At 36.0% G+C, this 71,867-nt stretch overlaps 2 protein-coding genes and 1 long non-coding RNA gene across 8 annotated transcripts; 1 reads left to right on the top strand and 2 right to left on the bottom strand.

Moving 5' to 3' along the window:
• Window positions 1-33,167: 33,167 nt before the first annotated feature.
• plk2b (polo-like kinase 2b (Drosophila)) lies at window positions 33,168-38,661 on the bottom strand. Its single transcript, XM_088629724.1, has 15 exons — window positions 38,423-38,661; window positions 38,006-38,113; window positions 37,770-37,886; window positions 37,304-37,433; window positions 37,091-37,178; window positions 36,909-37,004; window positions 36,464-36,662; window positions 36,085-36,232; window positions 35,624-35,715; window positions 35,325-35,454; window positions 35,099-35,179; window positions 34,678-34,837; window positions 34,434-34,563; window positions 34,211-34,321; window positions 33,168-34,030 (listed from the first exon to the last, which is right to left on the bottom strand). Exons 1-15 carry the CDS (start codon window positions 38,612-38,614, stop codon window positions 33,839-33,841), a joined length of 1,974 nt encoding a protein of 657 aa, XP_088485850.1. The 5' UTR covers window positions 38,615-38,661; the 3' UTR covers window positions 33,168-33,838.
• A 1,752-nt stretch (window positions 38,662-40,413) lies between these two features.
• Window positions 40,414-48,412, top strand: LOC148673351 (uncharacterized). The gene is made up of 3 exons (XR_015936004.1): window positions 40,414-40,533; window positions 41,892-47,787; window positions 47,831-48,412. It is a non-coding gene; the product is annotated as an uncharacterized LOC148673351 (long non-coding RNA).
• On the bottom strand, window positions 44,142-60,315 carry LOC148673352 (ATP synthase subunit C lysine N-methyltransferase). 6 transcript variants are annotated; one of them, XM_088629728.1, is made up of 8 exons: window positions 59,955-60,314; window positions 59,603-59,701; window positions 58,873-58,954; window positions 56,687-56,895; window positions 55,383-55,487; window positions 49,355-49,495; window positions 48,441-48,491; window positions 44,142-44,985 (listed from the first exon to the last, which is right to left on the bottom strand). In XM_088629728.1, the coding sequence occupies exons 4-8, from the start codon at window positions 56,855-56,857 to the stop codon at window positions 44,821-44,823; spliced, it is 633 nt and encodes a 210-aa protein (XP_088485854.1). In that variant the 5' UTR covers window positions 56,858-56,895; window positions 58,873-58,954; window positions 59,603-59,701; window positions 59,955-60,314; the 3' UTR covers window positions 44,142-44,820. The 6 variants fall into 6 exon arrangements, with proteins under 6 accessions (XP_088485854.1, XP_088485853.1, XP_088485856.1 ...); XM_088629727.1 differs by having other exon boundaries at window positions 58,881-58,954; window positions 59,955-60,310; XM_088629730.1 differs by lacking the exon at window positions 58,873-58,954 and having other exon boundaries at window positions 59,955-60,315.
• Window positions 60,316-71,867: the final 11,552 nt, after the last annotated feature.

The raw sequence follows: 71,867 nt of genomic DNA on the forward strand, positions 1-71,867 counted from the left end.
CTTGAAAAATATGGGCATCCATTTTAACAGGCATCTGTTGTGAGCTGATTTGACAATGCTTTGGTTTTTATTATATGCCCAAGCCTGTTCCCTAACCATCACAGCATTTCCAGGAATTTTTTTGCCTCATGGTTTCACAGGGGCAGCCCTCTGCCTTGAACAATCCCAATTTTTTTCAGTAATTTGGGCATCTGTTCTAACTGTGAAACAAAACATTACAAACTCATATCCTATGAAGCCTTTGTTTGAAACTGAGGGGGATCATGGAGAAAAACAAGACGCAATCAGAAAGTCTGTTATGGATGTTTATTTGCAAATGTTAGGCATAAAAGGTTTTGGCCAATGGCCAAACACCTGACTGTAGGAAAAGGAAAGTAGGACCCCATGCAGAGTCAGATTAATCAAGTGTTTGCTGCAGAGGTGGAGATGGAATGGAAAAACGGTATGATAGAAAAATGTTTGCAAGTAATATTTTAAAAGCAACAATAGTTTACCCTTACTAGTTACTTCACTAGTGATGTTGTAAAGTACCACAGATGTCTTTGAAGTAAAATTAAAGTCAAGTCATGGAAAGCCCTCGAAAATGACTCCATCACTTAATAAATGCCAACCTTTTCATGCAACGCACCCTGCAGTGGTAACTGGAACCTACAAAGTCTGAGACATCATAAGTTTTCGTACTGAAGCATTGTACCAAGTGCTTGAAATGATGCTAAATCAAATGGCATGAGCTCATGGCTCACTATGGCATTTATGCATGTTCTTGTAAAACATTATGCACAAGATTGTATTTTCTTGTGTAATGGTTATGAAGGGATTATAAAGCCATTATGTACCAACATTCAAATACAGTATTACCCTTTTTATTAATGCCATTGTTTTATTCCCAAATAAATAAATATAATATTTTAAACAATATTTGCATTGTTATCATTCTTGTATGACGCCTATTTTTTAAATATACCTTTTATATACTATTGTTCGGAATAAATATCATAAATAAAGTGTGATTCATGTTGTAGTTCCCCCTACAATCTACAGTAAAACATGTATACTGTATATACAATTTTACTGCTGAATCACTAACACATAAAAAAGCTTTTGAATTTACCAAAAAGAATGTACAGTAAATTTACTGAAATATTATTTTGCCTTGAAATTCAATATTAGTAACTGTAATTGCAATTTGCTTACTATGATTCATCGGTTTGTTGTGTTGCAGTAGCTATGGGCTCTTAGCAGTTATGCTGCAATCCCATGCTAAATCTTTAAGAATTTATGGCTACACCATTAAAAGCAAAGGGGCTGACAATGTCTCTTCCCATGATGTAATGTGTTTTAGAGTTTAAGCAGCTCCTCCCCTCATTTTTGTCCTGTTGTGCTGTTGGGCTGATGTCATCAACCAACTCAGCCAACTCAGATGAAGAGAAAACTTTGATCCAAACTACAGTGCATGGCTACTGATGCTACTGAATATTCATTTTAAATCAAAATAATATTCTGCAGGAAAAAGAAATTGGTAGATTGACTGATTCTGGTTCTAAAACACAAAGAGATCCCTGCCTACAGACAGATTCTCACAACTAAGTTTTACAATAAACAAACACAAATATACTTACAGTATACCATATAGTGTATACATTTACAGGTTACATATAGTATGTTTACAGAAACATAGAAAGTATTGATAACCCTCAGACCTCTCTGTGTTACAACTTCACATTTCAACAGGATTCAAATTGAACAGGATTTCGTTTTGTACAATCAACAAGACATACTGTACTTAACAGTTTGATGGGGAATAGTAAAAAAAATGAAAATAGAAAACTGAAAAATCCAGCTTTGACAAGTATTCACCCCCCTGAGACCTGAAGCATTTATTATTGAGTTCCCTCTCCCACCCCCCCACACCTGAACTATTGCAGCAGTTACAGCCTCAAGTCTTTTGTGGTGCAATATGTTGTAACCTGCTTTTCACATCTTGTGGGCTTAATTTTTACCCACTCTTCCTTGCAAAATTGAAGTGTTGAAACATGAATCTCTATCTGAATTTCAGATTCTTTGCAGACTATTTCAAGTTTTGCTCCAGGATCTGCTTACTATTTTCCTGCCCATCCATTCTGCCTTCTTTTTTGACATCCTTACCAACCCTTGCTGATGACAAGAAAACCCCACTACATTATGGTGCCGCCAACACGCTTCAATACAGTGTTATGTGGGCGAGGAGATTAGATTTTCTTTCACCAGACATTATGCTTAGCATTAGGGCCAAATAATGTCATTTTTGTCTCATTAGACCACTTTTATCCCCACATATCATTCCAGAGACATCCTCCTCACCGCTCTACCAGGTACAGGCTAGGTTTGTGGAATACCTTAGCCATTGTTGACTCAGTTACAGTTTCTCCCAACTCAATGGGACATTGTAAGTCTCTGAAGGTGGATTTCAGCCACTTGACTACTTCTCTAACCAATATACTTCTTGCCCAGTTACTAGGTGTTGGTGATCAACTTGGTTGTTGAAAATTCTAAGTGTTTTTATTTATCCTCCACTTCCTCATAATTGATTTAACAGATCTCTGCAGGACAGTCATTGCCTTTGAAATCTTTTAACATCCTTTGCCTAACTTGTTTCTGTCCACAATGCTGTTGCCGAAGCTCCTTTGTCAATATATTGTGGCACGTGTACAGGTGTGCTCAATCTGAATGGTTAAAAACTTTAATTGCACACAAGTGGATTCCAATCAACATATTGTAGAAATTCTGAAGGCAGCTGGTTGAGGCAGAGTTTATTAAGGAGTGTTAATGTTAAGGGGTAAATGGTTTTCCACTGAATATTTTTAGGATTTTAATTTTTTAGCTCCAAATGTTTGGAAAGCATTGATATTAAAGAGGATGTTGTATGGATCAAAATGGAAAACAATATGTAAATCTATGTACAATGTAATATGTACTGTAAATATGTAAAATTTAGTTTGCCAGTTATAACACAACAAAAACATGGCCAAATAAAATGAGGCTCAATACTTTCTACACCCACCATATATACTCTAGAATAGATTAATATATGTCTCCTGCCATATTTAAAGGTCAATTTGCTATTCAAACACATTAAAATATAGAGAAAATATTACAATTAGTAATATAGACATCTGCCCCCTTTAAAAACATTTTATAATTGTGTAAAAACACAATGTTAAATTCTGAAATATAACTGTATAACACTTCAGTGCTTCAAGAAAGAGATTTGAAAATGGAGACTTTTGCAGTTATTCGTAAGGTGTTTTTTTCTGGTTTGCTCATAGGTCAGAGTTTGTTCTTTGAATTGAAAATATGCTGCAATGGCAACAGTGAAGGTCTACCATAACAGCGTGTAAAACAAACATAGGATCTGAAGGAGCAATTCAGATCTACCCCAAAAAGGCTTAATAAAAAATAGCCCAAGGCTGTAGAAAAGGAATTTATAGCATAAGGGACATGAAGCTTCCTATCAAAGTGTCAGTGTCTTGGGCTCAATTTTGTCACAGCTGATCCTTGCACTTATGAGTAGAGGAATTCCCTCTTTGGCAGACAATTAAATTACAGTTAGTATAGAAAATAATTTAAAAAAATTATAAACAAAAATGCAGGGTGACCGTTCTTTGTTCTAGAAAGAAGCAGATGGAGTCATCTTTATCTATTAAATTGTGCTAAAAAGATGATTAATTCTTTGAGGCTGTTAATAAGATGAAATTAAGTGAGCAGAGCCATCATGCATTAACAAGCTCTCGGAGCACTTGGAGAGTTATAAAGCTCTGTATTTGCTTAGAGCAATATAGACTGTGAATGGAGCTTTCATATTGTTGCTTAACAAATAAAGGTCAAATGTTTGCCAATTTCTCTAAATTTAGCACTAATACACACATCCATTTCATTTTTTTTATAGAAATTCCATTTAAAAGATGTTATAACAAGCAGCCTAATTAGAATGATAGGCCTTTGAAGAATTTCCTTGAAGGTAATGTGAATATGAATATACAGTATGTAAGAAAAATTTGAACAACTGCATATTTTTGTTTCAGTATTTATTGAAAGACATAACAGAGATTAATGATATTGGATTGTTTCTCATGCATATTTTAGTTATAATAAGGTGAGAAGAATTCAAAGTATATAGCACTAGAGACTATAAACTATAGATGTCCAAAGGTGGTCTCGCTGCTGTAGGGGCTATGCAATCCTGAATTTAAATAACTCTATTATGTATTTTGATAGTTTAATTTCCCTTTAAATTCAAATCTGTTCCCAGAAGTAATCATTGTGAGACTTTCTGAAGAATACAAATCTTAAGATGAATGATAAACGGAATGAATTGCACTGCTACAGTATATTACAGTACTGAATTACAAATATACTGAAATATAATGGCACACTTTATTTTCAGCGGTTTAAATCTGTCTGTAAAAGATGGCTTTTCTGTCATCTGTAAATTATTTATTCCATTGGGTTCTCCACTTTAGATTGATCATTTTAATTTTTCTCAGCTATGAATTGATGAGTTACAACTATTTAAGGATGGGGTAAGGGTCAAATGTGAGAAAAGCTTTTGCTTTTTAAGCAAGTCCCAATTGTTCCATCCTTTCTGCCCTATATTTTAAACTTGTAAACTTGGTGTAGTGCAAAATCCAATTACTGTATAATGGCATTGCATGTAGCAGGGGCAGTGTGGTGGCACAGTGTTTAGCCTTGCTGCCTGACAGCACTGGGGCCCTGGGTTCAATTCTGGACCTGGGGTACTATCTGAGTTAAGTTTCTTCCATCTAGTTTTTTCCCAACTGTCCAAAAACGGACTGGTGGGTTAATTGGCTTCTGGGAAAATTTGCCCAGGTGTGGGGTGTGGGTTGTATCTTCGTGGGCCCTGTGATGGACTGCTGCCTTGTGACTGTTGATAGCTGGGATAGGCTTCCCTCTGACCCTGTATTGGATGAAGTGGTTAGAAAATGGACGGATGAGTATCAGTAACAGGAGAGCTGTAGTGAGGATAGTAGTTGCTGCTGACGTGCCACTAGAGACCATTAAGTGTTCCATTGGCCAGCGGCCATATTACCCTGCAACTCACAACTGCCATCCCACTGAAGCTAAGCAGGTGTGAGCCTGGTCAGTACCTGGATGGGAGACCTCCTGGGAAAAACTAAGGTTGCTGCTGGAAGAGGCGTTAGTGAGGCAAGCAGGGGGCGCTCACCCTGCGGCTCATGTGGGTCCTAATGCCCCAGTGTAGTGACGGGGACACTATACTGTAAACAGGCGCCGTCCTTCGGATGAGATGTAAAACCGAGGTCCTGACTCTCTGTGGTCATTAAAAATCCCAGGGTGTCTCTCGAAAAAAGTAGGGGTGTAACCCCGGCATCCTGGCCAAATTTCCCCATCTGCCTTTATCAATCATGGCCTCCTAACAATCCCCCTCTGTGAATTGGCTTCATTACTCTGCTCTCCTCCCCACTGATAGCTGATGTGTGGTGAGCGTTCTGGCGCACTATGGGTGCCGTCGCATCATCCAGGTGGATGCTGCACATTGGTGGTGGTGGAGGGGAGTCCCCATTACCTGTAAAGCTCTTTGAGTTGAGTTTCCAGAAAAAGCACTATATAAGTGTAAGCAATTATTATTATTATTATTATTGCTCGTAGATAGGTTTACCTAAGATGCATTGTTTATCTAATTAGTTAATTGATGGTAAGCCACATTTCCCCGTAGGGATAAATGATAAATGAAGAAATCTGGGATATAAAGAGATTCATGATGGCAATTGGGGCTTTGTTATTTTGGAATAGGTCTTTGTTTGTTGTGTCCTAGAAAATGTTTACCATAAGGAGATTTGGTTAACAGTGTTTTTTAAGTCCATAGTGGGTTTCATGACCACAGGCCTCATGAACCACTTGTTAATAGGGACGCCTGGCATACCTTTAAAGATATAAATGGATTCACTCTCTCAAACTCCAGAAATGTATTTATATAAGTCACATAATTAATTTCAGTCACTCGTTTTCCATCAGTTAAACTAAAGCAATCACTAGAAGTTTATCAATTTAGTGCAATAAAGTGTTATGGGAAATTAAAGATGTGCTGTTGTTGATTAAGGTGGAACTTAGAAAAAGCTATTTATTGTAATGGCTTCTGCTCTTTTAAAGTTTATTTTTCACACTTCACAATGAAGTATTCATTTAATTTATGAAAAATTAGATAATTTATCCAGCAGCAAATATCACAGACCTTAAAATATTGCTTTTTTAAAAACAAATTGCAGCCTAATACACACCTAATACACTGCACAAATATCTTGACATTTTTGCAAACATTGTGCTAATATGCTTAACGAATTTCTTAAAAGAGAAAATCCTGTTTTAACTCTTGGAATATTTTAATATGAAATTACTACTGCGATCCAGATTGTGAATTCATGCTGTGCCTATTGGATGTTCCATTCTCTTGAATGTCTTCCTATAAGCCTCTCTCATGAATGTCTCATGAACATTCCAAAAATGTATTCTTATCTCATTCAGCAATTAACAACATCCATCCCCACAACTGAAAAGAAGGACAGTTGGCAAGTTTTGTAAGGTTATTGAGGGTGCTCCGATGCGATATGCTTATTTGTTTAGCAGACAAGTAGCTTTGCAGAGTGCACTTAAGAGGAAGTGGATAATACTATCTTGACTGCAAAAGATTACCATAATAGACTTAGAGGAATGTGGCATGGCAGCTTATTCTGCCTTTATGGAATGTGTTGGGGAGAAAGCAAGTGACAAAATCATTGATGAGTGGTACAGCACAAGATATGCATTTAAATTTAGAAATCCCGTGATCACACTCCTGTCACTTTTTCGTAGAATTCTGTAGTTTAAGTTGACTGCTATGTCTATGTTATCAGAAATGAACTCCTCACCATAGATAGCATTCCAAACATATATTTCTAGTTATGTGTCCTTAGGGGAAAATCCTCTTGCATCTCATGCCTGGACCAACAGTTTTAGAATCACCTTAAATGGGATAAAGTCAGAGAAATAGGAGAAGTATTTTGTGCTTCATCCAAAAAAGTGAATGTTCTTCAAGGTGTTAGCTGAAATGAAGAGAGATATTCAGTGGTGTTGGAATGTTTGTCAACATGATTAACTACATCATAATCTTGCTCACACTGTGGGTTAATTTTGATTTACTTATGTGTAGTAAGAATAAAAAACTTTATCACTTTATTCCAAATCAATCTTCAGTGCATAACTACCACAACATTGTACAATAAAATAGTCATTAATAGTTGAAATAATAAATGAAAATGATCAGATATAAAATAAACATGTGATTAATTGTTACTATCTTATAATTAGGTTAATGATGCTACATTAATGGCCTCTTAATTTATTAGAGGAAGAGCTGTTGAAAAAAATGGTCACAGTTACATCTGTGAGTTTGATAATAACTATTAGCATGATAATCAAATCCATAATACTTCAAACGCGAATTAATATTCAATCAGAATTAATTGCATTTATATAGCACTATTCATCTGAAAGGCTTTTACCAACCCACTTCATCCAGCACCAAACTACCTGTGTGACATGCAGACATGCACCCTGCATCAGCAGCCCTATAGTGGAGAAATACAAAAGTTCTTCACTGATCAAATTAAGGGATATTTTTGGTAGGCAGGGATATTCAAGCTCCAAGTGGAATTCTACTAGAGCACCAAAGTTAAAAACAGCTCTTCTAAACTGTGCAATGGGATCTTTAATGACCATGTAATCAGGACCTCAGTTCAATATTTCATCTGTAGAACAGCATCATCTAGAGAACAGTGTCCCTGGTCATCATACAGGGGCACTGGCTCATGAATATGCATCCAGAAGGAAGTGTGACACCTGCTTTCAAACTTGGTTTTAAAGATCTGTTCCATTATTAACCAGACCCAGCCTTGCTCACCTTCTGGGGTCCAATACAGATCTGACAAAGCCAATCTTGAACCTATTAACCTATTAATTTGCTTCTGTAATAGTGCTCTTTAACAAGTTAATATTTTTCCATTGGAGTTAAGACCTTGGCTCCATGAATGGAACAAATAATTGACCCTTTTTAAATCTCAAGGTCTATCTATGTCACCTTCCAAAGTACTGGGGAACTAATCCAAATAATCTATGCTGATACTGTTATACAACTCTAAGATTTGGAGTTCTAATGGCTGTTGGCAATAATGAGGCAAAATTATTTTAAAAAATAAATCTCAGGTGGTGTCTTGCATCTGTTGAGCTACTGTAAATTACTATAAAAAACTTTTAGTAATCAAAAACCATAAATTCAAACAAAGAACAACAATAATTTCTTCAAATTACATTAACAATATTTATAGTACTATCAGACGCCTTGATTTGTCATATGAATGAAGGAATATAAGAAAAGCTACAACAAAAGAAAAGTTACTAGTATTTAGGGCTGGGCGATTTGGCCTAAAATTTATATCACGGTATATTTTAAACAGTAACGATATATATCACGGTATGGAAGTTTTTCTCAAACATTTTGATTTTGCAGAGCTTAAACATTAGAATACGCTTATGAACATGTATTAAATAAGTAAATATGTAATACTTAAAATAAAAATCTTATAAACTTAAGTACGTATGTAATGCTTCTTAAAACAAAAAAAACAACAGAGGCTCACTATTCTGTCAAAGATGGCATTAGGAGCACCAGGTTGGACCCTATGCGGCGCTGAACGTGAGGAAGACTGGAACCGATAAGCAACCAAATCCAAAAGGCAAAAATCGAAGAAAAACTAGAACTAGGTCGGGTATCCAAAGTCAGGTCGAGAGTAGAAGCGCGTACCATAGGAAGCCAAAGAGTACTTCTCAATAGTGAGCAGGGACTGAGTGGAGTGAGAAGGTATGAATAGGGAAGAGCATGAGGAATGACAATTGATTAATTGGTGCGTGGGCGTTGGTGGTGAGAGGTGCTCGTGATTATGTGGTTCGTAACACCTGTGCTACGGCCTTCTCCTGTTCGATCATTTTCTGGCAAGAGCCCCATCTGGTAGGTGTTACAGTGATGAGCTCTTCCTCTTCCATGTGTAAGAAAAGGCGCTAACCACCTTACACAAAACAATTGCATGTTCTATGTGGGGATGTTTATGACTTCTCTCTGTAACAAGGAAAAGCCATCCCAAAGTAATTTTGTAACAATTATTTGCATAATACCCTTTATAGCAATTATTTATATTTTAAGCTTTAAAACTTTCACATAAGTTTTTTTTTTACATTAGATAAAATATTACTGACTTAAAATACAAAGATTCAAAATGTTTGAAATGTAAATAAAATGGAAAAAAAACTCAGTTTGGTCGCAGATTGTAGTGCACGCATTTTAGCTCTTGGCCTACAGCTGAACAAAACAAAGCAATACCAAATTTGTGTTATGTGATGATTGATCATAATTCAAACTTACAGTACCAATGGCAAGGTGAAGCCTGTGGGCAAAACACTGAAGTCTTTTCCAGCCGTTTAGCTGCACTGCTTTGACAATGTTTGTACCATTGTCTGTGGTAAGACCACTTGTTGTTCTTCTTTTAGGAATCCCCATGACTCCGGCGCTTCCCTCAGGCCCTGGGCAATCATTTCTTCAGTAGAAAAGTTTGTAATACTGGCAAGTTCCTGCTCCACTTTCTCACGACATGTGCTGTACAACTTTGTGAATTTGGTTTGAGTGAAATATTTGCGGTTTGTTATTACTGTACATAGCGCGAATCCAGTGTTTTCACCACTGCCTTAAAGCCATCTCTCTCAACGGTTTGGACGGGCACCATGTCCTAACACAGGTACACAGTCATGGCGTGTGTAATGTCCTTCCACCGCTGGCTTTTCCTGTCATAAGGACAATGACTAGTTAATAACTCAGGCAGCAATGTCTGCTTTTCTTTTCACACCAACACTAGAACTGCTTGATTCGGAGTGCATTCTTGTACTTTCCTTATACTCGTATACATGTTTTGTCTTTAGGTGATAGAAGAAGTTGCTTGTATTACCGCCTCTGGGTAAAATCGTCACCCGACATAACCCAACCAATGAAGCACCCTTCTTTTCAACAATTTTGTTGCGTGTTGCATCTCGCTGCCTTTCTCCAGTTCTCTGCTTATTTGTGTTTGCAGACGGGCACACCAAACATGCATTTGCATGCATTTGTTTTCACGGTAAAGGGAAGAGGACTGCCCGCATGTTTTTATTGGCTGCAATGACCCCAAATGCGCCATAAACCGGATGTCTGAACCACAGAAGATCAATAATTCTGAACCTAACAGATTTCCAAATTGGAGCAAGATGAACATTTTCAGAATTATATAATTAGAGCTAAAATACAGCAGAATTTTAAACAATGATGTGTCAATAGTCAAAATTTCCAAACCCCGTTTTGCGATGATGCGCTGCAATCTATGTAAACATTAAAATTCATTCTCTACTGGTATAAACGGTATAGCCAAATCGATATCGTGGCACATGTTTCTACTGGTATACTGTCTATACTGGTTATACCGTTCACCTGCATCGTACTTCCCTTATAGATTTTTTTATTCAAGACCAAGAGAAGGTGTTAAGCTGCCAGTTGAACTTATTTGAGACCTGGAATTAACCTGGCCACTCTTTTCTGGGTGGATGTCATCGCAGTAAATGTTTTGTTGTAATACCATAATCAAAATTATGTATGATATTCCAAATGAGGATAATAGTGTTGTGCTAAATTTTAACATCACTTCTCTAGATCTGAGTTATGCAATGACCCTCTCAGATACAATAATTTTCTACTTCACTACTAAATCTTTACTACTCATTATAGAGAATTGCAACACTGGAAGGACTGAGGCTTCAACTGTTAAAAACTCATGTACAAATGATAAAAATGATGTCTCAGTTCATGCTCAAAGAACAAATCTAAATTTATCCCATCTTAAATTTATTTTGAATATTGGCATGGGTTTTAATATGCGCAGCATGTTAATTATTGTATAAAAGAAGAGGCATATTTTAGTTACAATATGTTTTAATTGTTCTGTGAAAAACAGAACCATTGTTGACACCACCTGTTTCCCTGTTTCCAGCAGTGTTATGCTGTTGAGGAACATGAGTACTGTGGTTTGTTGATGGAGAAGAATAGGGTGTCAACAACTAAATTTTCCATATAGTTAATATAAACAGTTGCACTTGCTTCTATAACAATGAGGTCATGTGGAGAAAGGTGGCTGGCAGATCTCAATGAATTTGTAAGAAACTCTCATGTAAAGCAGGCAGGATTGTGACTCTGCAGAAAGCATAAACATGAGTGCTCACTTGTTTTTCCTACAAAGAAAAACATGATTACCTGACATTTTGTGAGGTATATTTGTAAAAAAAATAAAATATAAGTAAAAAGCATTAATTCATTTGAGAACGTTTTTTGTTTATTTACTTGGAGGTATTTTTACAGGCTGCCTATATCATGACTAATTTTCCCAGGAATGTTGTTGAATGCCTTCTTCGTGAATTAGGAAACCTGGCATGCCAAGGACTTTCTGAAACTTCACATTTTAATGCGTGCTTAAGCTCTCCCTATGCTCTTTAGTTAGACCCTGCTAACTTCCAAATTGCTTGAAAAACACGGGGGCAGTTGTTTACTTTGCATACTATAAGAAAAATGTCATATACTAATATAAAGAGATAAACGAGGATGATTATAGGTGGAAATATTTTAAAAGAGTATACCTCGGAGGGTTTTCAGGTTATTTGGCACATACTACAGCAGATTAAATCATGAAAAATGCCTTCTCAACACCTTACTTAAGATACATTGTTTTATTTGCTTGACAGTCTCTTCATTGGTATCTTGTTTTCGTGAGATTTAAGTCCAAAATACTATATTATGAATCAGAGTTTCCAGTCTTCTTATTTATACAGGTGCCTACAGATGGATAAGCAATAATGTAAGCATTGTTCCATTGCTGGTGGGGATAATGATGTACACGGATTCTGTGAGGAAGAATAACCCCCATTGAACAAAGCTTTTCTTTGTTGAGATCCGATGTTGCACAAACAGCAAATCCAGATTTGTTTTCTTTCTAATGAAATGAGACAGTAACAGGCTTCCCCCAAGCAGTTATTTTAATGAAGCAATATTACCCTAGCGGTACATTTCTAGAGTGGGATTTCTTTGCAGAGGGGGAACGTAGACTCTTGGGTTCTCTGGGGTCATTTCCATTACTAGCACAATTACTTTGTGCACGAAAAGCACATAGATCTCATAGAGAAATCTTCAATACAGGCTTAGGAGCAATACATGCCCTGCATACTAAAAGACTTGTGTTCTGAGGATAACATCTGGTGACAAACTATGTATACAGTATGTACATGTACTGTATATAATATATACACATTGCCAGTGCTGTGCAAGCCTTATACACAATCAGGAGTTAAAATACATGCATGGAGCAATCATTAACAATTTACTCAAAAACCCACACTAGTATTTTCTATTATACGACTACAGTATATAACTATTTATACTGTCGTAAATAATTTCTACAATCATAACAACTTTGAGTGCTATTAATACAGCTACGTTTGGGTGAAAAGAAACTAAATTTATCAATTTTTATTAATTTTTAATTGATATTGATTGGAAGCTTCAAAAACATGAGCACAATAGCTCAAGTTAATCTATACATAAGCAGCCAAACTGAAGTGTTCTGTAGCTGATCCGTTTCGTAATCAAATTTAATCAACTGATTCTCAAGTGTTCCTCTTCATTAATCTTATTTGTTCCTTTCTACACATCCATAAAGGCTACTTTTTGTATTACAAAATACAGATCTATCAAGATTCACTGTTAGAGTAAGTTTGTGATCCTAAAACACAAATGGCCAAAGGTTCAACAGAAAATCACCATAGAATTGTGCTTCCATAAAGACAAAGAAAAATCAATAAGTGAAATGAGTAAAACAATGCAAAATATCAAAGATGTTTGCACAGTAGTATATACTGTATATACATTATATACTGTATGCATGTGTTTCTTTTGTCTGATAACAAAGATCCTTCTCAGAGGCTCTCTCCCAGTCATTCCCACAGTGCTATAATGCTAGGGGCTAGTCATACTTTCTGTATTCTGGGAAAAAACGATATGTCAATAAAAGTCAGGAATTTCACTTTAGGGGAAGAAATGTATATGATTTCAATATAAAGCAGAGATTCATGTTGTTTCCCCAGATCATAATCTTACAATGGAGATGAAATATTGCAGCAATGTGCTGACAGAAGATTGCTGCCAAATACAGGTAAGCCAGCGGAAGGACAGGCTGTTGAATGATTAAACCATACACAACTATAACTGCTATATCCTTTTCTCTTTACATTTTAGTCTTAGATACTGGGCCACGGATTTTAATCATTTCAACAGATGACTCTCAGTCATGCATATTTGACAGTACAATGGATATTGAAATAACAGATTGTTTTTAAAGATTTGTAACAGTGTGAAACATCACTATTTACATGCAGTATGCCATTTTGCCATTTTTATTTTAAAAAACAAGACATTTTTCCTTACTCTTTGTTTCACAAGGATAATTTTTGCAGGATTAAGCAATTCGACTGCTCAAGGATCACAGTGTCCTGTTTCTCAATTCAACTTTGATCTTAATTACTTAATTATATTTAACTAGATTAAATAAATCAAAGAAATGGTTCTTCAAAGATTTAATCAGTTTTAAATGAAATTTTATAAATATTTTTAAATGCCGAGCTATAGACTCAAGTACTGTATGTCTTTCTTAATTTTGCTGTAATCTTTGTAATGGAATAAAAAAAGAAAATGATGGCAAGGGAAATCCTGTTTCACTTTTTTTCATTTGACGTACAGCATGAAACTGTTTTAGCAGGTTGATGTATATTTGCATAACGTAGTTCCTACAGTATGTAGTTGCATAAGCAACACATACATTAATCATTCCTGTACTGTAAAAAGTGGATTTTCAGGAGCATATTCCTTCCTTACGCACATTTAGAGGTCACCACATATTTTTTTTCTTTGCATGAGTTGCTTTAACGCATGTTGCTGGTTTTCCATTAAAATCCCATTTGGTAAATTAAGCATTCTAAATTAAAGAGTTTAGTTGATAATAATTCGAGCAGACAGGGAGTTTTTTTCTCTCTGTCGAAAAAATAATTTACATACTGTATAGTTTGGGGAGGCGAATTCACATCCAAGGAAATCTGCTGTACCAGTCTTGTCAAATCAAATCAAAAACCTAGACCTTCCCGACAATTACAAATGTCCTTCCAGTGGGTGAATGTAACAAAAAATATAGCTGTGTATGATTTTTCTTATATTCAGCCCTTAATACAGTGCTCAGAAATAATCATGCACTCTCGACACTACTTTTTGTATATTGCAGCTGACAACCAGAAGTAATAAATAAAGCATTGTCTCACTTGTCTTTGCCATGTAATGCAAGACCTGGGTTTTTTCTTGGGAAATTTAAAGTTACCTTTGTAATCCGCACATTTGACAAACGATGAAGACTGCTTTTGGACAATATACACATTCATCACATTCATATGCTTTAATAAAAAAATGTTCTATCATGAGTACAGAAAAGAAAATAAAAGTAAAACAATCGAGAGCACCAATCGCTGACTACAAATGCAGTTAAACCAGTTTAACTTCTGTGTGCTCTTGATGTGGAGCTATTAATATAATGTCTACTGTGCATCCTTCAGATGAGCTTTAGGCCCTGTAGGTTTTCTTTGTTTCAATTGGTTAACCAGCTGTTTAAAGCTTCTTCACTTCCACATCTTTATTTTCTACATCACAATATTTATAGATGTTTTAGTATTAAGCTCTGGATATTTTTCTAGGAGGTATTTTGAAAAGAAATTCAAATATGATATTGGCACATCTTCTGCTTGAAATTCCAGTTTTCCATGCGACTCTGATGTCATAAGATCTAATGCAGTTACCATGTGTATGGATTCTGATGAGAGTCAGGTCCTACTGCAAACCGTCAGTAAATAAATCACAGTAATTGTATTTCTGATTAGGGTTTCATAGCTAAGCCAGTTGAACCTGCAACTGTTTGACATTTTACAGTAAGGGGTGTCATGCTTATCATACAAGGGACATTATGAACTAATGCTTTTCATTTTGTTGCTTATCAAGTGGTACATGAAGCATTCCTTTTGTACCATCCTTGTAGTTTAAGGGAGTCTTGTAGTTTCTTTTTTTCCTACCTGACATCACACACCTACACAGTTGTCAAAAACAGAATTGATGGTAATGGGACTTCCAAACCTATTTCCTCATCTCCAATGCTGTACTGAGGAAAAATATACAGATAAGCAGTTGATTTGTCAGGGAGCCCCTGTGTACCTTTCTTAATATCAAACATGAAGACCCATGTTGCAATTAGCTTTACTGCATCCCTATACATGAACAATATACAACTATTTGATTTAAGCAAGAAATATAAACCATGGGGAGTGGTTCAGCGTGTGGGTTTCAAAGGAACAAGCAAGAGGCTAACTTCAAGCTGAAAATTAGAAAGAAAATAACAAAAAATGCACCTATAGAGCATTTCTCAGGCATGAGCAAGGACAAAGTTTTGAATTTCAGACAATATCCTTCCTGGATAATCTTGTGCATCTACAGAGAACTACAGTAGGAGGTGGGTAGATGGCCTGGTCTTGTATTAAATTGCTATAAAGAAGAGGCAAGCGTCCTAATAACATTAATTATCTGGTAAAGTGCTGTAAAATGGTATCAACAATACTTGATGACACTGGGCTTCCTTTTTTCATCCTTTTTCATATGCACTCCTAAGAAAAGGCAAGATTAACGCAAAGGCAAAAGGCCTGATTTTCTCTCTGGGCATATAGCATAAGAATTGCTTAACTAATTTGCTTCAGAACGTGTGGCTTGCCCGCAACCAAATATCTGTGAAATGTTTGCTTAAAGCATTTCTACATTTTGCTTATTCTGCAAATTCATGATTGCATGAGAAAATGATTCAACATTCAATTGATTTTTTTAAAAATACAGTATTAAAATAAATACCATGATATTTTGGTAGAAGAAATGCAGAATATAATATAATACAGATAAAATTCACTGGCTATAGGTTTTGAGGTTTTACAGGGCAATGAAAAATGATTCATACCGATTTATTAAAAAAAGAACATTTTACATTTAACATTTTCAAAACATGAATGCTCAAAGTAAACTCTTATATGTGTCACGAATGCAGTCCCTCCTCCTTAAGGGCGCTTCGGCTCTTTCACTTTGGATTTAATTCTGTGCACCTGACCCCTGTTCCCAGCCCACCTTAAAAGACAGGCGCTGATGTTCATCCGGGCTCTGCATCTGGTTTCCGTATCGTACGAGTCCGGGACCTGGAAGCGCCTGGTCCGGTTCCGACCCGGTTCATGTTTTTAATTCCTTGTTGGATGGATCACCTGGTTATGGACTTATTCTTGTTTTTGGATTCCCTCTCTGGATTACTTTTGGATTGTTTGCCTCGGCCACTCCTCCCCTGTGCACCAGCGCACTTTGGACACACCCCCCTGTTTTCAGCATGACTTTTTCCTAGTGTATCCTCACGATTCTGGATTGTGTCGTCCGCATAGGGTCCGGAAAGAACTGTTCGTTACAATATGGTTATAAGAAGTTCGATGACTGCAAAAATAAACAATGCGGATCACAAAGGTATTCACTTCTTGAATTAATGCATGTGGAAGCAACTTTGGCAGGAATTACAGCTGTCTTTTTGAATGAGTCTCTACCAGCTTTACATTTCCAGATAGTGCAATTTTAGCCCATTCTTCTTTGCTTACCTGCTACTGTAAGTCAGTATCAGGTTTTTTGGGGATCACTGTTGGACAGCAGTTTTCAAATCTTTCGTCCTGACAAAGATTTAGGTCAGAATTTTGACTGGGGCACTCAAGGGCATTTACAGTACATTCTTAATCTTAACCAACTGCTGTGTAGCTTTGGCCTTGTGTTTGGGTCTTTGTCTTACAGTAGGGATGGTGTTGAGTGTATGAGCTGTGTTGGGTTTGCATAGATATAACACTATGCATTTATACAAAAAGTTAAATTTTTTAAACTTAATTTTTATTTTTTTTCCTTCCATTTGTAAGCCCACCAACAAAAACAAGTTACACAAATTTCTGAAATATTGTTGTGTACATTTACTTATAGATAACTCCCATTAAATTCTCATGTGTGTAAATTTTCACTAGAGATACAAATGATATTATTGATCACCATTCACCTCATACCATAAACTATTGATAAAAAGTTCAATTTTTGTCTCATCTGACAACAAAATCTTTTACTATTTTAACCATATCTTGCCACTATTATGTCAGTTATTTTGTACACCTGAACTGATTTAGGTATTCCAAAACAAATGAGGTGAATGCTTATGTAACCTAAATATTTTCCTATTTGAGTTTTATTTTCAGTTTTCACTGACATTTATCTTTTCTCAGCCCTGAAACTATATTCAGGGAGTGTTTGCTTTATTTAAAATATCAACTTAAAAAACATGTGTATACATAGTTTGGAATTTAACTTACATAAGATATTATTGGAAAGGGGTCAGATTTTCAAGGCAATACATGTAGCTATTGGAATAACAAAAGCTGAGCTATGAAGAAAGGGGTAGGTGAGGGGTAAAATAATAATACGTGGGATATAAAGCAACTGAATAATAACAGGGGATTATTATTGGAATTTAATACCTTAAGCATTCTCTACTTTCATCTGAAAGTTCCTTGAATGCCAGGGAGAGAAAGCACACACTTTGCCAGCAGCTGTACAGTATATGGGCAGGACGCTTTCATCCTCTCTGGTCTTTGTTGAGAGGAATGCAACGAGCATGTTCAAACTTCTGAATAAAGAGAAGGTGGTAAGCCGCTACAGATATTTATTTCCCTCTCCTATTTTCTTCACCACATGCCCATTGCATGAATGGGCTAGCCAGGATTGACAAATATGTCTGAGAAATATCATAATTATGCACGCTACCTAAGCCCTCTAGCCACGAAATCCTTTATTGTATGTTAAATTTTTAGCTGCATGGTCATGGCTGGGCAAAGCAATCTTTGTTTTATGACCACTTTTGTTAGATGTTGTCTCTATTTTCCCATTTTACCATGAGGTTCACTGTGCTTATCTTTAACTGTCAATCAACTACAGTAGACTTAAATTATAATCGGAACATGTTATTTTTTTTATCGTTGCTTAATATACTGTAGTTACTGTAGGTAGCTTTGATCCTTTCAGATTAACCCCTGACAAGAAGCTGTAGCTCTTGGAAGGTCTCATTTCCTCTTTTCTTGAAATTCATACAGTACGTAAAGAAAGTGGGCAGGTTACACAGATGTTGACGTGTTTTTTTTTACAGGCAATGGATTAATGACATTCCTGACGGAGGTGTGTGAAATCAAGTAACGCATATACTGTACTGTATTATGTTTCTTGATGGAAAAGAACATCACAGTAAATCATCAGGAGACATTAAAAACTGGAGGAGTAAAAGATAATTTGGGTGTAATTTGCTGTCCACAAACATTTTAAAAGCTGTTAATGGTACAGTATATTCCTGCTTTTTCATTTCAAATGTCAACACAGTTGTTTTTTGCAAGGACATTTTCTTTTCTAAACCACAGTTTAACAGAAACGAGGCTAAAATCAGTATATTAGCTTCCTAGGTTTTAATTTTTTATTTCCTACCAAAGGAATACAGTACAATGAAAGCTGTTTATTCTGTTAGACATAGCAGTAAACTGGATATTAAGTCACACTATCAGTACCGCATAATGAATGGCTGCATCTCCACCTGTTAATAAGAGTCTTATTGTACCTTGGCTTCAGCACAGATATCATGAATTATTCATAGCACAAATTTGAAACGCAAAGCTTTGAAGGTTGAACCACCTCCTGACTTCAAACCTATTTTTTTTCCTGAGTTGGAGAAACAATAATTTTCAAATTTATCACATTCTTTCAATGCTTGCAAAGTGTCCCAAGGTCAATGCTGTTTTGTGTCTTGAAAAGGATTGAAATCTCTTTAAGATAAAACTACATTTATAACTACAGTAGGTAGATTCAACATAGATTATACTGTAGATTATACAGTATGCTGAAGACTCTGAAACATGAAAATACCTGCATTTCTTGGTTCTTGTTGCTCACACCCTGGTGTGGTTAGCTGGTGGGAACACCTGGTTAAATTATACAGTCTGAAGGACCCTATAACTTGACAAAACATGAGCTGATGTTTTATCTTGAACACCTTTCTGACCTTTTTATGACCTTATCTTCCAAAACCAGATGAAAATACTTTTTGCACACCCAGAAACTGGGAGAACTGATCATTTACAGAGTTTGGTGTTTTTGTATATGTGTGCTGACAGGCAGAGTTTGCATGTTCTTCAGGTATCTGAGACCATTACCTGTATGAATACAGATTTAACCAAGGTTTCTGAAATCATGTAACTGCCACAGCAAATCATTATATAATGAAATTTTACCTTGCATTTAGATTATGCATTTCAACTATTATTGATTGCTTTTAATAAAAATGTAACAACAATATTCACATTTCAGTTGGTTTAGGGATTTCTGGTATAGTACAATCAAAATGATTTGATTTTACCATTTCTGTCCTCTGTCATTATTGCACTGAACAGACTAAAAATAACAATTGTTATGTTTCAGTGAGTGAGAATAGGTGTTTATTTGATCTAAAATAAATAATATAAAAAGGTAATCTCATGTCACAATTTGACAAATGCATCTGGGCACTGATACATAAGCATTTTTGTGTGCTCACCCTATTTGCTTTTCTTACAGCATTTGTTTTGTAATGTTAAATGAACTCCAGGGACAGTGGTGAAGAACTGTAGGGTCATGGGTTCAAGTCTCAGGATGCACACAGCTGTTCTACTCCCCATCCAGGTTCAGCACTCAGATTGCTCCTGCTGTTAGAAATGAGTAATCACCAGGTCGCTTCTGGAAATGAGAATGTGTTCTCAATCAACTTATCTAGTTTAGTTAAAACTCTTGGGAGACACTTTTGCCCTTTCTTCAACATTGATGGGTTTCGATTCCATCATTTACTTTTATTTCCTCAATGAACAGTAGCAAAAGTCTTCAGTTGAACTTAAACATCTCAATAGGATTCAAGTCGGGCGACTGAAGTGGCCAGTCTTTCCCTGTAATCTTCCTTTTTTTGCAGCCTTTTCTTTGTAGATTTTGCAGAATACTTAAAGCCTTTATCCTGCTAGAACACAGCCTTCTAATAATCCTTCTGGAACTGGATAACATTCAAAAGAGGAACAAAATGTTTGATGTTTTACAGCATTCAATTATTCTTCTTCAATAAGCTACCAGTGCCTGAGGAAAAAAACAACAACCTCATGCCACTGCAGAGCTTACACGATGTTTAACACTAGACACTGTTCTTCAAAAAGTCCATTTCCATCTGGTTACAATAGTTGGTTGAAGAAATAATCAGGCCTTTATACTTGTTCAGTGAAAAGCTCCAATCATTTTCTTTTGTGTATTGTTTAAAAAAAAAGTTTGAATCTGGGTCTTTTCTTTTGGACAGCTAAAAAGGATACTTTTGACAAACATCCTTGAACACTCTCAATTCTTTTGTTATTTCTTTATATGAAATAATAAGATATTTGAACACAAACGTTTTTTTTAAATACTGGTATTTTATTGCTTTAATTTTAAAATGCTTTTTGCCCAAGTGTGTCAAAAATTATTTGGTTTGCTGCTTGAATAGTTAAAAGCAAATAAATACTTAAATTCAATAACCTATTACAAAAATGGGACATATGATGTCAGAACATATCATGCTTTGTCATCTCATTCTGTCATCCAGCAGCTTGGGTAGACAGCAGCTCTGAAGTCTGTTCATTACAACACATTCCCCCACAGCAAAGATATCTAGGAAAGTAGGACAAACTTTGATAAATGTGGAAATTTTATGTAGGACACTTGGAAGCTTTGCAATGAACAGATTTCAGTGTCAAGCAGCAGTGAATTTACATAACAGCATGATTCACTGACTTGAATTTTTGTGTGCAATTGTGATTTGTGGGAGGGGAGTGCCTCAGAATAATCAGGTCAATCTCCTAATTATTCAACAAGAAATGTGACCCATTTTCTTGCTCTTTCAGTGGTTATTTCATAGCTTATCTGTTTTGTGTTATTAAATTATAATTCACAAAAGTGCAGTGTCAAAAGTGCAGCGTCAGATGGGGAGACTGTTTGAAATGATCTATGCAACATTACAATTGTAAAGTTTCATTGAAATTATGTATAATTTAGTTTAGTTACCTCCTGAATTGGTCAGTTAATGATGCCATATCTCTATTTCTACATAATGCCCTAGAACATTTAGGCAGGCGGGGCATCTATGTTAGGATGCTGTTTATAGTTTAAAGATTGGTCTTTAATACAATTGTTCCTGCCAGGCTTGTCCCAAAACTCAGGAATCTGGGTTTATGCAACTGGACATTGGATTTCTTGACACGTAGGCCTCAGATGGTAAAAATATCCTTTCTACATTGATCCTAACCACTGGAGCTCTCCAAGACTGCTGTCTCAGTCCTAGGCTGCAGAGACCATGAAGGAGTCATTTTTTCTTAGGAGAAAAAATGAAGATTAATTGAAATTGTTATCATCTTTCTATTCTTTGAGGAAAAGTAATTAATCTATATTAATCAAAAGCTTGATGTATTCTTGCAGTTTGTTAACTGGGTCTATAAATGATGATCATGGCTTGCAATATATATACAGTATATCTATATACTTCAGAGAACACGTCAGGGCTGTGAAGATTAAAGATCTCTCCAAGCCCATTGTTTCTCATTTCACCTCTGACGGCCACGACCACTCTAATCTCTCCGTCTGTGTTCTCAAAGACGGTTTTCCGAACTCATACATCAGAAAGACCACCGAAACTAAAATTATTCTGCAGCTAGGATCACACATTCTCCCTTCCCTTAACGACAGATTACTGTTCTTTTAAATTTTCTCCATTCATTGGAAGTTTCATTTCACACCTCTCTGCACCCATTCTGACTTCACACCTCTTGATTGGCCTCTCTTTCTGTCCCCTGCTCCCGCCTCTCACTCCTCCTCCCTCTCAACCTTTGTTCTCCCGCTACTTTACCTTTGCCTACTGCCCTGTCTCTCTCACACCTGAAGAAGGCTCCACGGCCGAAACGTTGTGTTCTCTTTCTTCGTTTTTTCAGCATGGAATAAACCTATTACTTGTTCCTTTGCAGCCTACGCATGCTGACGCAGCTTCCCACCTGAACTACTACAGTATATCTATACTGTATGCAATACAGTAGGATAGAGTGCTCATTATTGATGTTTTGTATTTAATGAATCTTGTTTCATTTGCAGAATATAACTATGTTTATAGTAGAAATAGTCTTTAGTATTACTTATTTTCAGGTTAAAGTTATTTATTTAACCTATGTTATTTATTTAACATATTACTATGTTATTAATCATAACAGCTTCAAAGCCTGCTTGCTTATTAGCCCAATGCAATAGGATAATACATCCATCCATCTTCTAACTACTTTACTTTATACAGGGTCACGGGAGAGCCAGATACTATCCCAGCAAGCAAAAGACGCAAGACAGGATTCACCCTGGATGGAATGCCAGTCTATCACAGGGCACACACACAAATACTAACACACACTTGCAGCAGGGTCAGCTTTTCCAGAAACCAATTATCCTACCAGTATATCTTAAGACCGTAGAAGGTAACTGGAGTGAAGGTAACAGGTCCACGATTGAACCTCAGGGTCCCAGCACTGTAAGGGACCAAACCTACAGTAACTACTGCACCAGCTTGCAACCCTGCAAACATCATTCTTAAACACTGCGATTGATTGTGTGAAAATTTTGCACAGGGACTGTGAAAACACTAACAACCTTGAAACGTTTACCACAACGTGATCAAATACAAATACACGTAAAATGTCTTAACCTTTGGAGGTTTTAACCTTCTTTGATTTGATACCTGTAAGGATTTCTTTAGAAATGACAGCAAATTCCTTTAACTGGTTTAGCAGCTTCTGGACACAGGACTATTGCATAAACACTTTCTTCTGGGTGGTGAAGAAGTAAACTTAAAAAGGAAAAAGACACTTAAACCGTGAGAAAAAGTACTGTGAGAAAAGCTTCCAGTCACACACCCATACCTTTCATTTTTTTTCATTTTACCTTATTACAAAGGTATGGCCTTTAGTGTTTTGAAGTTATATGGACAATTTGTGTTTGTATTGTTCACACCTCAGTGAGTAATGTGACCGAAGCCATTTTGAAGCCTAATAATTGTCTAGCAGTTTAATCCTTTAACTACGTTTGTCATATGAATAGCACTTCAAAACATTTCCATTCTTGGCTGAATACCCAAGTATTCATCTTTGAATGGCCTCCAGCTAAAAATAGCTAGAGCCAGAAAAGGTACAGCAGGTCCACATTATTAAACACCTCATTTTGTCACATTATTTTATATGCAAATATTTCCTATTGCTTTCATTCTGTATGAAAAATCTATTATCATGGGATCACCAAATGGTGCAGCATGGGACAAGCATTGTGGGTGTCATAGTGATAAGCAGAACAGCAAATTCACTGCTCCTTTATAGAGGTCAGCCTATTACCTTCCACCCTCAGAATATACACATAGAGGCTACATGTAGCGACTGGAAGCAAATACTAGATGAGGGGAAAAAATACCAAAATCCCTCTTATTTAATCTACCTCAAAGCATTCAATAGTTTATGCTCTCATATAAAATAAAATAGTTTTTTTTTACTTATACCATATACTGTATGTGTGTTTCCACTTTCTTAATAGGCTACCCAGAAATCTATTCATGAATTGTTGCTTTTACATTAAAAGTGTTTATTAATTTTGCCGTCATTTGCTCTTCCTATTCAGTGAGTACAATACACAGGCTTCCAGAACAACAGTGTGCTTTTCATATTAAAATAACTCAATAAAGAATAATAGACTTTTGGATCCTCAATAAATTTCCATTTCTGAAAACATTTAAGCAATTGGCTGCTGTAAGGAGTGTGAAAAGCATATGGGCTAGAGCACTCCATTCTGCATTTAACTGTATCACAATTTTTAAAACAGACATAATTTAGTATTATGTTTAAAACATAATTGGATTATTTTACCATAAAATGCTGCTATCCCTGCTTCTATGGCAGGTGGATGCTGCACATTGGTGGTGGTGGAGGTGAGTCCCTATTACCCGTAAAGCACTTTGAGTGGAGTGTCCAGAAAAGCGCTATATAAGTGTAAGCAATTATTATTATTATTATTATTATTATTATTATTATTATTATTATTATTATGTCTAATCTGAGAACAAGTGCTGTGTATGATTATTTTACAAAGTGTTTACATTCTGCCCCCCGCCCATACAGAAAAGTATTTCACTGGAGCAATCTGGGAGATGAACCTTTGTTGAAGCATACAACAGTAAGGCCCCACCTGGGATGGGATCTGAAATTCCAATTACGAGTCTAGAATCCTGACCACTGTTCCATACTGTACTTCCATCAATCTAAAACAGCACCCTAGGACTTCTACCTACTGACAGGTGAAATCCTAGCCAATGTTATGATAGGTTTGTGTTGGACCTGTTGTCTCTTGAGTCATTCGCAGCCTCCCTCAGAGCGCAGTAGCCCTAAGGTTTGAGGAGCCAATTTGCACCTTCTGTGAAGAACCTTCTTAGACTCAGGCACAGTGCACTGGTGAGGGGGTGGAACGTGTAACTAAACCAGCTGGAAACTGCAGATGGTACCTTGCTGTAAAGAGAGACAGGAAGATGAAGTGATTTGTTTGTTTAATTTTGAAATGGGTTAGCATAAAAGGCAATGGAGAAAGTTTAATCTATTCATATATGTCAGTCATGAAAGCTGACAGTATTAAACATTTGCCTGCCTTTTCCCATATATCCAGTTTATTTAAACAAAATAATTAATCAGCGAAGAAATTATGCAGACATAGTCAGGATGTTATTTACGGTCAAATTTAAAATATTAAATGAACATTTCACAATATTAAAATTGACAAAAACAGAAGAGCTTGATTTCTTTGTTGTCGTTTCATTGTACACTCAATTCATCAGAGTACTGAAATGGTCATGAAAAACAGAACAGAACATCGGTGCAAAGTACAGTACTTGCAAAGAAAGTGATTCTTATGGAACACTACAGTAATAAGAAAACAAAAATTCCTTGCCCATTATCTCTGATCTTCGACAGCAAAGGGTTGTATCCAAAACTTGCTTAGAACTCCTTAGAGAATGCACATAGGGTTATGGTTACCTTGGGAGATCAAGGTAACCATAAAAATAAAAAAATCCATAGAAATCCATACATGCTCTGCCAAAATGTCTGTGATCTACAGTATGAATTCTACTAAAGGTCAAATGCTAAGCTGTCCAAAAACTCTTTTCAAAGTGTACATGAGGCCACCGTTATTTATGTAATACATGTATTGATCCAGAATATGCTCTATCAAAAAAAAATGCCCTACCTATGATCTTTAACATCTCTTTAAGGTTAAGAAAATGTCACAATAGATCTCTGGTGTAATTTCTTCTTGTATTTTGATGATTGATTGAACATTTGTTTGAACATTCAGCTTATTCAAACCAAATACAAGCAGATCTTCCTAGGGTTTAAAGGTAAATCCAAAGCGGTATTTTCCATTCACACCTGAAATGACTCAGACACAATGAGAAGCGAAATACTAGATCCATGAGAAAGTAAACATTCTTAAGTGTCAGTGAAAAAATTGCATAAATGGTCATCTGTATGAGCAAAAAGGTGTGCTTTGTGTGTTTCAACTCAGAAATATTAATTTATTTTAATAATAATGTGTTAATACAGTATGATTTAAAACAATTTATTTGTAACATTGATGGATGTCCAGTTATTTTGAAATGAACTCCCAAGCTATATACAGTATTTGTTTTTTTCTTTTTATAATGGAGTACACTGAGCTGATATCTGATTCCTTAGTTCCCAAACTGTTACATGATGAATTTTAGAAAATAGAACTCAATTTATTTCTTTAATGATGCCCTGATGTTGGAGTCATTTGTGTTCTAGAAGCACCTGTCAGCTTGCATTCAGTGTTAAAAGTACAGATTACTTTCTTGGATTTTGCAGGTGCTTATATTTGACTTTTGCATCACTTCCACTCTACATGTTGACCCAGAATCATCACAGGCCATAAGTCAATGAAAAAGTCAAAATCAAGAATAAAATCAGGTGTTGTGGCTCAACATCTCAGGGAAACAAAAGCTAAGATGTTGATTCCATCATCATAAAGTGCAGAGACCTCATCTAACTGAAATGTATCTGGAGAGCAGGGCATGGCATGCTTGGAGTTGCCATGTCAGATAACAATGATGAGATTACTACAGCTGTAGTTGTAGTAATCTACAACTGTACAATGTACAACTGTACAACCAGCAGCCATATCACCCTGCGACTCACAACTGGCAACCCACTGAAGCTAAGCAGGTGTGAGCCTGGTCAGTACCTGGATAGCAGACCTCCTGGGAAAAACTAAAGGTTGCTGCTGGAAGAGGTGTTAGTGGGGTCAGCAGGTGGCGCTCACCCTGCGGTCCATGTGGGTCCTAATGCCCCAGTATAGTGATGGGGACACTGTACTGTAAAGAGGTGCCGTCCTTCGGATGAGACGTAAAACCGAGGTCCTGACTCTCTGTGGTCATTAAAAATCCCAGGGCGCTTCTCGAAAAGAGTAGGGGTGTAACCCCGGTGTCCTGGCCAAATTTCCCATTGGCCCTTACCAATCATGGCCTCCTAATAATCCCCCCCTATGAATTGGCTACATTACTCTACTCTCCTCCCCACTGATAGGTGATGTGTGGTGAGCGTTCTGGCGCACTATGGGTGCCGTCGCATCATCCAGGTGGATGCTGCACATTGGTGGTGGTGGAGGGGAGTCCTTATTACCTGTAAAGCGCTTTGAGTGGAGTGTCCAGAAAAGCGCTATATAAGTGTAAGCAATTATTATTATTATTATTATTATTACCACAACAACCAGAGTTTTTCAGATAAACTGTAGCATACTGTCTGTAATTACATAGTAACTTCTTTAAAAAATCTGTTCTATGAGGTTATATTAGGATATTAGAAAGAAAAAAATATTAAAAACATTGGTCTGTGAAATGTAATTGATTCACTATTTGAATAAAACAGTTTTAAAAAAAGCTTTTGCATTATGTAAATCCCAGACAGGAATTGTTAATTTTCTCATTTATTCACATATTAAGAAACAGAAGCCACATTTTATATTATGCATTAATGACAAAGCGCAAGTATTGAGAGGAACTACAGATATTATATGTACAAGAACTTCTACAAGTCTTTGTCGACACATATTTAAAATACATAAAACATCACTTCAGAGATTTTTCAATGAAACATCGCAGTAGGATTAAAAGCTTATATGTATGAAGTACCGTATGAAGTTGGCTCGGGACAGGACTGTGTCATCAGATGGAGGTGGGTGTGCTGGTGCAAAAGGTGACATACAGAAGTCCAGGTGGGCCCAATGATACCAAGTCATCCTCAGCTTGTCATCATAACAGTGGTTCCTGATGGAACATAAAGATCAGGGAACATACTGTAGCACATGTAGCATGTAAGGGAAAATAAAAGTCTCCTGTGCAATTTGGACATTTCTGAACACTGCACAAGCATGTCGAGCATTAGAACATTAGTAGTAACTAAGATTAAGGTACAGTTTGCCTGTGAAGACGACATCCCTTCTCCCAAAGATGAAACGCATGTCTGTGAGTCATGCAATTTTTCAGTATGTCGCAGCGAACTGTTTTTCAAAGTTCATTATAAAATGCATACAATGCAACTGAATAAAAATAAGGGTTATATGAAATGCAGAGCTATGGTATCAGTGCATAGGTGTCTTGTTTGCATCAATTTTTAGAAAATTAGGCTATGGCAATACCTACAGTATGTTACACCAACTAACTGGGATCATCATGTTACGAATCAAATATAACTATGTCATATGAAAGGTGTGATTTGTTCCATTTTAAAATAGTAAATTTGTATGCAACATGAACATTACAGGAGGTGTAGTGTAACAGGATTCATTTGGTGCTGAGCTTGTTACAGAAGATGCCACACTCTTGGAACTGGGTAGCATTGAACTTGTGGAGAGAGACTCAAAATCTCGTGGGAGCAGAGCTTTAACTTTTTATTTTTGTTAATCCCTAGACAAGCACTAAAACAAATAATTTACATATACATATACCGTATTATAAAACAACATGGTTTATTAATAAAACTGTAGTATTATTTTGCAATATCATCATGACATAGTTAAAGTATTTATTGTTAATTTTTAAAAAGGTCATAAATTAGATAATTTGGAGATGAATGATTAATAATTTCCTGACTGAGACAGAATTAAGTTTATTGATTTTTGGAGAATATATACTGTATCTGCAGAATGCAGTGTGCTCTTAAGCAATGTGCAGTAGCATTGATTTACAAAATAAAGTACAGTATATTAACACACTAGATAGCTGTAGACAAAATGATTTTATTTCTTAAAAATAAATCTGTTGGAAAAATGTGGGAACTCCTACTAGCAAATCTGTAACCATTCTGTTTGAAGCTGTTAGTGTTATTCACATATTTCATTATATTTCTAGCAATGTCATCAGCTAAGAATCCCCAGATGGTTTAAATATACTGTACAGTACACAAAAAACACCATCTGAGATTTGGCAAATGGTACAGTCCTGAAATATTATTTTGGCAAAAAAAAAAACTAAATACCATAATTATTTTTGCATACATTAACCCATTTTTAAAGAATTTCTGCAGTCTTCTGATTTATGTTTAAATGTTATGTAGTATTCTGAGTATTTTGTGTTTTTCTTGCACAAAGTCTCAGCTCCTTCTTGCTGATAACACTTAGGTCCAGTGGTGAAAACAGAAATTAGGCTGCTTTTCCTGTGTTTCTTCTCCATCTGTACACCACCTCTGCAGTGACAATCTCCTGTTGAGTCTGCCAGGCTTGAACCTGGGCCAATACATAACCTTACCCTTTAAAACTGCTTTCCTGCTTGGTTCAGAGTCCAAGTTCTTTTCAGACACAGCTGAATCATATTGGCATATTGATGATTACACTAGCATAAACCATAAACCAGTTCTTTTAGTTCAACGTACAGTATATTGCAGAGCTTTGACTTTAGTTAGTTTAATAGTTTGGAAAGAATTGCTATACCCATGACTCTTAAAACATATTAGTCTTCTGATTCTTTCAAAAGGGGCTACACTAGTTTTAACATTATTTTAAAACTAATGTGTCATTGGTTGTTAATCTACAATGTTAAATAACCTACTGATACGCCTTAAATTATTATAAATAGAAAGAGACCAGATCAGTGGTTTTCAAACATTATTAAGCTTTTGAACTCACTGTCACAAGCAAACAAATGAATCTTCGCTGCAGAACAGTAAGTACTGTTATAAATGCTGACAAAGTAACCATCAGCTACATGTATGATAGGTAGATGGATAAAAAAAGGCATTTCGTTCAGCACCGTGGTATTATCAGAAAGTCATTGTCACTTAAAACTTGAAGTGAACTGCTTCAAACTAGAAATGCAGTTGTAGCTTTCAGGATTTGCAGGTAATGGTTGCTATGAAAAAAATATGTGATCACAGAGCAGCAATGGAGACTGTAAGGCTCATAATCATAAAGAAAAGTTTTAATGTTTCATACCTTTTGGTATATCAGAAGAAAACAATGAGCAGATAATGGGCATAACCATGTTGGTATAATCTAAAATAGGCAATCTTATCACTGATGGGCCTTCAACAAAAAACATTTATTGGGAACATCATAACAAGCCACTAATAACTGGAAGCTGACTGAAATCCTGGGGCTGGAACGTTTAACAGACTATCTCTGGGCAAAACTGTACTAATGTTTTCCTTTATTTACTTATGCTTGGAGAGCATTTAGCATTGATTGACACAGTAATTTTGATAATTACTATTTTATAAACTACATACAGTAGATGAGATTATAAGATCTATACTGCCACTGTATTAGGAACGCTGTATTAAGAAATAGTCTTACTAAAGATCCCTAGGGTACCTGACTAATTTACCAAATTGGAGAATTCACTCAATTCCATTAACCAGCTCTCAGTCAACACACATTATATTCCAATGAAATTCTACTGCATGCAATTTGAGAAGGAACTTTTTTCTAAAGAACTTTATGAAAATCTGAACACACATTTTGCTTTCTGTATGTGTCCACTACTGTTGTTGAGTGTTTCACAAATTAGTTAAATAAGGTCTACCTGTCTTTAATCTACATGAGCTACAATATGCTGTAGAACAGTTTCATAAAGTAAGAGTACAGTAAGCTTCCCTTAAGAGAAGCAGATGGATTTATGTGGAGGCACAGAACTATCAAAATGTTTCCCTAGGCTCCTGTTTCTATATAGATTTTATTTCAGCAATTTGTACAATACCAACAGGCATTGAAGATCTGCTTATCATAAGCGCTTCTAGTACTGTATAACATTTCTGCCTCTTTTGAACTAGCACTATTTAATGTAGACATTTGTCTTTCCTGTCTGATGAAAGTTGATCATTTTTCCTTGGTGATCAGTGAAAAAATAATTTACAGTAATACATCAGCAATTCACCTTTGAGTGTCTAGAAATCTCCAAATATAAGATCACTTTATTAGCCATATACAATTTCTTGCAATTTCTAATTTGTCTTTTCACATACACCAGCTTGCTCTCTATGAGACACACAGGCAGAGAGAGAGAAGCTTGGGGTCAGAGTGCAGGGGCAGCCATCGTGCAGCACCCCTGGAGCAGTTGGGGTTAAGGACCTTGCTCAGGGGCCCCAGTGGAGTAGGATTCCTCTGCCAGCCACAGGATTTGAACCGGCAAACTTCCAGCCACAGCCCCAGATCCATAGCCACAGTGCAACCGCTCCGCCCACTTAATTTTTTACTGCTCTTGAGTCGTTGCAGTACCAAAAAATAATTTGTTTGTGCTTCCAGGATTAATTTTGCTTTAACTCTTAGGATGAATCTGTATTGTGCTTCAAGTAACATGATTTTATAATTATACTTTTATATATTAATTTTATTTGCCACTAATTCATTATCCATCTCATCCCATTCTGCTTCTTTTAAGCTCCAACTCATTATGTTAATGAGTGATTTTGTTCAATCAAGTAAACATTTGATTTCGACTTCTACAAATTACAACCTACAACTTGTACTAGTTATGAACAGACAATATCCCTTATATTTTGTAATAGTGCTACCTTTAAAAGAAATGAAGAATAAGAAGAAGTACAGTATAATATTCCTTATTCCTACAGGAAGAACAGTCAAGGATAGCTCTCCCACTGTTGATAAAAGCAGGTTAAGACCTCACAAGTGCGGGTAGAGGGGACTGTGAGATCATGGATCGGTGCAGTGGCTGCAGTAACACTGATTCTGTGCCGAACTGCGGCCTTGTATACCTGTAACGTATATTCTGATGTCCTTGATTCTCCTAGATTAAATTCCTGCACCTGAATGTTCTTTTTCATGTATAGTGCTAAACATCACTCCATTTCCATCTTTCCAGTCTCTCCACAACACTGATGTGGGTACTAATGTTGTTTCTTCACCATCACTATCAGCCATGTTTCTGTGATGACAGTTGTATCCTAATCACCCACTAATGTAGCATCTCTGCCTTCTGAATATTGCTTCTCGTGGGCTAGTATTTATAAACATTATACAGTATATAAAGGCACCTGGTACACTGGTTTGTTTTCCCTTTGGGTTCCTATGTGATATAACATCTCTGCTGTTTGCGGATGATTTCATCCTCCTTGCTTCTTCTGACTATAATCTCCGACTGGAAAGGTTTGTAGCCAAGTATGCTGCAGTCATGATGAGAGGGCAGTACCTATAAAACTGAGGACATGGTTCTCTTGGAGAAAATAGTGGCTTGCTCTCTCCAGTTGAGGGGGGTACAGCTGCCCCAAGTGAAGCAAGTACCTCAGGGACTTGCTCACGAGTGGGGGGTAGAGGAGATCGTGAGACTGTGGATCAGAGCAGCAGCTTCAGTATTGCTAACACTGTACTTGCGGCCATGAAGGGGGAGCTGAGTTTGCAGATGAAGCTCAGTTTTCCAGTCCATGGTCACAGGCTTTGAGTAGTGACCGAAAGCACCAGGCAAACATTTAACTTGTAATAATTTAAACATGCTGTAGTATTTAAAAGGAGGATAAGAATGATGTATCCACACTCACACGGGGGAGGAAATAAATCTCTTCGCTTATCAATTAAGTGTATAGGCCAGATTTGAAAATGCTTTATTTTTGCCAAGATGATAAGAGCAACAAAACATCAAGTTGGCAAGCCAAATTAATTCAGTCTCAAGCAGGAGAAGCTAAGGAGGATCACAAAAGTAATCTATTCCATTTCTAATTGAAACACTATTGAAAAATGTTGTCAGAACAAATCAGATACAGAGGGAATGTTTCATTATTGAAGTAGAGCAAATTGTCATTGGAAAAATACATTAATGTATTGCACCTCTGTACAGATCTGTTGAAACATCAGATTCGGAGGGAATTTTAACTAAATTGTGGCAACAGTAATTTGTAAGATAAAGATGCCAATTTTTTAACTAAATCAAATTCTCTTTGTATTGGCAAGGTTAATTAAAAGGGAAAAAGTATTCGATATAAAGGGTACTGGCATGCTTATTTACCTTTATGTCGCAACTGCAACCTCAGATTTTTAAGTTTTACAGATAAGAAATATGATGGGTACTTTACTGTTACAAAATACAGTATATCCGATGTGCTGGGTTATGCTCCAGTCATTAACAAATATAATAGAATAGTTCTAAAATGCCAGGAAATGTATTTTGCTGCAAGAAAGTACCCAGCAAAGCAAACACACTGTTAAATAGGACTTCAGAGAAACATTTTCACAAAGAGAAAAGCAAGACTTGTCAGTTTCATAGCCTTTAATAACAATATGGATATAACTTTAAAACAAGTTTCAGTCACAAAAGCATGAATTATTTCAATTTATTATTTTTATTAAATAAATAATAAATACTGCACTTTGTCCATAATTTATTTCTGTAACAACAAGGAATGTATCTGTCCAGACACACCATGTGGAATTGTCCTTATTCCAACACAGACTTTCAAAAGTAAGGTGTTCTTTCGTTCACAGCTAGGCAGCACAAGACTGCCTTGTCAGAAATTGACCACAATCTAGCCCTGGTGGTTTTTAAAAAAATCCACCCCTTCTGTGGGATGTTTTCACAGTTTTAAGTCAATTTTGCTCTACAGAGAGCTACGTGATATTACCCTGCTTTGTTGATGCATATGTTACAAGCTGCAAGACTAAATTATCCAGAATTCCAAGTCAAGTTCAACAAAGCAAGATTTTCTACAATAAAATTTAAATAAAAAAGTCCATCTGGATCCAGCCCAGCATTCTTCTCAAAAAGGATTGGTTGGATGTTTCGTACCTCCGTCCTTTTAAATCACTTCCAGCCCGCCAAACTGTCAACATACAAGTACATCCACTGAAAACGCTTGCCAAAGCCCCACTGATTAGAAATCCACCCTTTTTCATTCTTGCAAAGTCCCTCAGAGTTCTCAGACTTTAGTTACATCTTTGCAGAAGCATATTTAAGGCATATTCCATTCTGTTGCGAAGATCAGATGAGCATCCTGACATGAGCAAGGTGGTCAGCCTGAAGGTGGTAGAGACACGCTCCTCATTGATGTATGTCAGCAGATATTCCTCATTCTGGTTGCAAATTATGATCTTTGTGTGGTCGTGGTAGAAATTTACCTTTAAAAAAAAAGATAAGACTCAGTTAGTTAATGTTACAAACATGGCTGTTTCTCTTATTAAGCTAATGCTTTTTTTCCCCCCAATTCTGGCTACAAACTGCTTGGTCCCACTGTTCTGGACCAGAATGCTGATATTACACCTCATCCATCGCTAGAAGAGTAATTAGTATTTATTTACCTGGAATGTGCCGTCATTGAAAAGCATCATCAATGCACGATCCGATTTCAACCACTGAAGAAGGTACAGCCTGGGTTTGCGCATATCAGTTACACTAGGCAAATCCCCACCCTATTAAGAAGGAAAAAAGGAAAAAATAAATAAACCAAAGTAAGTACCTCATAGTTTACATTAGATCACAATAGCACACAGCTGTGTTAAATCCTTGTAAAAAGTAACTTACATCCATGAGGTTTTCCTCCATGTAGTGTGCAAAGTACTTCAGAATGGTCACTTGGCTGATGAACTGCTCTGGGGCATCCACTGTAGAGAAGACTGAGCACTGACCAAGCTCAGCATAGTAGTGGATAGTCCTAAGAAAGATAAGATGAGGAAACTCCATCAGAACATTAAGCCTTTTGGAAGACAATTGATCTAAAAAATAATACCAAATCATACTTTTGTTGATTTTACAAGCAGGTGCTTACTTCTTGTCGGAGAGCAGGCTCATGTGGGTCCCATTGTTGAAGAGAACGCCAACGGTGTTGTCTGAAAGCTGATAACCAAAGCCGTACTTGTTGGAATAATCCACCCATTTCGTCACCCACTGGAAGGTGCTGTTAATATTCTCATTTGGAATGCTCTCAGCTGAAACAACACGGGAAACCAAATTAGCACCCTCTGGAAACAAAATCCTTTTTACCTACTTAGTAAAACCCCTACCCCCAGCATCCTTCTGCCTTTTAGGACTATCCATTTCCTGTATACTAAAATCTCTTTATCTCACAGGACAAATTATATCCTTTCCCATAGCATGCCTAAAAAAATCCCTCACAACATCGGAAAACACCTACACAGAAACAGCCCTTCCCTTCTATTTGTCTTAGATCCTCACTGATTAAACCTTACCTTCTGGCATGTTTTCAAGACAGCCCCTCAAAACTCTGGCAACAGTATCGGCAACACTCCCCATTGTGCTGTCTTCAAGACCTGCAATATAACCCCACAGTTAAAATCAACTCTTAAAAAAAAAAATCAGGATTGCAGACAGAAACAGTAACTCAAACAAAGCAGCTAGTCTGCCGAGAAAGCCACTATGAGCAATTGTATACAGTAAGTAAATCTGTTAACTTACATTCGCTACTGCTGCTACAGCTCCCAAGGGTTCCCCTCACAATCATGCGTATTGTGTCTCGGATCTGCTGTTTGTTCTCTTTCACTAATACTATTGGCTTCCCAGCAGGGGCAATTGGAGGCTTGGTGTCCTGTAGGGCCAACCAGAAAACAATTGTCAAGTTACAAACACACAAAACTCCAACTTTAGACTTGTCAACATAAAAAAAACATAGATAATGTAAACATGAACTTTAAGGAGAATTTATCTTTCCCTAATCCATTTTCTTATCTTGACTAGGTAAGTGTAAGAAGTCTCACCTCCACTTGTTTGCAGGGCTGGTGGCTGATAGAGGTCTTTTTAAGGTCGTGACGAAGTTTGTACATCTCATCCTCTTCTTTGGTTAATTTATCTGTACCAACAGGAACAAACCGATAGAAACTATTGGTAAACATACATACACTTTGCTTTACATAACCAGTGTTCCTGTCCATCTGTAAATAGTGCAACCTAGTTGTACAGCCAGGAAAATTGCCATTACACCAGAACGTAGATCAAAGGTCAAAGCACGCAGACTACATTGTCTGCTTAATAAATTAATTTTTACCCAAATCATTCAAGTTGAAATTAGCAATGCAGGAGCCCAAAATGAAAGCTAAATCAATAAACTGGGTACATGCCTGTAGCAGTATCCCTTCTCTGCTGCACAACATTTGGGTGGAGGAATTACTCTACATTTAAAAAATGTAGACTCTCCCTGGCAATGAGACTGGATACTTACTGAGATTTTCGTAGTACTTGGCTTTCTCCTTTTTCCCTCCAAACAGTGCAGCGGCTGCCTTCTTGAAGAAATTCTTGGCAGGGCTTGATAAGTGGAAATCTGGAGCAGAGTGGCAACAGCTAGGGGATAGCCTTTCTGGAGTAAATCCCTGTAATTGAAAAAAGAGAACCAGAGAAAATATTAAAGAATGAAACTGCTTATGGGCCGAGAGTCATTTATTACTAAAAAATAAATGAAAGGTGTGTGACGCTAAAATCAATGCATAGAAACTTGGCATGGCATAAATTATAAGTAATATATGCCAGGGTATGCATATTAGTTTTGCTTTTTTGTTCTAATCATTTTCTAATATTTGGAAGCATAAAAAAAATTCACAAACCTGTGAGAAAAAGTCATGTCTAATGATGTCATCTAAATGAGGTCGGTCATCTGGATTCTTTGACAGCATGCTGGCTATTAGCTGCTTGGCAGAGACTGACAGGGAAGAAGGCAGCAGATACCTTGCTTCTCTTATACATCTGTAGGTCTCTTTCAGGTTAGTGGTTTCAAATGGGGGCCTTCCAAGTAGCATGGTGTACCTGTTGAAATGAACACTACAGTCAATTACCAGCACATGAAAAGATTTTAAAAACATGTCAAATATTTTAGCCTTCTCTTAGTTAAAGAAAAGAGTTATTAACATCCATAACTAAAACCCACGCAAATTTACAAACAGACCAAGTACTTTTACAAAGGGTAATATCAAAGGCAACGGATGCAAACTATAGCCAGAGATTGACAACACATGCAGCAGAATACACATGCCAGCAAAATGTGAGGCTTACATTACACAGCCTAGGGCCCAGACATCCGATTCACAGCCATGTCCCTGCTTGTTCAGGACCTCTGGAGATAGGTAGTTTGGCGTTCCACAGATTGTTCTGCAAAACCAGGGAGGTGCAAGTTTAGTTTCAGATCCCTACTTACATTACCGAACAGATTTCAATGAGCTCAAGCTAAAACATACCTCCTCCTGTTTTCAAGGGGTTCCAATTTCGCTGCAAGGCCAAAATCTCCAACTTTAAGATCCATTGATTCATTGATAAAAAAGTTGCCTATAAAAAAAGAATAGGTTAAATTATTTTTGGTCTATGCTTTCAGAACAACCATAATCATTACAAAGTGTTGCCAAGTGTTCAGACATTTAGTCCTTTCTAGTTTACATACAGTACAAACATACCCAATTTTAAGTCTCTGTGCAGGATTTCTTGCTCGTGAAGGTACTTCAGTCCCGAGACGATCTGCTTGAGATAGTATCTCACTTCTGGCTCAGTCAACACCTTTCGGGCTTTTAGAATATGAGCCAAAGACTGCATGTAACAAAAAAAAAAAGATACTTAGCACTGTAGATATGATTAACAAATTAGAGTCAGGTATTTTAATACAGGTGACAAGCTGAGCTCGCTAAACAAGAAAACACAAACCAGCTACCTATATACTCTCAGCATAGTCAGTTCTCATGTAGGGTTCTCATTGAGGCGCATTATTTATAACTGCAGAAAATGCTATTTCCTAATCACGAAATGCTTCTATCCAAACCAGTTTCATAAGGTAAAAATTCGTTATTGCATAGTTTAAGCAGTCGTATTGTGTAAATCAAATTGCTATTAACCAAACCAAAGTGAAAATGATTAAATTACTCTTACCCTTCTGCTGCAGTATTCCAGTAAGATGTAGATGTTCTCTTTGTCCTCAAAGTGGTGGAAGAAGTGAACGATGTGCCTGTGGTGCAGAATTCTGTGCAGCTCGATTTCTCTGTCAATCTATAAAATCAAAGGAATTGCATATACTGTATATTTTTCGCTTATCTTACTCTTGTCTTGAAATGTTAAGAGAGAAACCATGCGCTTTAAAATAACAGGTTTCTTTTCGTTTTACATACCTTTTCCCTCTGGTGTGGTTTGGAAACGCGAGTGTGAGGGATGATTTTCGCAGCATACACTTTGTTGGAGGATAGGTCTGTCAGTTCGTAGCATTTGGCAAAACCTCCCTGTAAAGATGCACAATAAAAAAAAAGCTTCAGGCAAGTTACAAACTTTAACGCAAAGCCAAGCTTATTCCTGCTTCTTTACAAAATAACCTATTAAATGCATTGCGAAAACTAACTTAAAAGAATGCACATGAAAACCTATATACAATACATTCAATATATATACAGTAAATCGCATAATTTCCAGGCAGAATGAAACATGTCCATGTACAATAAAACTCCAAAATAGTGTTATTTTTCCAGTCCAAGGAAAATCCCCCAAAATAAGGACACTCTAATTTCCAGTGGTTTCTCGTCTGCCTCAATTACCTTTCCCAAAACTTTCCCCCGGCAGTAACATTTGCCGGTGGTGTGGTCTGTTATGATCCGTGACATCTCAGGAGCTACGTGGCTGTGGTCCTCCGATTTCTTTCTTTTAAACTCGCATGATTTGCTGAGCGTCTGCTCGGACATCTTGCCGTTATTCGCCGGCTGGTAAGTGATTGATCTTAGTATATCCATTCCGAAACAATCCTTAATGCTCTCCTCACAAGTGTGGTGCGAAAGAGCGAGCAGATCATTTTTATAACCAAACGGTCCGCCCCCTTCTCCGGCTTTCAAACGTCACATGGTTGGAGTTTCTCTATGGAGGTCGTGTTTCTGTGCTGTGACTTACTTATTGGCTCATGATGCCAGAAGAAAGGAATCTCACCTACGTCTATGCGAAAGCTTGTACAGGCTCGAGAAACATGTGCAGAGGAACATGTCCTAACCAAAGCAACAGTGACATGAATGTATAGCTTACCACAATTCTCCGGTTTAAACGTTATAGCTACAAAACTCCAGAAAAAATCCCAATTGTGAAGAGAATCGGTGATTTTAATATTTATACGATCCAAAACATTTGTTACAGTATATGCAATTAGTATTCTTTTTTATAACATTTCCCTTACAGAAAGTGTTCAAATGAACCGCTAAATAGCGTTACTAGTAACAGATAATAACTGAATTATTGTTTATTATCATTGAAATATTAACTTTCTAATGGAAGACTATTTCAATCTGAATTTCACGCTAATCTGTGGAATTCAAATTGAAACAGTTACGAGTAAACATCTTCTTACGGGCTTGGCGTGCTTAGTTTGAAAAACATTGGAATACAATGTGAATTAAAGGTGCTATATAAACAATATAAACAATGGCTAAAACAAAACGTCTGAACGAAAACAAAAAGAGAAATGAAATAGTGCCGCCCTCAAGTGGTAAATATTGAACATTACAACTTCAACGTACTGCAGTTCGTTCACCTCATGTATTCTGAATAACAAGGTCCACATTCATGCTGCTATCTGTAATTACAGCAAAATTCAATTTTGAAATAAAGATAATCGAAGCTTGTTTTATGTAATAGATCAAATCATTCTCTTGTAGTACCAAAACTGAAAGTGATGTTACACGGTAATTTCAAACCAAAACCCTCGAAGGCCAAGAGGTGAAATAATGGAACTTGTTATATTGCTGCACCATGCAATTTTAAACACGGTGACGCCACCACATGGTAGGACCCAGGAACTGCGGAAATACTATTGCTGTCAGCACCATAAGACTTCGAACCAGGATCCTTTCTAGGCTTCACATGATTCCTCAGCTTTAATAAAATCATGTTTTTCCTATTCATTTTTTGGCTGCCCCTCGTGGTCAAGGATGACTGCTCCAATATGGGATCTGCACACTTTTGGCAGATGGAGCAGGTGTTGTCTTGGGAGATGTTTAGGTATGAGATGCCTGTGCCTGACACCTTTTAATATGGAAAAATAATTGCCTACCATCTTTACATCCAGACAAAGCACGATATTGATCCACTAACATGGTGACCAAGATGATTGGTGGGAATCCTACAGCTGTAGCCTTCATACACCAGAACTACTATTCTGCCATAGTAAACTTGGTACACAAAACTTTGTTTGCCGAGTATTGAGGATGCAGGAATCTTTGGACTTTGGAACCGTAACTTTCATATACAGTAACAGTTAATCCAAAGAACCATCATTGGGTGTGCAGTTATGCGTTTTCATATATTTTAAAACCTGCTGTAAATTTAAGTCTTCAACAATTAAGCTTACTGAGTTTTAATTGTTTACCAAAGACAAACATCTAAACTTGCAACCCAGTATACAGTATTTAGAATTAGATAAGTCTTTCTGCATCTTTTTTCTTACACTGTTTATACACAAATATATTTTCTGACACTGGAAAAAACCCTGCGTCTAAACATAAAACAAAGTCTGACGAGTTGGTGGCACAAACCACAAAGCTGTAAGAGGAAATGCATACGAGCAGAAAGGGATCACTTGTTCCTATCAAGAACATATTATATTGCAACTTGACCTTGACTCCACAACCATTTCTTTAAGACATCAATTCAGAAGATTTCGACTCAGGTAAAAAGTTCTTGGTGTGTTGTTTATTTTGCAATTGTCTGATTTTTCTTTAATGGAATCTTAAACAAGTTTCATGTACTTTAGATTTTCTTTTCATCATTTTAAAATTTATCATAGATTATTTCCTGTTACTATTAAGCTGTTCACAGTTTTACTTGCTGCACAAATTATTTACTGCATACTGCATGATAGACAGAAGGACACTGCTGATTTTTGTTCTGCTGAATCCAATCAGAACTTTTCTGAAAGTAACCTTTCATGGTGCTATTTTCCACTTTCTTCCAAACAATATATTAACAGTACCATCGATTAAAATTAGGAAATAGATGGAGAACTGAAATTTGATTATTCCATGTTTTAAGATAAATTCATGCTGAAAAGCAAAAAGAAAGAAGGAAAAAAAGAGAAAGAGAAAAAGAAAGAACAGCTTTTCAGCTGTGAAGCAAATCTGTATATAATATCTTGTAGGATATACATTATACCGTGTATTTTTTTATATTTACAGTATAATGTGATATACTACACATTACAGTTTACTGAAAATAATACACATTATTACATAATAATACACATTAAATAATACACATTATTTTCACTGAGATAAATGGACAGAGACTACTGAACATTTTCAGTATTTTTCATCTGATGGATAACCTAGTGATACAAGATTCAAAAGAATGGTTCATCTTCCATTCCATCTAGAAGTGTTCAAAGAAAATGGTTATATGGTTTCAAAGAATGTAAAGCTGGTGACAAAGCTCAGCACTAATGAAAAATAGTGAAATGAATAGTTTATTATTTATTTGAACTGAATGGCAAATCTTTTAACTTTTACTGCATAACAAAATTTTGGGGACTGGTAAAATTATGTTGCCCGTCATCTACCGAGTTAGTCTCCTACTCCCCCCAAGACCCTGAATTGAACAAATTCAATAGAAAGTGGATGATTGTTAAAATGATATTAGTTTGCTCACTTGAAATAAACTTAATTAGTTACACCGTGCATTCGTGAAACTATACCAGTGATACATTTTAAAGTGTAAATCTATAGTCTCTTCAGAAAACTTCTTTAAGATCCTTTATTAATATCATAAAGATCAACAAGGATAGATCTATAATATGCATTAGGCACTAATATTGTAATTGAAAGTAGTTTTGATTATTAACCAATTAGAATTTTCTAAAGTAATTGCAGGGAAAATGTTAGTTTGCTGTGTTAAATTATTACGCTTTGAAATTTTCTATTTACACTTATTTGTGCAGTTATATACCTGCTCAAATGCATTTTTGCATTGCAATCGGAACCTTAGATAACAATATCCTCTTTTAGCTTCCCTTTCCCCTTTATTTTCACACAGATCTTTCTTCATGACAACCCAAGTTGCTCTCTAGAAGGCAAAGTCAGCAGCATATCTGGGAGCACTTATTCCTCGAAGACTGATGTCTGCAGGGAGTGACTCGATCTGGCAACAACATTAAACAAAAAATAAAGACTCAGATTCAAGGAGCCGTACTAAATTAAAGGCTCATCCGCTGTAAAATAAAATCGGAATATAGCCTTATGCGGTAAATTAAAAGTTCATTAAGTGCTGTAGCAGTTCAAGTAAATTCATATTCTATAGTTTCCAAGTCTGAGGTGGTCACAATTCATACGTATTGAAACAGCAATGTCAAACTGCACTTCTTTGGAGAAATGTGGGCAAGGGTGTTGTCCAGAAAAAGTCTCTGTTTGCTGTGGCCTGATTTTCCAGTGGTGCAGATGCTATCATGGACAGAGGGCTAACATTTCGAGAGACTTAGAAAAAGTAATGGAAAAAAAACATTACCGAATGAAAGCCTCCCCAGAACCAAAATCCTACGAAGTAAGACCTCAGTCATCTCACTCTGTGTCAGGACCTGTTGGTGTTCTCACTTATTCTTCCGATTCTCTCTCGGGAAGCGCCCCTAAGCAGAGTCTTTATGAGAACATTCATATTCAGAAACAGATGGATCAGAGTCAGAAGAATACAGGAGTCTATGAACAGCATGACGAGCCTGAAGACGTTTACATTGAGTGCAATACAGCTGTGGAACACCATATTTATGGGAATGATGCATCCAACCTGTATTATAACTATGAGGGACCTACGGATAATAAAGAGCCTCACAATGAAGAGGGAGATGACGTTTACATTTTCCCAGATAATGTACTTGGCAGGAACTGAACAGAACTACTTAGTCAATCCATATATTTTGCCCTGCCAAAACAAGACAGTGTGTATAACAAGACTCAAGAAAGCATGCCGGAGTACTGTTATTCTGAATCTGAATACCTCCTTTTGCATTTGTGGCAGCAGTGTCTCTACTACAATTTCATTTTTAATACTGTTAAGTCAATATGCTACTAAATGTTTATTAGAAATGTGCTAAATGTAGATAGCTCTAGTTGTGTTTAAATAGCTTCTAGCATTTTTGCTTATTTTAATATACCTGATATTTAATTAGAAAATTGCATTTTGTAGTTACGTTTTGAATAATAAAAAATATGAAAATTCCTAAACGTAAAACATCTGCGGACAACCTGCTGAAATGGAGAGATACATTGTGTGCCAAAAATATGTTGTTTCCACTTTGGAACAAACTACATTTAAAATATGCTTTTGAAAACTATTGCATTGCTTTATAAAAGTCTTATTTTCGTTCAGTAAAAAAGTATTTAATCATAATAATTTAAAGTTTGACGTAACCACGTTAATAAAACTAGGGTTTAGCAGATTTATTTCAAAAACCAGGGAATGTAAGAGAAATAATAACAGTAAGGTACAGGACATGCACACTATTCCAGAATATTCCCTGGATTCTGTGAACAAGGAAATACATTCCTGTTTAACCCCTGCTCTTGGTATGGTGACACTTTGCCTTTCCTGAACTAGTCCAGTAGGGGACCTTGAGTTTGATTTCCCTTCAGTGGGGAATAGAGGCAGAATCGTTAACGAAAATCAAACTTTCACTCTGTGATAAGTGGCACTAGTTAAGATCCGATACTCGTCACAAAATAACGACAAACAATATTGCAATGGAAGTTGTGGCTATTGTTATGCAAAGCATTTGTTTTTCCCAAAGAGCAATTTAAATGTGGTTTGTTTTTCAGTGGAAGTGACATACAGTTTATTGGCCACAAAGCATTTCAGAGAACGCAAGACAGAGGACATTTTACATAGGGAGTTCAAAGCTGAATGCTGCTCTATCTTGTTCAGTTATACAAATCTGTTTAGTGAAATGCTCCACCAAATTACGATTGAACGTTGCTAATCTCTAACCTTTTGTTAAGTTTTCAAAGCTTCTGTGTAAACTAGACTGAGGAGAAAATCCCCTTGGTTATTGCTGGTTTATTTTATATAATTTAACAGTTTTGAAAAGAGCTAGGGATAAGTTATGGACACCCGCTCCTAAGTCCAATATTTTTATTGTTGAGCTCTCTTCATTGATGTATACTATATATACTGTATAAGTCAAATAATGGCTTAAAGGAAACTACTGTATCTAGAATCAACTGTGTTCATACATCCAACAAATTTAGGCCTCGTAAAAAAGTATTCCTTAGTTTTAATGCAGACCTCACACAGTAATTGCAAATTTAATTTTTATTTTTGATTAATCTCTATTTATAGATTATTGTTCACAAAAAATGGAAATGCAAACTTGCATGGCTTTTTTACTGTGAAATGAATGCATTAGTCAGACATTAATTTCTAACAGAAAGTCAATATAACCTGTTGCATATGAAGAAGTGAATACACATGTAACCAAAATGAGAGACATACAGTAGAGTGTTTAATGGATGATGCCTTCCCTAAAACCTAACTCTTCATGATGAATTCTCAAAGTAAGGTTTTGATTATGGCTTATGTAAGTATACAGGCTTTGTAGAGGCATCTGGAAAAGTAGAAACCATAAACATGATATGAAACGAAATTATCCAGGCGTGTACAATCGTGGTCCAGAGCTGTCAGTATGTCTGTAGTTTTCATTCCAGCTCACCTCTTAAGAACCTAAAGCAGCCACTATTGACTTAATTGGACTAATTTATCAACCTCAGGGGACGATGATAATGAGAACCTCAAGACAGCGGATTACCAAGATTTAGTGTAGAGTGAACATATGCAGTTTCACACACAGTTTCCGTTACATTAAAAGGTTTGTTTCAAAAGAGAGGTTTTTTGTAGACGACTATATTTAGTATTAAAATAGTATTCCTCTTTTAAAAAACTGTTTGTCAATACCCAATTAGCTTCAAATTGAAAGCGATTAGGTAGCAATCCTGCGTACAGCATTTATGTCATAGGCCCATACTTGATCCAGGCCTGCTCCTTCAGTGCCGACGGAGGGCCAGTGTTGGAAAGGGAAACGACATGAAATGACTCTGGCACCATCAGGGAGTTCTGCCAGGAGCTTCTCCTCCAGCACCTCCATCTGAGGAAAACAGCAAAATAGTGGTCTGTGAATCAGCTGATTAACAGATATGTGCAAACAAGAATAAACATCTCTTCTGTTGAAAAAAAAAATACTGTATATACTGTATATGTATTAGATTTTTGAGGAACATTTATCACTGGAAAATACACATAATTCATCCGTTTGTAGATTATTTAGTAAATATGAACCAAATTCCTAATTAAAATGAAAAGAGTTTAAAACTTCACTAACACACATACTAAAACACGTACAAGTAAAATACTTTTAGTTTTTTTTCTGGGCTGTAATCTTGCTGTGTTTTAAATTTTAAAAATTTTTAAATTAACATTTTAATATTTCTAATGCATAACATCTGATTAAGATTTTTGTTTCTGAATTCAGGTAAAATGTAAAATCAATGTGATACAAGCCCTCTTCTTTTAGTACAAAAACAATATTTTTTTGTAGACAATTTGAAACATACAGTACATGTGTATGCATTTATGAAGGACGGGAGATGGTGTGTTAATACAGTACTTCATTAGTAATGCATGATTTTAATCCATGAGTATGTCTTAAGAATGCATAAGAATCTTGATAATGTATTTGATAAACATGTCTTTCTTAGAAAGGAGCTCAGATTTTCTAGTATTGATTAAGCTGGAGCATCGATAAATTAATAACCAGAATGTATTGAAATGAGGAGATTGTTCGGCTTCATAATGAATGGGAATATGTCCTCACTTCTTGTATTGGGTAAATAAAGTAAATGTCAAGCACTTAAATTATTTTTTGATATACAAACTACTGTATAATGTCCATGGAAGGGTAGGCAAGATGTTTTTTTTTTCAAATATGGATGAATTCTTAGCTTTTGAATACAAAAAGTGGCTAAATATACATGTGTTACCTTCTTTCATACTGCATGCTCCTTCTAATTTCTCTTCAGTAATAAATGGGTATTACTTTCAATGGAATGTTTAATAAAACACAAGTAGTATACTTTTTATCTTTCTTTAAAAATCTAAAAAGCGGAGCAGGAATTTCAAACTATCTCTCTACTCCTGCCAGATTTCTATATACTATTTTAATGTAGTTCTAGCCTGGAGCGGACTTAGTGTTCATAGTTCGACTGATATCCAAAGTACTGTATGTGTTTACTGTATGTCAATGTGTATCTGAGCTGGAATTTCCCCTTTGTGAAGTTAAATATGTACCTGAAGTAACATGCCTGTTTAAGGCTGTTGAATAACTTTAACACATTTGATATAGTTAGTTTTACAAGAGAGTATAGCACTCTGTTAACTCACGCCTGCTGAAGGTAATTAAAATGTAAAGCTTCATCTGACATTCAAAGGGTGCAAATTCAATCAAAACTAAAAAAAAAAAAGCTCTTGAGCACCTTTCCATACTCCTAAACAACATGATTCTCTCTTTTGGTAATTGCATTAACAAATCATACAAATATCATCAGGGTATATAAATATATAAATAAGTCTAATTCTAGAACACCATACATTGCTACATAGGCCACACAGGCTGTGGTTGGATATAAATATAATGGCTAAAAGTCAATATTTATACAATTCTGAACAGGAAATATACTTTGGACTTTAAAACTTTAGACTCAGCACAGTGCTACAGAGACCACGCTCTCTACTGGGTAAATACACAGTATTATAAATCTGGAAACAGGATAAAGTGGGCATACAAAGCAAAGTACACATTTCCCTAATATAATCTTGTGTGAAAATGCAATGATGCGTAAACATAGGACAGTGTAATAGACTGCCCAGAAATGCATCTAATCATGCAAAACCCGTACAAGACCTACATATATTTAGGTAGTGGTACAACGTTACAGTTAAAAGTTCGTTTTGAAAACAATGGCTTTTACAGTACATACAAAATCACACACACAAAGCACATAAACTTTCGGCTGAAGAATTTATCTAAAAATGACGATGTATAATTCATTAGTAGAAGTTCTATGGGTCTTTTCATCGTAAAGATCCCCAAATGATTGGAGATCAGAAGATCTGTGAGAAAGAAATTGAAGTGAAGTAAGAAACTGGGAAGATCAAATTGTTTAGCCATCTCCTCACAGAGGAATAGCTGATGTATTGTCACCTTGGCATTTCTGATGTGATGGAACTGGCACTGAGAAAACACCACGATTATATACTGATCATGGTGAGGTATCGTGATGCTTGGCTTTCCAAATCATGATCTGACACTGAGGGACAGGGCTTGGCTGTGGCTTTTAGTCTGGTTAGAAATTGCACGTGGTGCAGCCTCCAACCTGTTCTCTTTATAATCTGGGCATGTTATATCCTTTCTGCAATTGTCTTTCTTAAATTTTTACCAGGCTTGACTTTCAAAAGATTAAATAACCTGATAATGTGTACCCAATTATCTGTCACTAATATGAGGCTTTAATGTTTAGTCAATTATTAAAGTTACTCAAATTATAACCAACCATGATATCTGCATCAAGTAAGTATCTGTCGGCTACCCATAAATGATCAATTATATATTTAAAATATATACATGCATTGCATGATACAGTATGTTTCTTTTAACAGTATGTTTGGAAACCTTTGTTTAAAAAGAGGTAAAAAAAAAGATTGCAAAAAAGAAGTGCTACTGTAAGCAATCACCAGCAATAAAAACAAACTACTATATACTGTAACATGGGAAATCTGAAATGGAAGAAACTACTTATTAAAACCCTTTTGTGCTTAAGTTGATATTTTTCACTTTTTAGACAGTGCTGGCATGCAACAAAACACACAAATGAGATGAGTTTATAATATCAGCGTACAGTATATGGTTAAAAGTGTATAATTAAAATTAAAGGAAGAACAGCTATGCAGTAGTGAGACCTCATTTACAGAATAATTTTGACCACCAGTTAATGAAAAAGGTTACTGCTGCTTTGAAATCAGTCAAAAGAACTGATGCATACGTGGGCTCAAAGAATGTCTATGCACTGTATACTGTCAGGAACTGACGTTTTAGGGACTTGAACAGAGAAAACTACGGAACCTCATCTATAAGCATTTAAAATCAACAAACACACTGACAAAGTCAACACCACTCCCAAAACTAATTTCACACGTTTCCACCTGAACTGCTGTGTAGGGTGGCAACTTGTGTATAATGTCTGCCACACGACACCCAAGTGGGACTGCACGGCACTGGTGTGTGAAGTGGTGCCTCTCTTAACTGTGAAGCTTTGGGATGAAATGTGATGTATAATGTATAATTGTAAGCTACTTCCATTTCTCTATATTGTGACTACATTGCAAGGTAATTATTTTGGTGTATAACAGCTTATTATAAAAGCTGAAGAAGTTTGCAAATGATCTTTAGACCTACATAGGACAAGTGCGGTAGGTTTAAAAATAAAGAACAATCAAATACCATCTCTCACTTGCTTTTGTTGTATTGCTTTGACAGCAGATACTTACCACACCTGGAGCTAAAAATACGATCACATTATTGTACCTTGACAGATCGGTCTGTAAATAGAAAAAACAGCATTTCATACTTGAAATGAAAAACAGTTCATACTTGAAGTGAAAAACAGTTCATACTTGAAGTGAAAAAGGTCTTAAAACCCCTACTACGTGCAGTATATTTTTCTGTTTAAGCCTAAGAATTGTGAAGATGCAGACCCAGTCAAAAGTAAAGAAAGTGGTAGAAAATTCACTTTCTTGAAAAGTACTGTAATTCTCCCCTGCCAACGATGTCCAATTATAAAATACAAATAGTAAAAACACATCTTTCAAATTGAACATTTTAAATCAAAATGTTGAATGCTGAGATTGAACACTTTTATGTGTGAAATAAGTTAAAAATAGAAGTTAAAAGTTGAAATTCAAGAAAATGATACATAATTGGAAGCTGACAGATATCTCTATTAGACAGTATATAAGAAGCATATTTGAGTTTTGCGAAATACCAACCTGGCTTCACTTACTGCATTTTGGATCATAAAAGAAAATCAGACCAAATTATATTGCATATCCTGAACTTTTTCCATTTTAGAGCCACTTCTCTCTTTTTGAAAGTATAAACCAATTAATTATTTTGAGGTCATACCATAAAGAGCTTAGTTTTATTTGCACTGTTCATTTTCTCATATTAGGTAAATAAAGCCCAACATCTGAAATTGAATCAGGTTAAAAAACACTGAACCGGAATAAGGTTTACATGTTATTATTACTCTACTGCATCCGATTCTGATACAGTACATTTATATAGTCTTGAAAATTAAAATGGTAACTATGTGACATTAAAATGTGTACCTTTCCACAGCTACAGATACAGATTTGGAAAGATGTTAATTTTTAACAAATATCTATTTATGTGAAAGAAGTACCTTCCAAAAATCCTTGTTGACAAAAGTAGCTTTATAGGTGGGTATTCCTTTCCACCAAGCTTTACTTCTTGCATAGGTTAACAAAATTGAGTTGATCTCAAATCCAGTACTCTGAAGTCCCAGAGAAGAAGCAGCAAAGACCTAATATAAGACAACCAATACAGTGTTACAGATGTAGTACAATCAGCCTACAATAAAAGGAAAGGATCTTCTGGTGATTAACAAAATAGGTAGAAGAGACTTACTACAACTGTTTTAATAGTATTCAATATTATTATCAATATTTTAAAAAGACCAAGGATTTTTAGTCCTGAAATCTGTAAGTTTTTTTATTTACATAAAAATATTAGTAAATAGAGCTTTTTTTTCTACAGGAAGTTTGCGTGAGAGCTTCATCTGAGTCATTATCATCACTTCACAACACGTAACTTCGACATTATCAGACATACTTTATAAAGCATTTTGCAAAGGAATTCTTAAGTTCATCGAAACAAACCATCCTTTGCTTTTTAAAATTGTGCCTAAACTAAAGGAAGATGGCAGGAATTGGCTTGTAAATGATAAAAGAATTAGCAGGGAAAATAATCAATCATGAGCTGGCCAGTAATAAAAAAAAAAAACAAGCATTGTTTTCTCCAAAATGTACATTTGGAAAACAAGTGGCAGTATTTTATCAATTTAATTGATTTAAAAACTAGTCCCTCATAGATTCTGAAATATATCTTGAAATATCTTGAAAGTATCCTTAATTAATAAGAACAGTAGTGAAACCATTACAGATACGGAGCACTCTGCAAACACTTTGTGTTATTTTAGAACAGTTTTTAAAAATTCCCGTTTTCAAGGGATTATTATAAGTACTGGATCCAACATTCACTGTATAAGATACTGCCTCAAAAACCAATAACAATAACTGATGAAACTCAAATGTATCTTAACTGACCAGCGACCAAGACCGTATCAAATCTCTACTGAAAACTGAGAGTACATGTGTTTAAAATCACTTCCTTAAGTACAAGTGTTTATTTTCACAAACACAAAAATCAATTATTTATAATAGGAAAGTGACAATGATGCTGGAAATTTGCAACACATTTGTGGTCTGTAATATATTATGAGTCACTTTTGCTTCCTGTTTGTGTCAGTTTCCACATTTTGACACAATGTAGTTATAAATAAAGCTGGTTTAATTTATAGTTCAGTGCATCTGCAATCATGAATTGTTCATATTTATTTGAAATTGTCTGATAAAAACACATGGTTTAAAAAAAGAAATCTGCACCCCAAATCTTTCATTTTAAAAAACTATCCAATTCTCCGACATACTGTATGTTCTTTGGACACTTTCTTTTCTAAACACACTCTTTTTCTAAACACAGAACAGGGTACTCATTGCAAAATTCATTTGCTCTAGGAACAGGTTATTGCCCAACTAAATGCAACAGTTATTTACCAATTTCAGACACAGATGCACTTGGTTAATATCACTGAATCTACCACATAAGAAGCAAGTGCAAAGCATGCAATGAAAGTGTAACAAGGACAAATAACAACTGCATTGTAATGTATTTCAGGTCAAGTACTTATATATTTGTTTGAAGTTATTCACCAGGCCCATCAGTTCCCTTCTCTTATGGTCATATAGCTCAGTCTGCTGATATTCTTGGCGTATAGAGGCTGTAATTTAATTAAAACATTTTTTGTAAATAGGAAAGCAAGCCAGGCAAACCTCCTGAAGCTGTACAGATTCAGAGTGACTGGTCTTCAGGTTGTGAGCTTCACTAGGAAGAGCTCTTGGCTAACAGCAGTAGATGTTGCACATCTCAAAAACAAAAATATATCAGGATAGGACCGCACAACCTCCACTCTCTCCACCTCTTTAGAGAGGTTCTCTTCACACTTTGAGATTCCCCAGTTCCTGGGGAGTCATGGCATTGGAAAAGGTGGATCATCCAGGTGGATGCTGCACATTGGTGGTGGTGGAGAGGAGTCCCCATTACCTGTAAAGCGCTTTGAGTGGAGTGTCCAGAAAAGCTCTATATAAGTGTAAGCAATTATTATTATTATTATTATTATTATTATTATTATTATTATTATTATTATTATTATTATTATGTTGCTTTACCAAATATCATCTGACAGGCATTTGCCTAGTCTTGAATTTTGCACATCTTGTCACACCTGCAATGTTTGTTAGTCTCTTTATATTAGTATCATATGAGAACTTGATTAGTTTACTGTACTGTACCAGAATCTAAATAATTTACATCAGCTAGGAGGTACAGTGCTACACAAATCTCTGTAGTAGTTCACCACCTTAGTTTGAGCATTTACCCCTTGACTATACTCCGTTGTCAGTTTTCAATCGAAAGGCAAGCATTAACTTGAGTTCCTACTGCCTTCAATGTAAAAAATGTTAATAAGAAACCTTATTGGAATCCTACCAAATATACAAATATGCCATAACATATGCTCTTTTGTGTCAGTTCTTGTTGTTGCTTGTTCAAAGAACTTTTAACAAGTTAGAGTGTAGAAGTGCAGAGTACTTTAGTACATGCGGGTAGGAGCAAAACATGCTACAAATATAAGATGGCTGGAAGAAGCAATCTGTGAAAACAGATGTTAATGCAGACACATTTAGTCTTCTAGACAATGTGGAGAGCAATAAAGAGCAAATATACTGTATAGCAATACAAAATATGTAAAATATATTTTAATATAAAAAGAAAATATGTGCTCTATACAAGAAAATATGTTGTACAGTTAAAGAATGTTGAAGAATTAAATCAAGTTTAAATTGTATTCTACACTCATAAGGCCAATAAGACATTTAGAGCAAAATGTACAGCTTTGCTCTGCACATTATATGTGTTGCTGTTGATCTGGAAGCACTACAGAGACCAGTAATCAGATATACTGCCAAGCCTGAAGTAACACTTCAAGTAACAGGCTGACAAAACCAATTATTTTTGGGGCCTGAACAGAGAAGGTTGTGATTCAAGGCATTGACAAGGTTAACAAACAGAAGAACACACTGCCCAGCCAAGCTATCAAACACTTGTTTGGAAGAAGAAACTGCTAGATGAGATCCCAATTATTATAGGGACTAGCAACAAGAGCTAGATGATCTTAATGTCTTCCTCTTATATGTGAATATTTTTTTATGTAGATACATTTCTAGAAAAACTATAATATAAAACTATACATATAAATATGCATACATAGACCTAAATACTGCACAGCAGCATGCTGTAAATAACGTAGAAATAAAACATTGCCGTTTAATGATTCTGAATTTGGAAAATGAATATTTGAAAAGAAAACAATGTTCCAACAACAAAAAAATAACTAAACAAAAAGGAATATTCTCTACCAGAGTCCCTACCAGATTATGTAATGTCATCCCTATGTAATTTTCAATTAATCTACTGTATGCTGCCAAGCTTTTAAGACAGGAGTAATATCTATATCTGGAAATGGGACACACATCAAGCCAAGGAAATTTCAGCCATATTCAGTATACCTGTTGATAAATAAAGGCTGAACAATAATGGGAAGGAACAAAAATTAAAAATTATTTATCCTGATAACCTGATTTTTTTAATTCCAGAAATGAAATAAGTGAAATGTCTGTAACTATTCTGAAACCCTAAGCAATGACTTTATACGACTTGACAGAAGTGAGCCAAGGGTGCATATTTCAAGTGAAAAGAACTTGTATTTAGGTATTGTATTATATATCTTGTTCAATGCTTCAGAAAAAAATAATATTACTCATTTTATTGCTCATAATGTGCCTTGCAAAAGTATTTGATCTCTTCCAAAGGTGTCCAATTTTATGAAATTACAAAATGATGCATGCAAACTTTGAAACTTAAGTTTTATTGAAAAAATAGAATGCAGTTGGAAAGCAGACTGAAACAGGTTTTTCCCCTATTATTTGCTTGGACTTTGTTCTGTCCATTTTTCCTCAGGAAAGAAACTTCTAGTGACAAACTTTCCAGACCCTGCTGGCAGCATGATGCTGCCACCTCTATGTATGTGTGACCGTAGGGATGCTGCTGACTGGAAGATGTGCCATGTTTGATCTGCGGCAAGTAGATCAATTGGCATTTAGACCCAAAAGTCCCAATTTGCTCTCATCTCACCATAACAACTCTTACCACATTTTTGCATGATCACTCAGGTGCTTAACTGCAAAATTTGAAATGGGTTATTTTTTATACTGACTTCCTTTTTGCCTCCCTGCCATACAGGTTAATTTTGTGACTTTCATTCCCACAGTTCTCCTTTCTTTGGAATGCATCTTCAGTCTGCACTGAGGGTCTGATGTTGTGTCCAGGCCCAGCCTTGCGTACTGTATCTTCTAAAATCTGATGAAAAACAGTTTACAAGGTAGTACACCTACTGTACTGCCAAACATCATCTAAAAGAAGAGAGTAGATTCTGGCTATAACAATCATGGAGTTTTCATTCATCTGATGATGGTCGTCTGTGCTTGGATTATTTGTGCCAAGACAAAATAAATAATAGACTTCAATCTATTTTTTAACCACTTCTTCCAATACTTGGTCATGGGGATGCTGGAGCCTGACAAGCAATGGGCACACATTCACCCTGGATGGGAATGCCAGTCCATCACAGGACAGACACAAACACAGACACACACTCACACCAGGGGCAGTTTTCACAAAAGCCAACTAACCAAACCTGTATGGTTTTTGGACTGTGGGACGAAAACTAAAGCAATAACCATCATATGATCATAATATTTCATAGTGAGGAAAGAACTGTACACTGTAAATAATTTGTTTCACATGTAAAAATTCCAGATTTTTAACAAAAGATGATGATAACAATATGTTTTGCTTACGAGGACATACAAATTAAGTAGAAGAACTGAGATAAATGAGATTTCGAGTGTTTGTGTGAGAACCAGCTTGCCATGATTGTGAGAAAGATTAGTAAATGACAGCAGACATAAAATAATTACAAATAATAGCATTTTATTTAACTGGCATTACTTAAATGTGTAAAGGCTTGCTTCATGATAACAATTGCGCTGCAGACAGTTTTTGATAAAATCTGAGGTTTCTGCTTAAATGACACTGTACAGTTCTTTCTTTCCTGTAACAAACTCAGAAAATTACATCTTGCGTTTGTGTGACAACTGAATCTGGCTCTGTTTTATTTTTACATTATATTATCGTGATCTTTGTGGCAACAGAAAAAATGTTTGTGATATACTGTATTATAATACCATCACCTTCAGACACAAAGAATGAAATAGCTGACATAATTATGTGACAGATGAATTAATTTTCATATTCTGCCCTGGAGCAAATATATGAAGTACCTAATCATTTTTTATTACAATTTTCACTTAATATAATTTAGAATTTATTTCAGTACAATTACATAAAATCTTGAATCATGATTCCTTTAAATAGAAAAATCGAAAGTGGCTACAACATGTCCACTCATTGTCCATTTACATCTACCAAGTAAATTTGCAAGACTTGAATTGTAAACCAAGGCTAATGGGGTTCAGTAAACATGGTCTCTGTTTTGCCTTAAAAATGAAGAAAATGGGTGGCTGGTGTAAAGAGACTAGTTATCCCCACATTACATTATATTCCAACTCCAGGATATAACTGAAATGTTTTTTCCTTCATGTGGGTGCCCAGACAAAATAAAGGGATTTCTTTTTGATCTCTGGATTTCAAGAACTTTATGTCAGACATCACTCTTCTTTAAGGACACAAATATCGCAAGATTACTAATAAACGTTGTGACCATCAAATCCACACATTATTTTGTTAATTTTGTAACTGTATTTGAAGCAAATACAGTTTAATTTAAGCTGTGTGATGAGAGTGTTTTGTTCCATCAGTTCTATTACTATATACAGTTATACGTCAAGGTTATGTTCTTTGACCCTCAGTAGATGAATATGTAAATGTTTATTTCCTGGACATCAGGTATACAAGCTGAGACGTGCAACTGCAGAGTTTTCTGAATAACTCACCAGTCTCCCATCTCCAGAACCAAGGTCAGCCAGGCAACCTTTTCGTCCCTCCAGGAGTTTCATTACATTCTGTGTCTGTATCGTACTGGAAGGTAAATATGGTACCTGCACAGCATTGAAAATGTTCACATTCAATATCATGTTGCTTACAAAAAGACTGACCTAGTTTATTATTTAAAAACAGATGCCACTTTTGCACTTTATGGAAAAAATATTCCAGCGTGAAGTCCAGAGCTGTACTGTATTTTTCACACTTTTTATTGGCCTAGCAAAATTTTGCATCAGCCGCTTTGCTATTGGTTGGTAAAAAGAAAGAGAGTGGGCAAGAATTTCTTTATGAAAAACGAGATAATCACTTTTGATCATATGGGATAGTTTAATAAAAAATAAAGCAGTGTTACCTGAAGGCAAGATTGTTATATAAAAGGTTCAACTTAAAACACTATTTTAAATCAGAAACATTAAGATGACACTCAGCTAAGGTCTACAACTGAATATTCTTCACCTGTTACCTATTTGGAAATGTTAAAGTGCAAAATGGTGTTGAGGTTTACTGGAAATAGTGCTTTCAAAGGCGTATCATTCAATCTGCACAAAAAGACATAGGGAAGCCTGACATTTAAACGTCTTACTACATATAGCAAGGAAACATACTATTCTACCCTCAGTAGATGTAGTTACTGTAAAGTACAGAAGGTAAAACAGAAAATCATTTTTCAAAGTAAAACATTACAGTTTAAACTAGGTTATGTAAGGGATTACCTTTTGAAATTAACTAACTGAAGAAAATTGAATTTTAAAAGGCAATCTTTTATTTTACATATTAACTATTCACACTACTGTACATAGATCACTTTACATAATAATATACTGTAAGAAACATTACAAAGTCAATGGGTTGACTTTGTGAATGCCTTTTAATCAGATGACTTTGAAACTTTGAAAATTATTTGTTAAAATGATTTTCCCCCAGCTTCTGGTTCTTTTCCTAAAGCAGTCATTTGCTTGTAATTTTAAACTGCAATGGATTATTTTTTAAACTTATGCCAACATTGCATCCAGAAAAGGTTGCCGGAAGACATAAATAACAAATAATTGCATGTCTACTGTATATGGAAATGTGTGTTTAGCTACAGACACTACTGAGGGAAATGGCTTAAAGTAAAGTTACATATTCTGTGGAAACAAAGGTCTTGCAAAAGCAATGTGGGATACTGTATATTTTTCTTTATAGGTTCTTTATAGGGAAGAACTACAGTTCAGAGCTGGACTCCAGATTAAAGCACTGTTACTAAGAACAATACCTGTAACTTAATTGGCACTTTTCGGAAGCCAGGCTGTACAAACATTGTCCATAGTCTGTAGAAGCCAACAAGCAACCCCCCTAATACCATACTCAAGTGATGACTGTCCTGAGGCCGGTGCAAAAACTTTATGTTTTGATCCTGAAGAATGACATCTATGGAGTCTTCCATATTGCACTGCTGCACTCCTGCTTCAGCTCCGTATGATTCTACAAACAAAAAAAAAGAATCCTGAACTTTTCACACACATTTTCCAAGTGAAAGAATTATTTTTCTTAATAACCTTTCAGTGCATGTACAGTAGCTCTCACAGTTCTAATGTCTTTAAAAAGGTTTATGTTAAAAATACTGAAAAGTACAATTTACTGTTTAAGAACAGCAGATTCCAGGAGTGTTTTTGTGTAGAGGTCTAAATGATGAAACAAATCCAGTTAATGCATTTGCACAGAAGGTTACAGAAGTAGTTATAACAAAAAGAAAATATACCCACAGCTATTCTACAATATATCCTAATTTTATGATAAGAGTGTCCCATAGGTTTTTAGTGAAATCCCATTACTTTTAAAATACTATATATAAGAGAGTGTACAGTATACAGAATATAGTATATAAGGGAGTACTTTTTACAAAAGTGTTTGCTCTAACTGTAGTATAGAAACTCTTGGTTAAAACAGCCCTACCTCCACTGTGGTCAGTAGCTGTGAAAGGGCAGTGTGCTGTGATCAAAAACCACCTTTTAAAGCATTAACGTCTTACATTCACACATTGATTATATCTCAGCTTGTTCAGGGTTTTTTCTTGCTGATAGCCAACAAGTGCTCAAAAGACACATGAACGTTAAACAGTTATAAAACTTATTTGACAACTGTCGCTACCATTTATAGAAACGAAAGTCACAACATGTCACATGGCAAGAAACCCTTTCAGAGAAATGAGAAATTTCCGTACTAATAAAGTCCCTTAGCTCTGCTAGAGCCAAATCGTTTTTTTAGGTCTTTAAGCAGTAGATTATGTTATCAACATTTACTCTTTTGCTCCATTTTTACTGGGTGCACCCTACATTACTGGGATCATATTTCGTTTTGCTGCGCACAATTTGTCTTTTATTGCAGTTTATTTACTGGGCAAACTATTGCAACATTTTTCTTTCTAAATGACCACAGCAAAACCCCTTGTGTCTATTTAAAGCAAGACCACAGGGAACCCAAAACTTCATCATGTCGTAAAATGTTATCCATTAGAAAAGCATCGTGATGCAACAACTATTGCTCGGCTTTAAGAAGTCTAAGAGAAGATTCTGGAGCTAAGTATTTTGATAGTCAACATCGGAAGCCACAGCTGAAGCAGAATGATGAACAAAGCATCACTGACAACACACAGTAGGTTTCCTCTACACATTTGGATTCCTCGATCCACTCAGGTATGGTGTTCTAATCTCTAATGATCCCCAGATACTAAGGTGCCATCTTCATCGGAAGGTACAGTATGTAGTGTATGTATTATATGGCATGTAATGTATTAATGCATTTCACAGGAGACTAGTGGATACTGGGTATGGGACTGAAAGGGGAACTGCAACGCTATTTTTATATTCTGGGGTTAGAAAGGATCAGCACTGATGAGTGCATTTCAAACCACAATAAAAGTTAAATGTACATGGTAACTTGTAAAACCTTCAATGAACAAAACAGACTAAATTTCCAGGTACGGACAGGGATATGTTCTGAGATTCAGAACAAGGCAACAAAACTTCTGGTGAAGTGAAGTGGCCCTATCACATTGTAGACAAACAGGCTTGTGAATATGTCACTTTTAAGACAACAGAAATATCACTCTTGACACTGAGACGGTTTTGCTGACAAATACAAATTACTTGTTAACTCTGCCTGTGGATCACAGTAGAATATTTCTGCAGTGATGTACGTATTCGTTTGCACATCACATTATATTTGTCATTACGGAGACTAGTGAGTAAGAAGGGCCACACCACATCTTAATCCATGGCAATTTACACTACTTTCATAAAGTTCATAATTGTATGCTTAATTTGAAATTTGTAATTTTTTCTATAATGTCAATTAATTGATTTTGTAAGAGAGATTTAATAACCGTTCTTGGGATTGCAGTTCCCCTTGAAGTACAGACCACTCTTCTCAATACATAATTGAATAGTCCCATTCACCCACTTTCCAACCTTTTCTTCCAATTCAGGGTCACAGGAGAGCCAGAGCCTATCCCAGCGAGCAATGGGTCCAAGGCAGTGTACACCTTTGAGGGGATGCCAGTCCATCACAGGGTAGACAGACACAAACAGACACACGCTCTGTCACACTAGGGCAAGTTTTACCAAAAAACAATTAACAAAACCAATATGTTTTTAGACTGTGGAAGGAAAGCTGGAGCAATAGTCTTAATATGATTATAATATTTCATAGTGATTAAGGGACTATACAATGTAACCAATTTCTTTATACAGAATGTAAAATATCTGATTTATTTATACAAGATGATGATCATGTGTTTTGCACCAAGGACAGTTTTTCCGGAAGCCTAACATTTGGGCAGTGCCATCAATTTCTACCTCCTCTCAGGCTTATCATTACTGTTACAAAAAAGTGTTTCTTTTCAAAATAATGAAAACACACTACCAGCAGGGTCACAGGAAGACCTAATGATAGAAATGCAAAAATAAACAGTTAAACTTACACTTTGACTTATACAGTATGCATCCTAAAAAGGGTGTCATTAATGTGAAAAGGGGGTTTCTGTGGGTTTGTTTGCATTTTGATGTCATCCTCATCCAGACTTCATTTACTTCCATTAATTCGTCAGTTACAAAAAAAACTTAATCAATTTGAACTTGAGGTAAACCCGTGAAGTTCCTCTGAAACCTTTATCAAATGCGAGTTGCAGTACCCGACAGATACAGCAGGTGCCGCGTTAATCACATTGTCACTCGTTAACGGTGTTTTCTAGAAATCCAGCTTCCTTTCCAAACCCTGAAAAATCAAAACTCTGAAACAAAAACATCAAAGTAAAAATAAATAAACCAGTAAAGAACTAAATGTATATCTGAAAGCACGAAATAATGCCTCAAACAAATGAAACAGCTATTTCATTTTCACTTTCTGGCTTTATTTTCCGATTGGAGATTCTGTGCAATCTGTACGGGAAATGCTGGCCACATTTGTAAAGAGATGATTTATATAACATATTAACAGCGCGATTGGAATGAAAGAGTTTATTTTTTTACTGCATACTTACTCACCTCGGGCATATACAGTAGCTCACTGAAGCCCTATTTCCATGTAAAAGCAGTACAAGAAAAAGACTGACATCGCATTGCCCAATGACAACAAAGAATATTATTCTTCCACCTCACATGAACTTGCTCAGAGCCAATCCAGTTTGTGATAAACTGCTTGTCGTAACGTCCTCCCTGGTACGCTATACTCAAAAAGGAAATGAGTGAGTACAGTAGATGGTCTCGGACTAAATCGGAGATATTTGGAATCGCAGGCTACCTACTGTACTATATCTCCATTTTCTAATTTGTGTTGAACTTTTACAACGTAGAAAGGAAAATATGTCTCCCTCGTCTTTCTCCAACAGTAAAACTATGCAACAAGTTGAATATCATAACTGTATATAACTTTATCCCAGCTCTCTTCGGGAATGGCTGACCAGTAGAAGTGAACATTTTAGTTTAAGATGTGAAAACAATCTGTTAGATCAGCCTTCGTAAAAAAATAATTTCACGTAATATTCACACATTAGGTCACAGGTGACATTACGATATAATGGAAAATACTGAATAAACTTTGTATATAACGTATTATATTACCAATCGCGAGCAATTTTGATCGTGTTTTGCATTTATGCTAGAACATACTGTAGCATCCACATGGGGCGCTTTGACGGCTGCTCCGTCCACTTAAGCCATACGCAAGCAAGGCGGACTGGGAACAGCGCCTGAGGGGCGGGACTTGGGGGGGAGTACCCGGACTGTAGATAGGGGGCGGGTACTGTGAGGTGGGCTGGTCCCTGCCGTGTCTGTGTTAGTGTAGGTGCAGCGCTGTGACCCCCTGCCCCTGGGTGTGTACCTTTCCCCGGCTCTGGTTCAGAAATGTGTTGTTCAACCCCCTTTCTTGAGTTCTACGCCTGCTCCATTCTGTACCAAACCCCGTGGTCGTTACAATACATTGCTCAGAAAATTAAACAAAAATCTGTCAAAAAAGATCACCTCACTATTCTGTGAATACAACGTTTGCCAGTCGTGTTATTTTATCAGAGCACAAAAACATGCCTATGTGGTTATTCTAATTAGCGAATTTACAACTTACCACCTCCCGAAACTAGATAAGTTGTACCACAAAAGAAAAATAAAGCACCAAAAAGGATTACCTCTACCAACTCAACACTAAGACAGAAAATCTTTCTAACAGAGTCAAAAATTCAAGTTAGAAGTAAAAGCCTAAAAAGGTTTCTGTTTTAAATGTGCTGCAATAAGGACCCCATTAAGATGTTTAAAATACCTGGATACATCAATACAGAAACCATTCAGTTTGTATTTAAACTGGGATTTGTGAGGCAGGGACACAAGTGGAAATCAAGAGGAAGAACATTTTGGACTGAAATAATCTGTGAAAGCATCTTTCACATCCATGGTTATATACTGTATGTTGGGAGCAGAATGCCCAGCAATTTTGGTAAAGCTCATTACTTGGAATTCTTCAGCATTTGTCTTGGAAAGATCCTTGGGACAATTAGCTACAAGCAAATTAACAAGATGGACCCAGCAGCTTCTCATTTGTAATTTCTCATGTATTAATTAAATACTGTACCAAAGGCACCATTTAGTGTTGTGAAGCGCCTGAAGTAGAAAAGGATTTGTGGAGCCATTGCCTGAATTGTCTTCTGTCTCATTTCCACTGGCTGGAGGTTGGTGATCCACTAAGCCATACGAAGAACTGTTTCTACTCCTGAAGGCTCCATGGTTTGTTTCCAATTAATTTCTGTACTCGCCTGACCTGAAAATGAAGAAACTACACTATCAACTTATCAGGGAGGATTGTGCTTGAATAGTAAACCCACAGAGAAATGGAGATACAGAGTTCGAACAAAAATATTTTTGTACGTGTACGTGTTTTTAGTTTTTATTCATACAAGCAAGCACACAAACCAAAATCTAAAAGAATTACATATATACGACTTTCCAGAGGAGAATGAAATTTCCATTGTGTTCTTCACAAGCAGAGATGATTCACATTCAGTTTGTTTTGTTTTTGGCTGGTGACATTGTCTCTAGAAAATGTTGTTTACAGCTTTGTGTAGCTACTGATTTGTTTTGGAATATCTAAGTCTAGCAATTTGTGATTCAACTGAAATTAAATTTAAAAACAGATGGAGTCTTAAAGTAAATGTATTTAAAAGAACTTGTGTCCTTATTTTAAAATGCAAACATTTAATATTTTAAAATATTACTGAGTGTAATTGAGGACAACATATTATGTGCTGATTTTACAGCATTATGTTCCAGAGACAGTAATAAAAATGTAATGTGTCATTGGGCTCTGTTCTCTAAACTTTATCAACAAATTTGATACATTATACAGTATGTATGACATTGTCTGATGTTAATTAACTTGTGTCAAATTAAAGAACCATGATCTAAAATCAATAGTATCTGTAAAGTACACCAGATGTGTTGTGACTTAGTTATAATATTGGATTATAACTTTCCTATGAAACTTATTGTATTTCTCAATCAACATACTGTATTAGGTCTAACTATCATTTGACCACAGTCAGGTGTATAATTGTTTTGACATAATTATATATAGTTTGGCGTATTAATTTAATATATACCCACACAGTATGCAGCAGGTGTATAACATTATCGTGGATCTGTGTAATAAAAAAAAAAACAATAAAGATATGGATAGGCTGTTTTCATCATTATTATTTATCAATATTACCTTGTTATAGAATGCTGATGGCTTCAGCTGTTTTTTTATTTGATCAAATTAATTAAATAAATCTGTTATCAAAGGCAATTAGATAAATAAAAAACAACCTTTATATGTTGTTAGCACAACCAAATTGGATTTTAAATGGTTATTTTTGTTACATACAGTTTATGATACAGCTTCTTAAACTGTATATGCTTTTATTAATAATTATGAAATTATTCTCCTGGTCATGTCCATAACATTGTTCAGCTGTTCATTCACCAGGGTTTGAGAAACATTTACATTATTAAATGTTTGCTGCATGCAGAAATTAAGCACCAATATTTATTAATAGAAATGTCTCACAATGTCATACTTACAGTGTAGCCATACACCAAATTGTTAACATTAAAGTGTCATTTTTCCTCAGCATAACTTCCAGGTTTGGCCACAGTTTAGAAAAAAAAACTGAAGAGCACAGCTTTTTAATTGCTTGGCACAGCTAGGGTTGAGCCAGCCAGCCCCTCAGCAGCAGAAGAAATTAGGCATTAAGAAGCAGGCAGCCAACAGAAAGCTCTGAGAACTCTCAGTTTCCACTGACACATTGGAGAGTGGGGGATGAGAAAGGGCATGTGACCATCAGTTCTCTTTAACTGCACTTTGCCACTCCTGCTGAGTAGCTGAAGGACCTTGATTGCCCCATACTCCATATACCTGTAGTCCATGTACCTGTAAGAGGGCTCTGACCTTAAGAACTGCACTGAAAATCAGTGCTCTGCCAGCACAGATGTAGTATACAAGATACAATTAATTAAGACCCTTCTGCGACCTTCCCCTCTTCCTGCTGGGTGAACTCACACAGCTTGTTTGTCACAGTTCCTCCACTGCCCACTCGACCTCCATTCTGCGGGCAAGGCACCCCTTTCCTGAGCTGTGTATTGCGGGCAGTCCTGTGGAAAACAATGCTGAAGCAGAAACCAGTTTTCATGTCTGGTGCCTGCCTGGAGTTTTCCATTGAGTGTGAACCATTCTGCTCTTCTGGCGCCTTGCTCCCAGAAGACCACTTGATCATGTTTGCAGCTTCTAGAGGAGGAAACCCTTGATCCATTCATTGGTCCACTTGTACAAAGACATGTGGGAGGCAGACCAATGTGATGTGGCTGATATAATTGCCATGCTGTTCATTTTTGTTCCTTTCTCCTGCTCAGAGGAATCTGAGTGGATGTTTTGTAGAGGACAGGGATAGAGATGCCTCCATCATGGTCGGTAGACCCAGGCCTAGTACGCTTCATCATGAATGCCTTCCAGGTGGAAGACCTCTTAACTCAAGTTCCTCTAGTCACACCCGGGGGTGAGGTGTGCACAAGAATGGATCACCACCTGTAAACAGACTACCAAGTTCTTGTCAGGCCTGGGCAGAATTCCAGGGAAGATACTGGAGACAGTGATACCTGACCAACATTGCCAGTGTACTGGGTCTTCTCTGGTGTTCTTTGTTCAATCAGTCTAGGCTCCACGGCCGAAACGTTGTGTTCTCTTTCTTCTTTTTTTTCAGCATGGAATAAACCTATTACTTGTTCCTATATAACAAAATAATGTCTTTCTGACGATGAAATATGACATATAGATGCATAAAAGTATGTACAACTGATATGGAACACATTTTAATTGTTTTATAGGACCTATAAAACAGCCCAAGGAATAGTGTGACTACTCTGATGCAATGTGTGTCTATAGAAAAAAATTCAAGATGCTTGAAGTTCAGGCTGGTATAGATGAAAGTTCAGTGGGAATGATACCTCTCTACCTCATTATTAAAGCACTCCCGGTCTATCTGCAGCTAATATGGCATATTGCTTGACCCACGGCAGCTCTACATTTACTGGCTTGACATCTTGTAGAATGTGCAACTGTGCAAAATCCACTGATACCATGTGCCTCGGATGGTGCCTAGTGTTTATTGGGAACGGAAACGAAGGTGTGGAATCAAAAGCGGTTGAAAAACTAAGTGGAGGTGTTTTTTTTCACTTTTGAAAGAGACACCACATAATAATTATGGTGAGTCATTGCTATATGCTCAGAAGTGTACAAGTAAACCAACAGACAAGAAAGGAATGTGTAATGCTAATATTATATTCAGTTATCATAGTAGCTTATATATAATAAAAAGAACAAATATATTTTTTCTAAATAACACAAAATGAAAGAACAGATTTTAACTAAGCTGTATTGGTGAAGACAAATTACCCTTTCATTCATGGTAACTTATTCATGCTGATATTATTACATCATAGGAAACACGCATACTGTAATTAATTATATAAACTCATCATTACACCAGGAAGAAAAAGTGTTATGAGCTGCCCTAAAATTATGAAAATAAATAAGATTGTCAAGAAAAAAAGAAAAACATACTATCTGTTTTTGAAAACATGTTCTTACATGATGTTGTTATTTTAGCTTTTTATTTCTCTTTAAATTCTAAAACTAAAAAAATCAAATAAAGGTGTTAATAGACAAAGACAAATATTTGCTTTTAACTTTCTCATATTTTTCTTTGCGGCTGAAAATAATTTTGAAATTGTTCTGAAAAATAAGTATTGCAATACTTTGAAGACTTACTGTATCATATACATATAAAATATTTATGCACATCTCTTAAGCATGCATTAGATAATATTTCATTGAAATCTGAGACACAAACATTTATCCATGGCCATATGCGCTGTATACAATGGAAGAAAAATATTTTCAGTTTAAATGAATACCTAAGCTTGAGAATGTAATTAAATGTGTGACAGATGAAAAATCATATCACATACTAGAAAGCTGTGAAAAATATAAAGGTCAGCAAGAACTCTTTTTTAATATTTCACACACTGACATCACTGTAGAGAAAACAGCATATTAATATGTGCAAATTTTACATTTTTTATATCTGTTACACTCACATGCTGAAGAAAGTGGCTTTTGGGATGCTGATAACCTGGGGCTGGGGAATTTATGTGATGAGTACTAGTAACCCAATGGCATCGAAGGGTTCTTCTTGGCTTGAAGATGACTAGACTCTGTACAGTGCTGTAGGTAAGAGATGGTATACCATCCTCCTGCCAAAAATGAGCCTCTTGTTACTATTTCTTCGTTCACCTCTGGGAAGGTTGTGGATATAAAGTAGGTGCACCTACTATTACTGTTCTGCTTACTGTTGCATTTTGATTGTTATTTTGTGTCTTTCCTTATTGTACAGTCTTGCTCCTTTTAACTGCTTGATTATTGTGACTTTTGAAATCCTCATAACTCGTGCTGAGCACAATGAAAAGTGCTAGGTTATGTCTCTTAGTGTTTGGCCAAGTATGAACTAATCTAGTTGCATTGTGTCAGGTAGTGATAGTCACATCTGGTTCTGAAGGGCTGTCATCTATCAGGTTTAATAGGTCACTTAAAATTCTCGATGAGTAAAGACTTTAAAACAGTGAAACTATAATATGAATAACTTTATTTCATGAAACAATAAAATAAATTAAACTAAATGAATAACTGAGTCAAGTCAAACCATTCAGGGTCCCGGGTGGAATGAGAATCAGAGGACACAGTGGCCCTCCAGAAACAGGAGCGATCTAAGTGTTAAAAATGTAACTCTATTTTCCTTCTGTTCCTAGTTCCCTGTGATTATTCATGTCTTTCTGGTGTGTCTTGTTGTGTAGCCTATTTATTTCCTGCTTCTGCTCTGTCACTCACTCAGCATTGGTGTTCATTTGCCCTGAGACCAGCCTAGCACCAGGTCATTCCTGTCCTTGGCCTTGGCCTTGGCCTTGGCCTGAAGGCATCGGTTTCTATACGGCATTTCCTGAACAGCTGAGCCCGGGCTAACCCCCGTCTCGCCGCTACGCATAGGGTCTTAATCGCTCTCCTGCCTCTCCATGGTTTGTCCTTTCCGACATCCGTGACAAAAAAGTCCCCATATTTATTAATATTTGCCATATAATGTAGCTGTGTCATACTGCTCAAGCATTTCTGTAATTTTATCAATTCCCTCTCCGGTTCTGCATGTCAGGTCTTCAAAAGAAATTGTTCTTGAATCTGATTATTTTCAGTGAATTGGAATAGGATTGTCAAAACTGTAGGTCTACAGCAACACTGTCAGTCATTATGTGTGCAGGAGGTGCAAGAAAAAATCTGTTGTTCACATACTTACCAGTGCCTGAGAGATGAGGTACTGTAACTGCTTGTTAGGAGAGTTGCATTGCTACCACTTGTTTTTATATTTGGTTTCAGAACTTCATCATCTGGTTGCAAATCTCAGAGCTACACAAAACTTTCCACCATTATTGTTTGGATCTTCAAGAGAGAGATTACTACTGCCATTGTGAGCCTGAAGTGAAAATCTTTGATTTGCACAGAAAAGTATGGTTTCTATTATTGGAACCAAAATCTTTTTCTTTCAGCTGTAATCAATATCCTCCAAATGTGCAACATCCATTTATCTCCTAATATGATATGTTGAAAACTCTTAAAGTGCATTATTCCATTTATTCAACTGTTCTGTCACTCTGGAAGTTTGAATCTTCCCATACTGTACCTTATTTTGGCATTTGTGTACAGAAAACAAGTATTACAAAATGAATTTATGCACTGTCAGCCAACCAATTGTATGTTTTTAAAAAGTTAAACTGCAAATGATTTGAGGGACAGAAGGAAATCATAGGGCACTGGTGGTGTTCAACAAGAATGATGCAAATTCATCATCAAACATCATCAAGTATAACTATCTTATTGGTCTAAGTGCTACAGCTGAGTTTAGGTGTCTGCTCATGTTATCCAATTTTCATTATCATATCCAGGCTTGACATTCAACAAAACACTCTACAATCAACAAGTTACTTCATCACTTGTCCCAAAACATCTCTCTCACTACTGAGGAAATGTAGTGCTTATACAGTACAACAGTCAAAGTCACTTGAGTATATCATGATCAGTCATGAATGATCGATTAATCAAAATTGATCAAAATGACACCAAAAACTCTTAAATCAATACTTTAAATGTATATACTATATGTTTAGAAAAATACATGCATAAAGTGACAGGTACAGTATGTTTTCATGCTCATTATCAATTTAAATTCACAATGTATTTTTGAGAAATAGAAAGCTTGCAGTCTACTGTGTTATTTTGTTTTGTTCATTTTAAACAGAAATTTGGTTTTCATTAAACTCTTATAATACACATTTAATTACCCTTTATTCATCCATTTGATCAACAAGTAAGAAATCAGGAAGTGGAAGTGTCTTTTTGTAAGAATTCGATCTGAGTGATCCATCTGTTAGCAGAGAACCGCTTATGCTGTTATTAAACTGTGTGGAAGAGGTTAAATACAGAACCTATCATGGATACATTGGAACAAGGTAGATCTATGCCTTAGACAATATGGATTTAGATAATAGGTACACACAATAAGGGACAATGGAGAGATACAAAAACCAGTAAACATGTTTTATGGAGACATCTGCTAAAAGCCAATACCTCACGAAAAGCCCCTACAAACTCTAGAAGGCACCAATGGCTGGAAATAATCCCAAGATCTAAGAGCTGTGAAATAGATGTGTTAAAGGCCATTTTAATACTGTATGCTGTCCCATCTGCATCATTCAGGTGATAAATACTTCTTACTATTTATTTTAGTTTTTTGGTTAGTTCTGAAACTTAAAATGTCAGTAGTTAGACATTTGGACTGAAACTTCTAATGTTTTTTTTGCTTTGATGGTAATCCAGGGAACAAACTGTTCCAGCAATGTGGTTTTGAATCATTTGAAATTTTGATGAAACAGGTAATTTACTATCATCTGACTAATTGGTCTCTATTTGCAATGCAAGACCAGATGGCTTCTTCATATTAATCTGATTCATTCAAAGCAGAACTCCATCTGGGATACGACATAACAAAAGGCTGTTAAATGTCAGAAAAATGAGGTTAGAACTTGACTTGTCAATACTCTCTTATGTGGTGTAATGTCAGTTCAGTTCATCTGTGTAAAAAGCCTTGCATCATCTTTTCAGTGAAAGTCCAAGTCCATGCAGTAGACAAATAACAAACAACCCATTCAGTCTCAGAAAAAAATACAAATCAAACTAAATCAGGGACATCAAAATAGACAGAAAATCTATCATACTATATGTTTAAAGTATTAATTTTTCTCCATCTTCTGTTAAAAAGCTCTTGTTAGACAAAACAGTCAAAAAATATAAATGTTCTGAGAGCCTTTTGACTGTTGTTTGAGGATCAGATGGTTTTGTTGAATTTTCTTAATCTCCAGTCAATCATGTACTCTATGTATTCTAGAAGAAAACCATATGTGACTAAACCTTAGACCCAGTTGTAAGCACATCCGAACACAAGACCCAAACCATGTGTCCTAGATGTTATTGAAACATCAAGGGAAGGTATAAAATGGGTCTTGTGATCTAGTGGTCATCATCGTACTAACCCTTAAATGACTTTATCTTCTGAAAATACGATCACGGTAATATGATAATTAACCCAAAGCTTAACAACCTGAATTTAAGATAGTGGTGAGGTTGATCTGTGTGAACTCAAGTCAAAACTGCTATGTTTTATTAAAAGGCTGATTTTATTTGGAATAAAAATAATACAAAAAATATTCAGAGATGCAGGCTTACTGACTTACAGTACCTGTTAGCAAGAAATGAGAACACAAACCCCAATATCAGATATATGACTTTCTGTACATGTGTTTTTGAGTCCCAGTCTTATTTGTTAATTGTCAGGAAAACATTTTTTCTATTTCTCTTCATAATACGTTTTACATTTCTCTGCCTGTGCCTCAATTGTGATTAAAATTTCATTGTACAGTATGAATCTTTAAAAGTACTTATAACATATGAATAATTTTCTAGCAATTCTTTTCTTTCTCATTTTTTGGTGTTCATGAGATACAGTATATCATCATGAACTACAGTAACAATGGTGATGGAAATGTATGATAAAGAACTTTTTATGATAGTCAAAAGAAGATTGGCAATAATATATCTCCAGGGAGTTTATCTGTATATAAACTTTACATATGTATAATGAATCTAGAAATAGATACAGTATATTGTCCTAGCATGTTTGAGCATTAGCTGTCCAGAACAATTTTGTCTGTCCACAGAATGAATGCTACTACTTGAAACTAAGACACTTCTTGTGGGATTCAACATTTTCACAAATTAAATCCAAAACCTTTATTCTTCATTTCTGGCTTCAGACAGATTTCCAAAAGGGCACATTTTCCATTGAGCCATTAAAGGAAAGGAGAACTGATTTATATGTTGATTTAGAACCATCTCTAATGGGAGTGCAGCACACAGTATAAAACAACATTCTTAAGCGTTCATATTGCATGCATATGCAGATTTAAAGTAGCAATACACATACATCTGCAATGCAGAAGGACTGACAGACCTAGAATTAGTCACAAAGAATGAAATGTCTCTAAATCTCTAAAAAAATTTTCCATTAAAACAGAATGAAAAAAATAATTTCAAGTTTTAAGACATTGAGGATGTCCAGAAATCTAAATTGATTCATTTCAGTTAATCAAGTTTCCACTTGAGAATCCGTGGGTCTAATTCAGTTTTGAGTTACTGTATGTATGGAAGGACTACGGAGGGAAAACAATATTGATCAATTCTGCTTCACTTTTATATCTAGATATTGCACTCCTCAACAGACAGCAGTTTTCTGTTTCATACATGTACAACTGACAGTGATATTTAAGTGTAATGGCAGACTAATACTGTAGTTCCTTCCCATTTTTTAATAAAAGCTGTACAACTGGGGTTATGAGCCAGGCTTGATATTATGGTTGTAGGGACTGGGACAGGTGCCCTCAACATTTAAGCTCTTGAGAGGCTCTGTAAATCTAAAAGTATCCCAAATTGATTTATCAGACACTTCATACACCAGCTCATACTTCATTCTGTACATTTAGCCTAGCAAAAGGGTTACCACACCAAGACATCTTCCTAATTAATGATAAAGAGGAAGGTTCAGTACCTCAGCCAATGTGGTATTCCAGTATTTAAAACAAAAATTGCTCTATATACTGTACATACAGTACTGTACACTACTGTATGCTAAAATGTTTAATTTGCAGTACTCTTGCCAAGTGATAAACTGTTTAGTATGTTTAACAACAGATGCATGAGTGACTTTATGATAGTATGAAAATTATTTTTTTCCTGATGGTTGTTCAAAGGTCTTGGTTATTTGAGTTTATTGAAGAGAAAAATTAAACATTAACATCAGCCTCAGCAATGAATGTTCTAAGCTTCCTCTTGTGAGCTGTGGGTGGCATGATGGTTATAACTAAGGCATTAAAGCTCTAGGTTCCTCTGTCCAATTCCAGCCTGTTGGTGTGACTTTGCTTAGGCTCCTATGTACTGTATATGTGTGGTTTTGACATGTGCTCTGGTTACCTTCCATAGACAGATAAGCAAGGTTCAGTCAGTGAAGCGGGGGAGTCATAATCAGAGGTTTGTTCCTATTACAAGAAGATATTGCAATGGGTTAAGGCTAAAAATTTAAATCCAATGATGTTATTGTATGTTAAATTATACACTGCACCTGTAAGACCACATTTGAGTTTTTACAATTTTGGTAACCACACAAAAAAACATATTGCAGCTCTGGAATCAGCTATACTGTACCTCCAGGATTAACAGAATGCTAAACTAACTGCGCGTTTGTAGCCTTCAACTGAGAAGACTATGAGGGGTCCTTAGTCAAGTATTTAAAAGCCTCACAGGTGTTGAAAAAGTCAACCCAATGCACTTCAGAATCAGCAGTGAAACATGAACCTGAGGACACAAGTGGACGCTATGTGGACGTGCGTTTTTAAACAGGAGGCTCCTCTTTACGCAAAGGGTTGTGGAAGTATGGAACAAGCCAGCAAGGGCTGGACTAGAGCCTCAAATAAATGAGGTGCTAGAAATCATACAGATTAGACAATCCAAATGGCCTTCTCTGACTTCAGATGGACATGGAATATTACACCATCATTTGTAAGCTTTGGACACAGTAGCTCCATTCATGAACAAGTGTGGAGGAGGGCAGCCCATCTGCTGTCCTTGTGGAAGCTGGAGGGTTTCCCAGGGACACCAGTCAACCTCTCACATGTTTTAGAGAAGTGAAATGAAACCGAAGAAAGCCGTGAAAACCCATGCTATAA

This window comes from Lepisosteus platostomus, chromosome 4 (genome assembly GCF_059453375.1).
Source record: "Lepisosteus platostomus isolate fLepPlt1 chromosome 4, fLepPlt1.hap1, whole genome shotgun sequence".
Taxonomy (NCBI): Eukaryota; Metazoa; Chordata; class Actinopteri; order Semionotiformes; family Lepisosteidae; genus Lepisosteus; species Lepisosteus platostomus.

Bases quoted from the DNA above. Each gene is read 5' to 3' on its own strand.
- plk2b (XM_088629724.1), bottom strand. From the start codon at position 38,614: ATGGATATACTAAGATCAATCACTTACCAGCCGGCGAATAACGGCAAG. The intron at 37,434-37,769 runs GTAAGAGTAATT...TGTTACATGCAG, and splicing joins TGGAATACTGCAGCAGAAGG to TCTTTGGCTCATATTCTAAA. The intron at 34,322-34,433 runs GTAAGTTACTTT...CCTTCTTAATAG, and splicing joins TGGAGGAAAACCTCATGGAT to GGTGGGGATTTGCCTAGTGT.
- LOC148673352 (XM_088629730.1), bottom strand. From the start codon at position 56,857: ATGGAAGACTCCATAGATGTCATTCTTCAGGATCAAAACATAAAGTTT. The intron at 48,492-49,354 runs GTACTTCTTTCA...TTCTATTTACAG, and splicing joins TCAACAAGGATTTTTGGAAG to ACCGATCTGTCAAGGTACAA. The intron at 44,986-48,440 runs GTAAGTATCTGC...TGTTTTCCTCAG, and splicing joins TATTTTTAGCTCCAGGTGTG to ATGGAGGTGCTGGAGGAGAA.